This window comes from Brachyistius frenatus, unplaced genomic scaffold (assembly GCF_029030835.1).
Source record: "Brachyistius frenatus isolate BFR_SWC_R1_liver_20210118 unplaced genomic scaffold, ASM2903083v1 Contig_434, whole genome shotgun sequence".
Classification (NCBI taxonomy): Eukaryota; Metazoa; Chordata; class Actinopteri; family Embiotocidae; genus Brachyistius; species Brachyistius frenatus.
In genome coordinates this window covers 1-52,788 of record NW_027211033.1, presented here as the reverse complement: position 1 = coordinate 52,788, position 52,788 = coordinate 1, and the positions used below count along the sequence as shown (strand labels likewise).

The 52,788-nt window shown below is 43.5% G+C and overlaps 1 protein-coding gene across 1 annotated transcript; it reads right to left on the bottom strand.

Moving 5' to 3' along the window:
* Positions 1-2,338: 2,338 nt before the first annotated feature.
* Positions 2,339-29,324, bottom strand: LOC138637127 (paired box protein Pax-7-like). Its single transcript, XM_069725606.1, has 6 exons — positions 29,222-29,324; positions 28,466-28,665; positions 21,818-21,983; positions 21,072-21,271; positions 8,876-9,140; positions 2,339-4,591 (listed from the first exon to the last, which is right to left on the bottom strand). The coding sequence occupies exons 1-6, from the start codon at positions 29,322-29,324 to the stop codon at positions 4,476-4,478; spliced, it is 1,050 nt and encodes a 349-aa protein (XP_069581707.1). The 3' UTR covers positions 2,339-4,475.
* Positions 29,325-52,788: the final 23,464 nt, after the last annotated feature.

Genomic DNA, 52,788 nt, shown 5'->3' with positions numbered 1-52,788 from the left:
ACTTAGTGAAGTGGGAAGGTGCAGCAGGAGCAGCCGGGGGGGAGCGGATCAGAAAAGATGTGATGTCTCACTTTCTGTTGTTGTTGGGGAAAATAAAATCTGGGAGTGAAACATCAGACGGGATGGTGCGAACAACAACAGTTAATATTTCACATTCATTCTTTTCTGTTTAACTTCTGCAGACTGACGTTATTAGCCAATCAGGAGAATCTGTCTGCGGTAAGCTGATTGTCGAGGTCCAATCCCCTTACTGGGGCGATCAGACAGCTGGGGCCCAGGTACATAATGTATCCTGGAATAATTATAGGATTTAGGGAGATGTTCGGCTTTGTAAGTGCTTTCATTGTGACAGAGATGAGTGTTTGACACAGCAGTACTCCCGGCGCACAATACCCGAGGCCTGCAGCGGCGGGGGGGCAACCTCAGCAGACATGTCCTTTAATCACAGCATTCTTCAAGGCACTTTCTCCTCTCGGTCACAGCGATAACATTTAGGTTGACTGAAAATGATCAGCGCTGTCAAACCCTCGTGGCTCCACTGACCCTGCCGCTGAGGTTAATTACGTATTAAATTACATTTTTTCCAAATATTTTTAAATACTTGAATCTTCCTTTCAGTGAAACGAGTCAATACTTGGTTAAATCTTGAATATTTTATTTAAAAAAACAAAAGCATTACATTCTGTATGATGCTCCAGTTGTGTTTCAGCTGGAAAATGGGGAAAGTGGTAAAAAAACATGGACAGAATGGAGACCAGAAACATTTCAAATTTGACATTTATACATGTTGACATTTTTTAAATGGTTTAATAAAGTCTGACTGAGCTACCTGATATCCTCCGTTCCATTTGTGCCTGCTGACAATCTGAGTAGCGATGTTCACCAAACAAGCCCGATTTGACCGTGTTGTCTCGATAACTGGAGATGAAGTGTGAAGCAGGATTTAAGTTTAGCGAGATAACTTCAGGGTTAACTCAGGTTACGAAGGTGGGATCCATCCCTGTACAAACTCCACCCACCGACCAATCAAATCTCTTGAAAAATGTCATCACTGATTGAAGAAGATCCGGCCGAGCTCGGTGTGCTGAAAGTGAGGTGTTGGAGACATGAACGATAGGAGGATATATACATAGCATGTCGTACAAAATATCATAAACGTGTCATACTATAGTGTTGGACGACATATATAGTATGACTTTGAAAAAAATATTTTGGACCAAATACTGTAGGATCACTTTTTTTTAATATATTTTGGAAGACATACTATAGCACGTCATGCTATAGTTAGTTGTCCAAAAGTATCATCATATGTTGTCTAAAATGTCATAAAAATATCTTGCATGTGCGTGTGGTCCAAAATATCCAATGAAATATCATCGTATAATATGTTGTGTTATTTGTGAACAGAACAGACACGCAAACAGGAACAATAAATAAAAAACGTTTTATTGAATATGTGCGTGTGTGTGTGCGCATGTGTGTGTCTGCGTGTGTGTGTGTTTGTGTGCGCGTGTTTGTGTGTGTGTGTGCGTGTGTGTGTGTGTGTGTGTGTGTGTGTGTGTGTGTGTGTGTGTGTGTGTGTGTGTGTGTGTGTTTGTGAGTGCATGTGAGTTTGCTGAGAGGGGACACGTCTGGAGGATGTCTCTGATTCCAGAGGTTGGACCAGCAGGACGTCTGGATCCAGCGAGGGATCATCTCAGGAGAGTCGACTAGTGATCTCTGAGGATCCATGCAGGACTTCAGGTGAGTTTGTCTTGTCAGGAAGACAGGACAGGTGGACAGACAGACAGACAGACAGACAGGTGGACTGAGTCAGGTATCAGCTGATCTGGTATCAGCTGATCAGCTGATGAAGATGAAGTGCAGCAGGGTTGAAATACTGTCAGGAGGTGATTGGTGGAGTGCAGCTGTGCCAGCGGGACAGAGGAGAGGAAGAGGGTGGAGCCTGGAGGAGGGAAGAGGAGAGGCCACACCCACCAGACACAGACCACAACAAAACACAGGACACATGAGAGCAAAGAGGATTGAGGAGATCGAAGGAAACCCACTGGGACGGTCAGAGATCCTAATTCTCCAGAGTTTCTGCACAATGACTTGTTTCTGTTTTTACTTTAACAACTTCAGATTCATTTTCAGATCACTTCAGAGTTTATTGACTTCTCCAAATAAATCCTCTCTTTCCCTGTCAGAAGTACACCGATGGAGATGTGTTTGTTCTCGTTGGGTTCTCGACACGATCACATCTGCTAAAACCATGTGAGGATGAACTTTTAGAACTCAGACTCCTTTTTCCATTTGACGGAGCGGAGTGACGACAGGACGCGGCGGTCTCGTCCGGTTGTAGAGCTTTAATGAACAGACAGTAACAGAGTTACACCACGAGGCCGAGGGGAGTAAATGCAGATACAAACGTCTCGCTAGTCTAATACTCGGTACAGGTAGAATAAATTATACTATGGCGACAGACACATGCCAAACTGAAGCTGAAGAAAACCAGCAGAGGACGGACCAAGAGGAGAAACACAATCTGTACATGAATCCTTAATGTTCCCCTCGGTTTGCTGTCAGTGAAAAAATATATGTACACAAGGTCAAAGGTCAACACAGCCAGCATCCACGGTGGCAATGTGGGTGGAGATCATTATAAAAGTCTGGATGAAACAGTGATGGCTGCCGTGGGGAAACATGGACATCAGCGTCCAGCGGGAATGGAAATGAAGTCTTCAGACGTTTCATGGCTTCGTCTCAGCGGAGGACCGAAGACGTCAGACACAAGACGAGCTGATCGCGACTGATTTGGTCTTTTTGAATCCTCTGAACACGAAGCTCCGAGCAGACGGCCGAGCAGAAAGCTTCTGACGGCACTTCTTCATGGAAGTACGTTGGGCTTCATGTTTGATGCTGACATCACAGAAATCTGTCAGAACTTCATGAAAACACACAAATTAACGTCTATTCAGGAAGTTGTTTGGAAGCTGGTATTTAAATCGTGGTCGAGTAAAAAACACTGAGCATTAAATACCTTTTGAACTTTTTATGGACATTGTTAACTGCAGCTGGACCCAGACCTCCTGCAGAATTTCATAATAAAAGTGGAAGATTATCATCTCTGCTGTTTCAGTTACAAACAGGAAGTGCAGAGTTTCATCGTGTTTTGTACTTTAGAAATGTAAAACGACGATTTGCTGCTGGATACAGACGGATTCTGAAATATGATTAAATGTCCTCACTGGGATTTGACATGTGGATAAAGTGTCTGTTTTAAATGAGGCCTGGTTCTGCCTGCAGTGGAGGGAAATGAAATCTAATATTTAAGGATATATTTTTAAAATCACTTTTGTTGAAACTCAACTGAAAAAAACATTTTAGGATTCAGACTAAACATAGTCACATTTATACTTCCCAAAGGAATCATTGAGCAAAACGTAACTGTGGGAGATAATATATCAATAAATACTCTATAAAGCCATTTCATATCTAAAGGGACGGACAGTTGGATGATTGCTATTTTTATAGATAAATGGAAGAAGTAAACATTAACTTCAAGAATGTAAATTAAGATAAATCAGTGATGATTGTTTCCACGGTTCCTGCAGAACGTTTCACTCCAACAAAGTTCTGAAGGACGGTCTCAGTTCAGTCAGCTGATCAGTCGGGAGGTGGTGCTGTTGATCCGACGGGCTGCAGAACCGAGACATCTCCTCATCAACTCCTCACACACCAACACACCTCCGTTCTTTTTAAGCTGACACTACTTTGTGCTGATCTTCAGTTAAAGTCGACGAGTTTCATACAAAAAGAAATCAAACGTTTTCAGCCCATCCGTCGGGTCGAGCTGGTCCTGGTTCTGGTTCTGGTTCTGGTCCTGGTTCTGGTTCTGGCTCTGGTTCTGGTCCTGGTTCTGGTCCTGGTTCTGGTTCTGGTTTTGACCGGAGGGAGCTGGAGCCCTCGTTGTTTCTGAATCAGTTGAGAGCCTCACCTCCATCTGTGGTCGCAGGAACACCGTGCAGGAGTTTGAGGTAGCATCGTGATCCAGAAGATGAAGAGACGCTTTCATTTCCTTCAGCTGCTCTCAGACTCACAGGAAAGTTTGAAAACCGATGAACTGAGGCTGAAATGTACTTAAATCTTGTCCTTGAACTGAGCTCAGCGTGACGCAGATTTAATGAAGTGGTAATCATGTTTGTTTTGTGGAGGTTTTGTTGAACTGAGGAAGACGAGCTGTTATTGCTTCATGTTGGTGTCGGGTGCTGAGGGACGATCTGCGTTTGTGTTCCAGTTCAACGGGACTCTGATGGACAAACTTTGGTTCTGTTGGTCCCATGAGGAATGTTTAAAGCTGTGTCTTCTCATGCTTCAACTTCACCAGAGCTGGATATCAGCCCACATACAGTCCGTCTGGGACACACCTGTTCTGGAGCAGGAGGTGCGGGTTGTGCTGGTGACCAGGTATGTTGGGTATGTTCAGGTGAGTCCTAGTAGGCCTGGCCGGTCTCCACCTGCAGCAGTCCGAGGACGGCGGAGTGGTCGGTCAGCTTCATCCTGCGCTGACTGGACAGACCCACGTTCTTGGCCAGGTAGTCCACCGCCGCTGCAGAGGACGACAGGAAGCAGGTTAGCGAGGACCAAAGGAAGTCTGGACCCCTTCAGGAAGCTTCTGCAGCTACGCTTCTTCAAATCAAACTATTATACTGAAAATATGACATTTTACAATAATAAAAGTCAGACTGAAGTCCTGAGGTCTGACTGTCAGCAACTCATTCATGTGGAAACACTTTACTGTCAGATCACAAGATTTGATAATGCTCTAATGATGATTTAATAATGATTTAATGTTGATTTAATAATGCTCTAATGATGATTTAATAATGATTTAATGTTGATTTAATAATGCTCTAATGATGATTTAATAATGATTTAATGATAATTTAATAATGATTTAATGATAATTTAATAATGATTTAATGTTGATTTAATAATGCTCTAATGATGATTTAATAATGATTTAATAATGCTCTAATGATGATGATTTAATAATGATAATTTAATAATGATTTAATGTTGATTTAATAATGAATGATGATTTAATAATGATTTAATAATGCTCTAATGATGATGATTTAATAATGATTTAATGATAATTTAATAATGATTTAATGATAATTTAATAATGATTTAATGTTGATTTAATAATGCTCTAATGATAATTTAATAATGATTTAATGATGATTTAATAATGATTTAATTTTGATTTAATAATGCTCTAATGATGATTTAATAATGATTTAATGTTGATTTAATAATGATTTAATGATAATTTAATAATGATTTAATGATGATTTAATAATGATTTAACAATGATTTAATGACGATTTAATGATGATTTAACGATGATTTAATGACGATTTAATGATGATTTAACGATGATTTAACAATGATTTAATGATGATTTAATGATGATTTAACGATGATTTAACAATGATTTAATGATGAGTTTATTTCAGTGGTTCAACATTTTTTACAAATAATTCATAATGATCATGTCTAATAATTCATAATCATTGATGATTTACTTAAGTTAATGCTTGAATTAATGTGAAGGTTGTTCATGCATGACATCATGAATGAAAGACTTTGAACTTATGTTACTTCCTGATTAATCATGAAGTATTAATTCAGGATTTCATACAGGCAGTGTGAGCCAGTAGGAGATGTAACTGCATGTCACAGAAAGAGCACACAGAAAGCTGCATTATGAAATCAATAAAATATTAATTTCTATCTTTTCTTTCTGTTTTTTTTCTCAACAAACACATGAGTTCAACAGATAACTATTTATTTGGAATATCATGCAGCAGCAGAAGAAATCATTTCTGTCTGACCTTAGAATTTAAAAGATTTTCATAAGCTTCCATTTTATTTCCATGTTTTGTTCTTGGACACACACACACACACACACACACACACACACACACACACACACACACACACACACACACACACACACACACACACACACACACACACACACACACACACACACACACACACACACACACACACACACTCTTGTTAGGAGGACATGTAGATATTGAACATCAGCAGACTTCTTTCAATGTGTTCGTATTGTTGCAGAACAATTTGTGGTACAATATCTCCGCTGGCGCAGACTGACACGAGGACACCACGTGTGACAGACAGACAAAAGCAGCCAACAGTTTGTCTCGGCAGACAGAAGACAGACAGGCAGGTAGTCACTATAATAACCGGGCTCTCTGAAAGCTGACATTAATTCTCAGCATCTCTCCTCTCAGAGTCGTGGATGTTGCTCCTCCCTGGTTCAGCTGATAACTCCTCTTTCATACAGAGGAGGGGTGACAGATGTGTGTGTGTGTGTGTGTGTGTGTGTGTGTGTGTGTGTGTGTGTGTGTGTGTGTGTGTGTGTGTGTGTGTGTGTGTGTGTGTGTGTGTGTGCGTGCACTGTGGCTATTGGGTGGAGATAAGTAAAGCATGTCAGTTAAGGAGCTGGTGAGCACAGAAAGGAAGCTGTCACTCCTGAGCAGAGGAAGGAGAGAAAGAAGAGCACCTATGTGTGGGCTGGTCTGTCTGCCAACATGTCAGTCAGCCCGACAGAGAGTGGGGGAGCAGTGTGTGTGTGTGTGTGTGTGTGTGTGTGTGTGTGTGTGTGTGTGTGTGTGTGTGTGTGTGTGTGTGTGTGTGTGTGTTTCACATGGGTTTAGTTAGGCCCTCTAAAGGAAGCTGTTTTTTCCTGTCAACCAGGTTTATACCTTAAATCCCTGTTGAGCAGTCACACTGAGAGTCCTCTGCCTACTATCTGATAACACACACACACACACACACACACACACACACACACACACACACACACACACACACACACACACACACACACACACACACACACACACACACACACACACACACTCTTCAGCTGTTTTGACAGCATGTACTTTAATCTGTCAGGAGTTTCCTGAATTAGAACAAGAGAGGAGTCAAATGTCTGACGTAAACTGTTAAAGATGTCAGCAGGAGGTGGAGGGGGGGTGGAGGTGGAGGTGGAGGGGAGTGGTGGAGGTGAAGGGGGGTGGTGGGCTGCAGCCGAACCACTGAAGTCCCATCAGACAGAGATGTTCCAGGTTTAAGTGAAACATCTGTGATCGGTGATGGAAACGATGGACAACGTTGTGATGAATCTGTTAAAGAGCTGAAGGATGTTTGGATGTTACAGATGTTCAAACCTCATCGTTTACATCCAGAGCCAACAGTCAGGGGAACGAGATCAAAACAGGAGGTAGAAGTGTGATTTATGTCCAAACCTGAACCACATCATAGCTCTGACATGATCACATACTGAGCAAAGAGAAAATTGGAGAAATGTTGGAAGTGAAATTTCTCCTCAAAGTTGAGACCAAAATTTCACTGCATGTTGGGCCGTTCAGCCATCTTGGTGCCGTTCGGCCATCTTGGTGCCGCTGGGTTCATGTTGAGACATGAAAATATCAACTCGGCACAAACACAGAAAAAAGCCTCTTCTGCTGCAACAAACTGCAAACACTTTAACGACGGGCAGCGGACAGCGATGGGAGAGCAGCTGAAGGAAGGTCAAAGGTCACTTTATCACCTCAGAGGTCCACCAGCTCGTCACACTGCTTCCTTTCACTCTAACGCCGGTCGCCCTGCCAGCCGGGTTCAGGAGCAACCAGGAAGGAGGCGGCTCCACCGTCTCAGGGCGTTTTGGACTGGAGGACTCCAAAGAGACCTGCGAGGTCCGTTTGTCTCTGAAGGCCCAGATGAGCTGTTCGATAGAGGCTAACTCACCGTGGAGATGTGAGATAAATGAGGAGCTTCAGTTCCAGCACGGGTCTGTGAGCAGCCAGATGGAGGAGGAAAGTTGCTTAAATCTTCAGCAGCAATCAGACTCAGAACAAACTCAGCTCACACAGCTCAACATCTGATGGTTCAAATCTTCCTCCAGGTTGAAACACGGCGTTAAACAACAAACTCACAACAGGATAAAGTGTCAGCGACCATGTGTGAACCAAATGGATTCTCAGCTCAGACTGACAGGAGCATGTGTAGCTCCTCCCACTGATGAATTCACCATGTGATGATATCTGCAGCCATGTTGGTGTAGAATAACAGAAGGGTTCTTCAAAACTACTGAGTTGGTGCCGAACTATCGATACCAAGTCAAAGCCCGAAAATCTGAAAACATGACAGTACTGTGTTTTCTATTCAACGCTGGAGATCCTGGACGATAACGACAGCAATAACAATAATGTGGAACGGCAGCTTTAAGTGTCGACAAACGTGGAACTGTCACGCCGAGACATCGCCAAGCGTAGCTATCTCACGCGAGCAGATAGTGGATGGCAGAGAGATATATTTGGATCTGTACCCAGAATTCATAGTGAGCAAGTTGAAGTTTTCATATCCTGAAATGTTACTTTGCTGTTTCTAAATTACACACCGTTCCTGAAGGCAACACCAGCTGAAGGAAACTGACGTGGTGATGAAGAAGTGCTGAAAGAAGCTACAGATTCAGACATGAATCCACTGTTACCTCAGACATGAGGTACCAGTGACCTTTAACCTCTGACCACCAACATGTTCATCTCTGACTCCAAGTGAGCATTTGTGCCAAATTGGAATAAACTCCGTGGATGTGCTCATGACAACGGAACAGAAACAACCTGAAAACATCACATGCAGATCTGCAGGAACATGATGAAGTCCTCATGAAAATAACTGCAACTATAACTCAGAAATTACAGTATTATAATAACTTGCCCTAATAACTTAATATCAGTTAATATCCCGTTAAACTCTCCTCCTGCTGGTTAGCTGAACTCACTCTGTCCGTACTGGCTGTACTGGTAGCCGGCAGCAGCCACGGCCGGGTCCATGCTGTAGCTGGTGCTGCTGTATGTGGGAGGGCAGTAGGACTGGGAGGAGGGGAGGCTGTCCACCGTCTTGATGGAGGCCTCGGCCGACCGCTGGCTGCAGCTGGCTGAGATGCTGTTGGACGAGGAGGAGTCCAGCGTGCTGTGGAGGGGGGAGATGGGGAAGTCGTGCTGCTGGGAGGAAACGCCGCTGGGGTTACTGAGGATGCTCATCACCTGCAGACACACAGCACAGGAGGCTTCTTCACATCTAAACACCTGTTCAATCACAATCTAACATGGAGCTCTAAATTGGCTGGTATTATTAATAACAGGATTACATACAGCTCATATCAGTTAGCACACCTTCATAAAACTATTCATCTGTTAAGTCACGACCTTACAGTATTATTGAGACACCCAACAATCTCCCCGTTACTGAAGATATTCATACGTATAATAATGAAACCTTTTGATTTGACTGAAGGAGAACTCGGTATGATTCACTGTGTATCTGTGGAATGAAACTAATGTTGCTCGAAGCGCAGAAAACAAACTAAACCTCACTGATTTTGAATGCACTTTAAAGTTAACTAATAAATAAAAACTACGTTGTAACCAACCATCAACCATCAGTGATGTGATCAACCATCGACCATCAGTGATGTCATCAACCATCAACCATCAGTGATGTCATCATTGGTTTGTGAACGTTATGAATCCTCCAGTTCAGATTCTGTCCGTCACCATCTTTGCTAGTTCAAAGCGGTTTGGAGCAGGAAGTGACCATATTTGGACGAGCTGGGGGAGGAGCCAGCGGTGGATCTGACCGATCTGATTGGAAACCTGACGATACTACGTCCCGCCCACTGATAGCTGTAACCTGACTGCACCACAGGCCTGTCAATCAAACAGACACGCCCCCAAAACCAGGTCTTCTTGAATCTTCTTTTCTAATGAATGAGGGATTATTTTCAGATGGACCTCCAGAAAACTAATAAGAAGGAGTGACTTTAGCTAACAACACCGAGATAACTGATGGACACATTTTATTCACTTTGGATTTGATGAGAGAAGTTGAATGGGAGTCTATGGAGCCGGAGGCTTTTTGGAGCCGACCTCTAGTGGCACTCGCTGGTATTGCAGCTGAAGACACTTCTGGATCAGAACCATTTTACAGACCTGAAGCTACGAACTCTTTTATAAACAGTCTGTTGTTGTGATATAATTATGTTTGAGAGCATCTTCACTTTTACTGCCTGAGAGTCTCACAGCGTGTCTGTATCTCAGCTGATCAGAGCGCCCGTCAGCTGCTGGATATTTAAATGTCTGCAGGGGTGAACGACCACTCAGCACCAGTCAGTCAGACTCGGGCAAAGGTTTCTGTAGATACAGAATGAAAGTGTAGAAACTGTTGGTGAAGACAGATTAAATATGAATAAAGGTCATCGTTTAACTCGAAGGATGGAAGATAGTGAAAAACAACGCACACAGATAGACAGACGGTGGATTAGGTGATAAAGGTCCATTTCAAACAGAGTGGGGTCTTTAACAGATGAAGAGATGAGAGGAGAGCAGAGGTCATGTTGGTTATCTGTGAGCTGCACAGGACCATCTCCTGCCCTCTTCAAACTGCGATCACACCATGATCTCATCTATTCATTTATTCACCATTGAACTGGCTGCTCAGTTCAAAACCGTTCAAAACAGTCAGCCGATAGATTATTTTGTGGACACAGCGATGAACTGTGTTCACAGACGATGGTTTTCACAAGTGTTCCTGAGCCCATGCAGTGATTTCCACTCCAGAATAGTGTGTTTTTAATGCAGTGCTGCCTGAGGGCCCGAAGATCACCACCATCCAATATTGGTTTCCAGCCTTGTCCCTTGTGTTCAGAGATTTCTGGAGGAGGAGGAGGAGAGGAGGAGAGGAGAGGAGGAGAGGAGAGGAGAGGAGAGGAGAGGAGAGGAGAGGAGAGGAGCAGGAGGCCCTCAGCTGGGTCCTGGATGAAGTGCAAGATGAAATACAGACAGGCCGCACTACTAAACATTAAAACTGATATTTTCTAGTGAACATCTAGCATCTGCATTCAAGTTGTAAAAACACTGTTGCTAGGCAACGGCAAAATGGACGGCGTCTAGAAGTCAGAGGCTAACAGTTTATCAAGCTAACACTTTATCAAGCTAACAGAAAATACAGACACAGACAGAAAAAATAATTTAAACATTTTCCTCAGACGGAGAATATTATCTAAGTTATGAAGACAAACTCTACGTGACTAAAACTACAAGATATCAGCTGAACATCCAACCAAACATGGACCTCCATGACCTCTGACCTTTCTGGAAACGTCAGCAGTTCAACCACAAGAGGGCGCCGTTCATACAGACTCTTCTCTGAACACAGTGAACACGACATCATTAGTTTCCCTTTTACAGACGTCACGGCGCTTCATAGATGTTCGTATAGTTTATCATCTGTTTTGTTTTTTGTGTAATTCTCATTGAAATTTGTTAATGAGTTTAGTTTATAAATCTTTTTTTTCAAGAAGTAATAAAACAGAAAAAGTGATACTGCCAGACACAAACTGTTACTGGACGTCCAGAGAGTATTAACAGCAGTTCAACAATCAGCTACTTCTGGGTATTAGATTTGAGATCTTTTTGGTGCAAATGAATCAGTTTGTGATCCACAGAGTCCAACAGGGAGCTCTTTAATGCCGGAGGGGACCGTAGGTGACGCTGTGAACATGATGAAAGCCGAGGATCCTCTGAGGTCATGGTAGAAGTACATGTGAAGACTGATGACATGAAGCAGGAGAAGTGAGTGTGAGGTTGGATGTGCTGCAGCCAGTCGACGCCCACATCTCATCCGAACCGCAGCAACAAGAGCAGCTTAACACTCTTCTACCCACTCAGTCAGGCAGACGGCACCCTGGGCTCTGTTCGCTCCACGAGGGAGGAGGAGAGGAGGAGGAGGAGAGGAGGAGGAGGAGAGGGGAACACTCCGAGTGACAAATAAAGAAAAATATATCCTACAAACATTCCATCAGTGGGTCTGATTTAAATTCCTGCGCGTCTCTGGCAGCTTCCTTCACTGGGTCTCCTCTCTTATTTATTTATTTGCTGTAAAGCTCTTTGCTTTGCTTCGTGCCAAACTGATGCAGGATCTGGTTTTCAGGCGATTTCTAATTACCCCCACCCCCTACCCCTCCTCCCCACCCTGCCTCGACTCCACTCCGCTCCTCATTATGGGAGTGATGTAAATATACGTGTTCATCCTTTTTGATTTGTTGACACCGAGCGTGCCAGCTGACAGTGTGCCCAGTCGAAGGGCTTAGAGCTGAGACTAATATTAGGTATTCCTCCCGCTGACACTCAGGTGCATACTGCGGCGCTATGTGCATGGGGGGCTGCAGGCGGGGGGGGGGGGGGGGGGGGGGGGGGGGGGGGGGGGGGGGGGGGGGGGGGGGGGGGGGGGGGGGGGGGGGGGGGCGCCTGCATTTATTTGTATTTCTTTATTTGTGTGTGTGTGGAGTGGGAGGGGGGAGGGAGGGCTCAATGTGCTCATGTTTACTGAATAAAACTCACATTTCTCCATTCATTTCTTAAAATAATTTATTGTTAAGCATATGTGGTACTGATGCTGGGGTGTGGAGGGTGTGGAGGGGGTGGGGGAGGGTGGGAGAGTGCAGAGGAGGCCCCCCAGCCCCAGCCCCAACCCCAAACCCCCCACCCCACCCCACCCCACCTCCTTATCTTAGGCCGACAGTTGTCAGGAATCCCGAGCAGAGGCCTGAGTTAGCGAGGCAGGCAGGCAGGCCTGGGGATATGGATCAAAGAGACAGAGCTGGAGAACCAAAGCAGCTCTGATCCCCCAACACTGAAACCCTCTCCTCCATCCGCACTCGCCCGCTCCCTCTCTATCTCTCACCCCGACATCAAATAGCGAGCCAGAGAGCTGTGCCGCTCCAAAGCAGGCTAAATCTTCCTCTCACAACAAACGCGAAGGAAATGAGAGCGTGAGCGGAGAAGTGCTCTCGGTACTCGTGTGATGTGATGATGTGTCGGGTCACTGTGGGAAGTTGCATCTGCAGCGGCAGGTCGCTGCATGTCTGACCTGACAGGGACGGATTACAGCTCTGGCATCACTGCAGAAAAAACTCGGCAGGAAAATAGATTTATGGGAATATGTCCAAAAATGTTTTTTGCAGCAGGATGTTTTCCAGAGGTTGTGACCGTGGTGATGCTGCTTCTTCTATTTACACATGCAGAGCCATCACAGCGATGGCTCTTCACTGTCATTTTGTCTTCCTGTCAATAAGGCTTGGAATCGGCGGCCCACTCCATCTCAACATGAAAGTCAACCTCTAATTCGCTCCCATTCAATCTGAGAGGAGGAGGCGATGAAATAGCTTGCGTGAATTACAATCCAAATGCAATATAGCTGTTTGAAATTGAATTATGGGCTGTCAGACGTACAGCATATGGGTTTCCTGCAATTTTGAAGTGGAATCTTAGGAAATTCACCCTACATTGTTATCTCATGTAAATGCCTGAGAACATGATGAAAGGGTCAACGTCAGTGAACCCATAATGGAAAAGCTTCAGCTGGAACTGGAATAGAAAGCAAGCACAATAAACAGAGAAGCAGCCGCGTTCACAGCAGACACATCTCATCACCCATGAAAACCATTTCAGTCACATGAATGTTTCGCGGCTGTTTGATTCAACTGTGATGGGATTTATTCCACCGTCAGCTGATGTGTTTGTGCTCCATCTGAACACAAAACAGGGAGAGGGATATATCAGGGAACGGTGTATAAGGGATATATAAGGGAACGGTGTATAAGGTATATATCAGGGAACGGGGTATAAGGTATATATCAGGGGACGGTGTATAAGGTATATATCAGGGAACGGGGTATAAGGTATATATCAGGGAACGGGGTATAAGGTATATATCAGGGGACGGTGTATAAGGTATATATCAGGGAACGGGGTATAAGGTATATATCAGGGGACGGTGTATAAGGTATATATCAGGGAACGGGGTATACGGTATATATCAGGGGACGGTGTATAAGGTATATATCAGGGGACGGTGTATAAGGTATATATCAGGGAACGGGGTATAAGGTATATATCAGGGAACGGGGTATAAGGTATATATCAGGGGACGGGGTATAAGGTATATATCAGGGGACGGGGTATAAGGTATATATCAGGGGACGGGGTATAAGGTATATATCAGGGAACGGGGTATAAGGTATATATCAGGGAACGGGGTATAAGGTATATATCAGGGAACGGGGTATAAGGTATATATCAGGGGACGGGGTATACGGTATATATCAGGGAACGGGGTATAAGGTATATATCAGGGAACGGGGTATAAGGTATATATCAGGGAACGGGGTATAAGGTATATATCAGGGGACGGTGTATAAGGTATATATCAGGGAACGGGGTATAAGGTATATATCAGGGGACGGTGTATAAGGTATATATCAGGGAACGGGGTATACGGTATATATCAGGGAACGGGGTATAAGGTATATATCAGGGAACGGGGTATAAGGTATATATCAGGGAACGGGGTATAAGGTATATATCAGGGGACGGGGTATAAGGTATATATCAGGGGACGGTGTATAAGGTATATATCAGGGGACGGGGTATAAGGTATATATCAGGGGACGGTGTATAAGGTATATATCAGGGAACGGGGTAAAAGGTATATATCAGGGGACGGGGTATAAGGTATATATCAGGGAACGGTGTATAAGGTATATATCAGGGAACGGGGTATAAGGTATATATCAGGGAACGGGGTATAAGGTATATATCAGGGAACGGGGTGTAAGGTATATATCAGGGAACGGGGTGTAAGGTATATATCAGGGAACGGGGTGTAAGGTATATACAGGATACCTTATATATAAGGACACGAATAATATGTATGTAGAACCCCACACCACCACACACACACACACACACATATATACACACACACATATATACACACACACATATACAGCGGTGTGAAAAAGTGTTTCCCTTCCTGATTTCTTATTTTTTTGCATGTTTGTCACTGAAATGTTTTAGATCATCAAACAAATTTAAATATTAGTCAAAGATAACACAAGTAAACACAAAATGCAGTTTTTAAATGAAGGTTTTTATTATTAAAGGAGAAAAACAATCCAAGCCCACATGGCCCTGTGTGAAAAAGTGTTTGCCCCCTAAACCTAATAACTGGTTGGACCACCCTCAGCAGCAACAACTGCAATCAAGCGTTTGTGATAACTTGCAATGAGTCTTTTCCAGCTGTGGAGGAATGTTGGCCGACTCATCTTTACAGAGTTGTTGTAATTCAGCCACATTGGAGGGTTTTCCAGCACCAACCTCCTTTTTAAGGTCATGCCACAGCATCTCAATAGGATTCAGGTCAGGACTTTGACGAGGCCACTCCAAAGTCTTCATTTTGTTTTTCTTCATCCATTCAGAGGTGGACTTGCTGGTGTGTTTTGGATCATTGTCCCGCTGCAGAACCCAAGTTGGCTTCAGCTTGAGGTCACGAACAGATGGCCGGACGTTCTCCTTCAGGATGTTTTGGTAGACGGTAGAATTCATGGTTCCATTTATCACAGCAAGTCTTCCAGGTCCTGAAGCAGTAAAACAGCCCCAGACCATCACACTACCACCACCATATTTTACTGTTGGTATGAGGTTCTTCTTCTGAAATGCAGTGTTACTTTTACGCCAGATGTAACGGGACACACACCTTCCAAAAAGTTCAACTTTTGTCTCGTCAGTCCACGGAGTATTTTCCCAAAAGTCTCGGGAATCATCAAGATGTTTTCTGGCAAAAACAAGACGAGCCTTAATGTTCTTTTTGCTCAGCGGTGGTTTTGGTCTTGGAACTCTGCCATGCAGCCATTTCTGCCGAGTCTCTTTCTTCTGGTGGAGTCATGAACACTGACCTGAACTGAGGCAAGTGAGGCCTGCAGTTCTTTGGATGTTGTCGTGGGGTCTTTTGTGACCTCTCGGATGAGTCGTCGCTGCTCTCTCGGGGTAATTTTGGTCGGCCGGCCGCTCCTGGGGAGGTTCACCACTGTTCCATGTTTTCTCCATTTGTGGATAATGGTTCTCACTGTGGTTCTCTGGAGTCCCAAAGCTTTAGAAATGACTTTAGAACCTTTTCCAGACTGATAGATCTCAATTACTTTCTTTCTCATTTGTTCCTGAATTTCTTTGGATCTCGGCATGATGTCTATCTTCTGAGGATCTTCTGGTCTACTTCACTTTGTCAGGCAGGTCCTATTGAAGTGATTTCTTGATTGAGAACAGGTGTGTCAGTAATCAGGCCTGGGTGTGGCTCGAGAAATTGAACTCAGGTGTGATGAACCACAGTTAAGTTATGTTTTAACAGGAGGGGCAAACACTTTTTCACACAGGGCCATCTGGGTTTGGATTGTTTTTCTCCCTTAATAATAAAAACCTTCATTTAAAAACTGCATTTTGTGTTTACTTGTGTTATCTTTGACTAATATTTAAATTTGTTTGATGATCTGAAACATTTAAGTGTGATAGACATGCAAAAAAATAAGAAATCAGGAAGGGAAACACTTTTTAATATATATACACTGCACTACACACTATATACACTGCTCCAAAAAATAAAGGGAACACTTAAACAACACCTCCTTGATCTCAATGAATGAAATCTTCCAGTTCAAATCTTGATTCATCACATAGTGGAATGTGTTGAGAACAAAATAACATAAGAATGATCAATGGAAATCAGAATCATTATCCATGGAGGTCTGGATTCAGAATCATACTCCAAATAAAAGTGGAAAAATCAGATCACAGGCTGATCCAACTTCTGTGGAGAGTCCTGAAGACAAGTCCAAATGAGTCTCAGTAGTGTGTGTGTCCTCCACGTGCCTGTATCACTCCCTACAACGCCTGGGCATGCTCCTGATGAGACCACGGATGTTCTCCTGAGGGATCTCCTCCCAGACCCGGATCAAAGCATCGGTCCACTCCCGGACAGTCTGCGGTGGACGTGGCGTCGGCGGACGGAACGAGACGCGATGTCCCGGATGTGCTGGACTGGATTCAGGTCTGGGGAACGGGCGGGCCGGTCCGGAGCATCGATGCCTTCATCGTGCAGGAACCGCTGACACACTCCAGCCACATGAGGCCGAGCATTGTCCTGCATCAGAAGAACCCAGGACCCGCTGCACCAGCAGATGGTCTTCAACGGGTCTGAGGATCTCATCCCGGGACCCAATGGCAGTCAGGGTACTTCTGGCTAGCACACGGAGGGCTGCGCTGCCCTCCGAAGAAACGCCTCCCCAGACCGTCGCTGACCCGCCGCCGAACCGGTCCCGCTGGAGGATGTTGCAGGCAGCAGAACGTTCTCCACGGCGTCTCCAGACTCCGTCACGTCTGTCACATGTGCTCAGTGTGAACCTGCTCTCGTCCGTGAAGACCGCAGGGCGCCGACGGAGAAGCTGCCGATCTCGGTGTTCTCCGGTAAAGTCCGGTCTCCCCGCACGGTGTCGGGCTGTGAGCACAGACCCCACTTGTGGACGTCAGGCCCTCGTACCGCCCTCATGGAGTCTGTTTCTGACAGTTTGAGCAGAAACATGCACATTAGTGGCCTGCTGGAGGTCATTTTGTAGGGCTCTGGCAGCGCTCCTCCTGCTCCTCCTTGCACAAAGGAGCAGATAGCGGTCCCGCTGCCGGGATGTTGTCCTCCTACGGCCCCCTCCACGTCTCCTGGTGGACCGGCCCGTCTCCCGGTATGTCCTCCTGTCTTGATAATTGCCTCATTTCCACCTGTTTGTTCCATTTGTACAACAGCAGGTGAAACTGATCCTCAATCAGTGTTGATCCAAACTGGACAGCTTGATTTCACCGAAGTGGGATTGATTGGAGTTACATTGAGTTGTTTAAGTGGTCCCTTTATTTTTTGCAGCAGTGTATATATATATATGTATATATGTGTGTGTGTTGGGGGAGGGGTTCTACATACATATTATTCGTGTCTGCTAATCCTCACTGCTGTAAACTGCTCTCACAAAGCGGTAGGTGACTGCAGTACAAAGAAAACCTTGCTCCTCAGTATTTATGCAGGTTTCTTTTTGTTGTTCCGAGAACGATTAATAAACACATGTGCTGTACAAACAGCTCTCTTTATCCCCAACTCAGCAGCACAACAAATCTCCTTTGTGTTACCAAATCCTCACGTGTCGTCTGTCGTCAAAGGAAACAGGGAAGGAAGTCAAGCCATCCGGCGTCTTTGAAATAAGTAGAATAAGAGTAATTGCAGACAAATGTGATCTTGAATTTGATTCTGAAACTCTTTGTAAGAAGCATCTAAATCAAATTTTCTGCCTGTTAGGAGGATCTCGCTGCAGTGCCCACCGCTTGTGACAAATTGCATCACAGTTCTTCGGTGATATGAATTGATATTGAGTGTTCTCTTCTGTCACTGAGAACAATCCCTCCTGCACACACAGTCTCATTAGGACGGTTATTGTTGGAGAGGATAACAGAGAATCCTCCTGTTAGTGTGGACACAAAACACACTGACACAGTTGGTCTGTTTGAATGAGCCAACTGTTTTAACATCTGATTTAAAGTGGAGATTCATGGCAGTACTTCACACTAATGAGCTGACATGTTGGTGCTCACAGCAGCTCTATCAGCACAACAGACTGGATATAAAAGAGTTCGTAGCTTCAGGTCTGTAAAATGGTTCTGATCCAGAAGTGTCTTCAGCTGCAATACCAGCGAGTGCCACTAGAGGTCGGCTCCAAAAAGCCTCCGGCTCCATAGACTCCCATTCAACTTCTCTCATCAAATCCAAAGTGAATCAAATGTGTCCATCAGTTATCTCGGTGTTGTTAGCTAAAGTCACTCCTTCTTCTTAGTTTTCTGGAGGTCCATCTGAAAATAATCCCTCATTCATTAGAAAAGAAGATTCAAGAAGACCTGTTTTTGGGGGCGTGTCTGTTTGATTGACAGGCCTGTGGTGCAGTCAGGTTACAGCTATCGGTGGGCGGGACGTAGTATCGTCAGGTTTCCGATCAGATCGGTCAGATCCACCGCTGGCTCCTCCCCCAGCTCGTCCAAATATGGTCACTTCCTGCTCCAAACCGCTCCGACAGAATCTGAAGTGGAGGCTTCTAATAATTCTAATAATAATAATAATGTATATTATTCTGATCATATATGTTCTTACAAATATAGAAACTAAATCTACCATTAGCGGATCAGAACCAGAACAGCTGACAACCTGAAGTCCAGGTTGTTTCAGCCTGGTGTGTTTCTTGTAACCCTGACGACACAGTTTTTTATGGGATGTCTTAACTTCGCACTTCACAGAAACAAGGACACACCGTCACACACTGACATCATCCATCAGTACAGTGACATCACGTCTGACACTAGAACTGATTGACAGGTCATGAGGACAGGCCACATCCTCCTGTTGTCCCTGACTCATCACTGACTGTCAGGACACAATTTAGCATTGTCGCCTCACAGCAAAAAAAAGGTTCAGGGTTCGAATCCGGTCCTGGGCATTTCTGTGCGGAGTTTACATGTTCTCCCTGTGCTTGCGTGGGTTCTCTCCAGGTTCTCCGGCTTCCTCCCATCACCCAAAAAACATGCACCTCAGGTTAGATGGCGCCGCGCTAGTGGCAGCCTGTTGCAGCAGCTCCCCCCGAGATGCTGCTGTAGCGAAAAAATTTCCCCTCGGGGATTAATAAAGTACAAATAAAATAAAAAAATAAACATTATTTGTTCATTTCTATCTGATTTAAAAATCATTCATTTAGTTAACAGTATAGGTTTCTGTTGAAGGTCACTCCTAACATCCTAACGGTAACCACGGTTACCAGATGATATGTTCCTCCTCTTTAGGTGGATGTTTGCTGCCTCTCCAAACCTGATATGTAAATCTAACATGTCCTTAAACCAGTGTACACACTGAACACAGTGATGAAACAGATCAACATATGAAACTCCCAGGAAGCCATCAGACCAGCTGACCAATCAAAACACCAGAGTAACAGAACTACTGGGAGTACAGTCATTTATATCAACCCAGCATGATGGAGCCAATCTGTGTCATCTGTTCTTTACCTCCACTGAGAGTCCAGTATTATGATTGATATCATTAATTTATGAATCAAACATACAAAACAATTAAAAAAAAGTTTGTTTTTATTATTTTTGATTTTATGCTCATGTCAAAAAAAAAAATTGCTATTTATTCTGTCTGACTTGTGAGAACAGGAAGTTCCTGACTTCTTTCTGTGTTGCACTTGAGAGCCTGACAAGAAAAACAGTGAGACGATGCTGCTGCTGGTTTAATGAACATGAGCGTTAACATCAATTTCCGAAGGTGCATCATAAAGGTTTAAGAAAGTTCTGATCCTGTTGTGTGTGAACAGTGCAACAGGATCAGATCTGTGAAATTTAGAAATTCTGTTTATTAAAATATGAATATTTATTGATGATGGTTTCCCAATGGTCATTTCTTGGTATTTTTGTGGATTGGAACAAACATTTGTGAGGACCTATTGTTTCCCTCAATATTGTACAAACTCGTAAATCTTAGATCTTGTAGATCAGGTAATACTAATTTTGTGACCATTTTTAGTCTAATTTCCTTCTACAATAAACATGTTACCATGGTGACTACACACAAGGTTTGCAGCAGCTGTAGCTTCAAAATAAGATGAAATAAGATAGAAATTAAAAATGCTAAAATGTCAAGGTTTAAATGTTTTTAGTATTTTTTCTAAGAAACTTAAATTTGACGAAAAGTAAAACATGTTTGTGAAAAGATTAAAATTAAAACTGAAGTATTATCAGGTGTCATAACTAAATGAAGACATTTATAATATTACATTAAATAAAGCAGCACCTTCAGCACCGTGTAGCTGCTGCATCATGAAAGAAGGAAAAACAAGCTATTTTTGTGTGTTAAATTTATAAATAAATATAAAATATACAAATATATATTTTGTTCACATTCTGTTTATGGATTCTCAGTGAAATATGATTCATAATTGAGGTCACCGTGTATTTCAGTGGCTCCTGCCTGACTGGTGTTTCTGTGTTTCCGTGCCGGTGTCTTACCTGTGGGGAGAGTCCGTTGCTGACGGGGTTGACGTGGTTGCTCGGTGCTGCAGAGCTCATGAAGGAGTCGGAGTAGGTTGAGAAGCCGTGGCGGTTGGAGGCCAGGCCGTAGGCGGAGCCTCCGTCCGGGTTGGACAGACCGGTCTGGTGCATGGTGGACGGAGGTAACGGCTGTGGACGGTGAAGTGTCCCACCGCTGTCTGAGGAGCAACACAACAGAGCACAGCTGAGCAGCTTCCAACACACTGTATTTGTGTCTCGTAGCAACAAATTCAATTAGAGAACAAATTAAAACAATTAGAAATCAATTAAAAGGAAAATAAGACAATTTAAAAACCACTTTGAGACACGCACACATGACAAGAGAGATAAAAGAAATGTAGAAGACAGATTGAGAGCTAAAATGACAATAAGAGTTGTAAAAGAGTGACATAAGAACTACAAACAAGTATAAAAATGAGGACTACTGCATTAAAAAGATCAAAGTTACAGTTAATCATCAGTAGGATGAAACATGAAGATTGCTAACTAAAAGTATGTAAAAGTGGCTAAACAGATGATAAAAGGTAGGAAAGTGTGGAGGGTTTCAAAAGTTCAAGCCAGTTGTTTTTTGTTTTTAGCAGTAAGTTTGGGTTCATTTTGAGCCACTCCAGGAAAACGTGTAACTGTCACGCCTTGACAGGCCAGACGTGTCTGTTTCACGTTTTGCCGTGATACCGGTAGGATAACAGCGTTTGGTCCTCTACCTTGGGACAGAGTGTTGGTTGGGTAGCTGGACTCCGGCAGCTGGTACGTAGGAAGCGTTGGCATCCCAGTGGGAGGAAACCCGCCCGGCAGGAGGTGGTTGAACGCTGCCAGCTGATTGGCTCCCGCTTGTTTTCGCCACCTGGCCCTTCGATTGCTGAACCACACCTGAACAACCAGAAAAAAAAACAAAGCATCAGTTTGTTGATCACTGACCTGGGTGTTACGGTGATTAAATCTGATTTCAATTTAAAATGATTTTTCTCGCCAACACTTAGTAACACAGACAGACGCCAGCTGTTTGAACATGTACCACCATTATCATTCTTGTTTATAATTCAAACGTGAAACAGCCGACTGAATAAAGGCATTTTTATTTTTGCCAGAGTATCGTGTCTTGGACTTACTGTGTCTTCTTTAAGACCTTTTTGTGTTTCCAACCAAACAGCAACTTCATCACACTACTTTGAACTTCAGAGAACTTCAGACTGCAGGTGGTGTCGTTTTATTTGATATGTGATGGACATCACTGCAAGTAATATTTAATGAGGAGGGGAGGAGGGAGGGTTTAAAGGGTTAACTCCTCTGTTCTGTTTCCTTAACTTTAGGTAGAAATCAAAGTAGTTTGATTTAATACATTAAAGCCTTCATCTTTCCCAAACCTCCAGCGAACATGTGAGTTCTGATCAACCAGCTCCATGAACATCACAGTCACTTCATTCATTAAAAAAACAAACATGTCCTCCGAGAATAATCCAGGCAGTGATCCTCCCGTTAATCCAAACAAAACTCTGCTGAATGAATTGTTTCACAAAGTGACTGTTTCCAATAAAACCTGCTAAATCAACAAAACTAACTCATCTAACAGTCATCGGCTCTTCATCATCTCCTCATCATCAAAACAACACCAACAGCAGTTTATGCAGCAGACTGCACTTTGTTTTTACGCATTCAGTATGTTTTGAACATTAATATGATTTAAAAATGAGTCAAAGCTCTTATTTTGTAACTTTAAGCTCCATGATTGTTCTTTAAGTTCAGAACATTTAAAAAGATGATAACTAAAATATTTCCAGATATTTCTGTGATGACTGAATGATGTCAAACACACCTACACACACACACACACACACACACACACACACACACACACACACACACACACACACACACACACCTACACACACTCTCACACACACGCACACACACGCATACACACACACACACACACACACACTCACACACACACACACACACACACACACACACACACACACACACACACACACACACACACACACACACACACACACACACACACACACACACACACACTCACTCACTCACTCACTCACACACACACACACACACACACACACACACACACACACACCTACACACACTCACACACACACACACACAGAGGACACTTAGAGGACATTCAGAGACACTCAGAGGACACTCAGAGGACACTCAGAGACACTCAGAGGACACTCAGAGACCCTCTTTGTCAGTCCTCTGTCCACCATCAGGACACACAGAGACTCCAGTTTAAAACATTTAAATAATGTGAATCAAACAGCAGCCCTCACATGAGTTAATACACACACACACACACACACACACACACACACACACACACACACACACACACACACACACACACACACACACACACACACACACACACACACACACACACACACACACACACACACACACACGGAGCTGCAGCAGGAGTGTGTGTGTCGCCTGCAGCTCTCCACCTTCTCCAGGAATCCTCCTTTTTCATTTGGAGCGAATGAAAACCTTTCAAGTGCAGCGCCGGTTTGGACTTCTATTTCTGTGGAGGACACTTTGATAATTAGAAGAGGAGCCGTCGCCTGCAGCAGGAGATCTGCTGCGAGGAGCAGAACTCAGCACCTCCTCCTCACGACCGCACAACACGCACAGGACGCTTTACTGTATTTAGAGAAACATGCAGCATTCACACCTGCAGATGTTGAATTAAACAGAATATGTATTTTTTATTTTTTAAGAATTCACCAACTTATTGAATTTGATCAAAGTTAAATCATATTCCAGACTCCATCTGAATTTGCATGTTATAATAAAGACCTGGCTGAACTTGATTTATAAAAAAAAGAAAAAGAAAAAAGAATGAAATTGAAAAGTCTGACACATTTGTTGGTCGGCTGCAGGCAGCAGACGTTAACCAGAATCTGAAACATCACAGATCTGACAGCTGCATGTTATCACTGTGAAGCTAAGCTAAAATAAGCTAAGCTCAGCTAAGCTAACCAGCTGCTGTACAGACATGTGACTCCATCAATCTGCATGTCTCACTAAAACTTCTTGGGTGGAGTTTGTTTTTCCCACCGAGAGTCTCTCAATGTACACTTCACATCACAGAGGTCTGAGTCTCAGGAGAACCAGAACCAGAACCTGAGACAGTCAGAGACCAAAACCTGAGACAGTCAGAGACCAGAATCTGAGACAGTCAGAAACCAGAACCTGAGACTGTCAGAGACCAGAATCTGAGACAGTCAGAGACCAGAATCTGAGACTGTCAGAGACCAGAATCTGAAACAGTCAGAGACCAGAACCAGAGACTGTCAGAGACCAGAATCCGAGACAGTCAGAGACCAGAACCTGAGACAGTCAGAGACCAGAATCTGAGACAGTCAGAGACCAGAACCAGAGACAGTCAGAGACCAGAATCTGAAACAGTCAGAGACCAGAATCTGAGACTGTCAGAGACCAGAACCTGAGACAGTCAGAGACCAGAACCTGAGACATTCAGAGACCAGAATCTGAGACAGTCAGAAACCAGAACCAGAGACTGTCAGAGACCAGAATCTGAGACAGTCAGAAACCAGAACCTGAGACAGTCAGAGACCAGAATCTGAGACAGTCAGAGACCAGAACCAGAGACTGTCAGAAACCAGAACCTGAGACAGTCAGAGACCAGAACCTGAACAAACAGGAAGTGATGTCATCAGTTTTAGACTAAAACGCATGAACTAAAGTGAAACAGAGTCTGCAGCATTTCCAAGTCTTTGTTTTCAGAAATGTCAGAGTAGCTTGAAGGCTCAGAAAAACACCACGGTGGATGAAGGGGGAGGAGCTAACTGACCACCTCCACCATCATGTAGTCCAAATACAGCAGGGGGGTCAGTGCCACAGCAGCAGAGTACGATGTAAACTGGGATGATGTCATCTTTTTCTATTCTTCAGCTCCATAGAGGAGTTCATTATCTCATGGCAGTGGAAGGTCTCCACATCCGGTCCAGATGTTCCCGTCGAGGGTTGCCAGGAGTCCAATAGGTCGACAACGGTGCAGGCAGAGTTAATATCACCTGTGATGAGACTCCCTGACCTGATATGACCCGGATTGGACAGGAGATGCTGAGGCAGCAGAAATGAGATTATTTTCCAGTACATTTACTTTTTTTACTCAGTTAAAGTTTAGAACTTTAAAGAACTATAATTTTAGAAAATTACACACCAACACCAACACACTAACACACCAACACACCAACACACTAACACACCAACACACTAACACACCAACACACCAACACACCAACACACCAACACACCAACACACTAACACACCAACACACTAACACACCAACACACTAACACACCAACACACCAACACACCAACACACCAACACACCAACACACCAACACACCACACCAACACACTAACACACTAACACACCAACACACTAACACACCAACACACTAACACAACACACACACTAACACACCAACACACCAACACACCAACACACCAACACACACACACAACACACACACAACACACACAACACACCAACACACTAACACACCAACACAACACACCAACACACCACACCAACACACCAACACACTAACACACCAACACACCAACACACACTAACACACCAACATACCAACACAACAACACACCAACACAACACACAACACACCAACACACCAACACACCAACACACCAACACACTAACACACTAACACACCAACACACTAACACACCAACACACCAACACACCAACACAAACACACTAACACACCAACACACCAACACAACACACCAACACACTAACACACTAACAACACACACCAACACACACAACACACTAACACACCAACACACCAACACACTAACACACCAACACACCAACACACCAACACAACACAAACACACTAACACACACAACACACTAACACACCAACACACCAACACACCAACACACCAACACACCAACACACTAACACACCAACACACTAACACACCAACACACTAACACACCAACACACCAACACACCAAACACAACACACTAACACACCAACACACCAACACACTAACACACCAACACACTAACACACCAACACACCAACACTAACACACCAACACACCAACACACCAACACACCAACACACAACACACCAACACACTAACACACCAACACACCAACACACCAACACACTAACACACAACACAACACACTAACACACCAACACACTAACACACCAACACACCAACACACTAACACACTAACACACCAACACACTAACACACTAACACACCAACACACTAACACACCAACACACCAACACACCAACACACTAACACAACACAACACACCAACACACCAACACACCAACACACCAACACACACCAACACACCAACACACCAACACACCAACACACCAACACAACACACTAACACACCAACACACCAACACACACCAACACACACCAACACACCAACACACCAACACACCAACAACACAACACACCAACACACTAACACACACACAACACACCAACACAACACACCAACACACCAACACACCAACACACCAACACACCAACACACCACACCAACACACCAACACACCAACACAACACAAACACACCAACAATAACACACAACACACTAACACACCAACACACCAACACTAACACACCAACACACCAACACACTAACACACCAACACACCAACACAACACACAACACACCAACACACCAACACACCAACACACCAACACACCAACACACTAACACACCAACACACCAACACACTAACACACCAACACACCAACACACTAACACACCAACACACCAACACACCAACACACCAACACACACTAACACACCAACACACCAACACACTAACACACTAACACACCAACACTAACACACCAACACACCAACACACCAACACACCAACACACACAACACACCAACACACCAACACACCAACACACTAACACACCAACACACTAACACACCAACACACCAACACACCAACACAACACACCAACACACCAACACACCAACACACCAACACACCAACACACCAACACACTAACACAACAACCAACACACTAACACACCAACACACCAACACACCAACACACCAACACACTAACACACCAACACACCAACACACCAACACACCAACACTAACACACCAACACACTAACACACCAACACACCAACACACCAACACACCAACACACACCAACACACTAACACACAACACACAACACACCAACACACCAACACACCAACACACCAACACAACACACTAACAACAACACACAACACACCAACACACCAACACACCAACACACCAACACACTAACACACCAACACTAACACACCAACACACCAACACACTAACACACCAACACACCAACACACTAACACACCAACACACCAACAGAGGTACCGACACTTTTACTGGACCTCAGGAACATGCAGAACCTGTTCAGCAGACAGCTGATCTCACTCTGCATGCTGTGGTAGCTCAGAACAGAGGAGGACCATGAGGAGGACCATGAGGAGGACCATGAGATCATCAAAAGCTCCAGAACTAGGCATGAAGTTCAGATGGTTTTATAAAAAGGAAGTGTTCCTGTTTGATGAGCAGCATCCATCAGAGCCCTTCAGAAGATCTGCTGTCTGAGAAGAGGGTCAGACACAGACCAGGTTCTGGTCTCTGACTGTCTCAGGTTCTGGTCTCTGACTGTCTTAGATTCTGGTTCTGGTTCTCCTGAGACTCAGACCTCTGTGATGTGAAGTGTACATTGAGAGACTCTCGGTGGGAAAAACAAACTCCACCCAAGAAGTTTTAGTGAGACATGCAGCAGGAATGCAGCCCCCCCCCCCCCCCCCCCCCCGACAGCTGCTGTTTGAGCTCCAGTGTTTCTGCATCCCAACTGGATCAGTGAGGATCCGTCAGAGACCAAAGGACGGTTCCTACAGGGAGACGGGAGCAGCTGGACGGCTGCAGAGTTTCCATCTTCAGTTCATATCTGGTGCAACTACATAAATATCTGATGTCATGTGACAGGACGACAGTTATCACAGCAGAAACTGTCCTCCTCTGGTCAGAGACCAACAGGAAGGAGGAGGACATGTTGGTGTGTCAGACCAACATGTGGTTGGATGATTATCACTAAAATGAAAAAGAGGTTTTAATTTTTTAACGTCCCCTTCATCAGGACCTCAGGATCAGTGTGTTTCTGTGTGAGAGCAGGAGAAGACACAGAAACTGATGGTTTGATGGACAGGTGGACACTGAGACCAACAGACAGTTTAATGGACAGACGCTGGAGGTCAGCTGTTACCTGGACCCGGGCCTCGGTGAGCTTGGTCCTCTGGGCCAGCTCCTCCCTGGTGTAGATGTCGGGGTAGTGAGTCCGTTCGAACGCCTTCTCCAGCTCCTCCAGCTGCTCCGCGGTGAACGTGGTCCGGCTGCGGCGCTGCTTCCTCTTCAGAGGCAGGTCCGGCTCCGACTCCACGTCAGACACTTCGTCCATCCGGCTGCCTGGACCAGAACATGGAGGACACGTTAGAAAGGACAGCAGCTTTTATACTGAGAACACGGGTCCAGAGGATGACATGAGAACTTCAACTTCATATTTCAACATTCAGCTCCTCCAACACCATTAAAACCCAATATAACCAACTCTCTCACAGCTGGGCACTTTATTTATAAAGTTATTACACAAATATGTTGTTTATCAGACTGTATATAAAAGTATTCATGGCTTCAGGTCTGTAAAATGGTTCTGATCCAGAAGTGTCTTCAGGTGCAATACCAGCGAGTGCCACTAGAGGTCGGCTCCAAAAAGCCTCCAGCTCCATAGACTCCCATTCAACTTCTCTCATCAAATCCAAAGTACATATGATGAGGTCACTTCCTGTCAGTGTGGTTTGAAACAACACTACTACTAACATGTTGGAGGACTATGAGGGACAGATGTCATCTGGAACACGGAGAACACATGAAGCTTGACACAGCCTTCATCTCTCCCTCTGTGCTGTTTTATAGAAATGACAAAACAATTTTCTCTTGCTCCGTAAGGACAATTCTTTATCACAGCCTGCGTTTCCCAGCATGCCCTGGGGCCTGGTGCTGAGAGCCGGAGTGGAATGAGGGGGGCTAATCTTCCCAGACCACCTTAGTGATGAGTGTGACACCATTCTTCAGCTGCAGGCCTCAGGGTGACACACACACACACACACACACACACACACACACACACACACACACACACACACACACACACACACACACACACACACACACACACACACACACACACACACACACACACACACACACACACACACACACACACACACACACACACACACACACACACACACACACACACACACACACACACACACACACACACACACACACACACACACACACACACACACACACACACACACACACACACACACACACACACACACACACACACACACACACACACTGGCAGGATGAAAATAAACCCTCAATGTTTTCACTGCAGCTGATTTCTCTCAGACAATAAGTCCGAGCTGTTTTTATCTGATGAATGCAGATTTAAATGAGGCTGAGAGTTATAATGAGAGACATGTCAGAGAGGACGTCACAGTCCAGATGAGTTCAACATTAAACAGCACATGAATAAAAAATAGTAGCTTCCAGCTCTGAAAAACGAGGCCTTTATGCTGCAATACCAGCGAGTGCCACTAGAGGTCGGCTCCAAAAAGCCTCCGGCTCCATAGACTCCCATTCAACTTCTCTCATCAAATCCAAAGTGAATAAAATGTGTCCATCAGTTATCTCTGTGTTGTTAGCTAAAGTCACAGTTAACTTTTGTTTCACTGTTTAAATTTTGTTCTTTTTGTATTTGGACTTTTTTCTTGATCATTGTTGCTGTATTTATAAAAAAAACTTTGAAACAAATAAAAATTTATATTTTGAAAACCTATTTCTTTAGATAAACCACATCTCCATGCAAATGGATAAAAGCCTCGCACAGCTCCCTGTTACTAAAACAACATATTCACTTATCATCTGCTAATTCAAAACCAGACATGAACATATCATTTAATTACAGCTATAGAAGCATGTTGCGCTACAATAACCTCATTAATGCGATAATAACAGCTCCATGATGAGGATCATTTACCAAAATATAACAATCTGATGTAAAATACAAAGTTAAATGTGAAAACAAGAAAATACTTCACGAAAAAATTGCAGAAAAACTACTGATTATCACATTACAGTGAAGATCATCAACTACAGACGTGTCCAACCAGCGTCCTCCATGTCTCATGACATCATGTCTCATTAGCAGCATCAGTGTGTTCAGTAGAGTCACATGTCTTTAGAAGATCCGTTACTGAAACCTGGTGGTATGAAACCATCAGAGGGGAGCGCAGCGCTCTGTAACAGGCCTGGTGGTGAGTTCATGACCTCATCGGACCTGAAGGAAACAGCTGCTGGAGAGAAACATCCCTCAGAGACAAGGTTCCATCCCTCCGGGATGAGGTTCCATCCCTCAGGGAGGAGGTTCTATCCCTCAGGGAGGAGGTTCTGTCCCTCAAGGACAAGGTTCCATCCCTCAGGGAGGAGGTTCTGTCCCTCAGGGACAAGGTTCTATCCCTCAGGGATGAGGTTCTGTCCCTCAGGGACAAGGTTCCATCCCTCAGGAGGAGGTTCCGTCCCTCAGGGATGAGCTTCCATCCCTCAGGGAGGAGGTTCCGTCCCTCAGGGACAAGGTTCCATCCCTCCGGGACGAGGTTCCATCCCTCAGGGGCGAGGTTCCATCCATCAGTGACGAGGTTCTCCCTCCAATTATTGATTAGTGTGATAATGTGAGTGTGTTTATTGTGTGTGATAATGTGAGTGTGTTTATTGTGTGTGATAATGTGAGTGTGTTTATTGTGTGTGATAATGTGAGTGTTTATTGTGTGTGATAATGTGAGTGTGTTTATTGTGTGTGATAATGTGTGTTTATTGTGTGTGATAATGTGAGTGTGTTTATTGTGTGTGTGATAATGTGAGTGTGTTTATTGTGTGTGATAATGTGAGTGTGTTTATTGTGTGTGTGATAATGTGAGTGTGTTTATTGTGTGTGATAATGTGTGTGTGTTGTTTGTGATATTGTGTGTGTGTATTGTGTGTGATAATGTGAGTGTGTTTATTGTGTGTGATAATGTGTGTGTTTATTGTGTGTGATAATGTGTGTGTTTACTGTGTGTGATATTGTGTGTGTTTATTGTGTGTAATAATGTGAGTGTGTTTATTGTGAGTGATAATGTGAGTGTTTATTGTGTGTGATATTGTGTGTGTTTATTGTGTGTGATAATGTGAGTGTGTTTATTGTGTGTGATAATGTGAGTGTGTTTATTGTGTGTGTGATAATGTGAGTGTGTTTATTGTGTGTGTGATAATGTGAGTGTGTTTATTGTGTGTGTGATAATGTGAGTGTGTGTGTGATAATGTGAGTGTGTTTATTGTGTGTGTGATAATGTGAGTGTGTTTATTGTGTGTGTGATAATGTGAGTGTGTTTATTGTGTGTGATAATGTGAGTGTGTTTATTGTGTGTGATAATGTGAGTGTGTTTATTGTGTGTGTGATAATGTGAGTGTGTGTGTGTGATAATGTGAGTGTGTTTATTGTGTGTGATAATGTGAGTGTGTTTGTTTGTGTGTGTGATAATGTGTGTGTTTATTGTGTGTGATAATGTGTGTGTGTGTGTGATATTGTGTTTATGTGTGTGTGTGTGTGTGATAATGTGTGTTTATTGTGTGTGTGATAATGTGTGTGTTTATTGTGTGTGTGATATGTGTGTGTGTGTGTGATAATGTGAGTGTGTTTATTGTGTGTGTGATAATGTGTGTGTTTATTGTGTGTGATAATGTGTGTGTGTGTGTGATTGTGTGTGTGATAATGTGAGTGTGTTTATTGTGTGTGTGATAATGTGAGTGTGTTTATTGTGTGTGTGTGTGTGATAATGTGAGTGTGTTTATTGTGTGTGTGATGTGAGTGTGTTTATTGTGTGTGTGATTATGTGTGTGTGTGATAATGTGAGTGTGTGTGTGTGTGTGTGTGATAATGTGAGTGTGTTTGTGTGATTGTGTGTGTGTGTTTATTGTGTGTAATGTGAGTGTGTTTATTGTGTGTGATAATGTGTGTGTGTTATTGTGTGTGTGATAATGTGAGTAATGAGTGTGTTTATTGTGTGTGTGTGTGATAATGTGAGTGTGTTTATTGTGTGTGTGATAATGTGAGTGTGTTTATTGTGTGTGTGATAATGTGAGTGTGTTTATTGTGTGTGTGATGTGTGTGTGTTTATAATGTGTGTGTTTATTGTGTGTGTGTGTGATAATGTGTGTGTTTATTGTGTGTGTGATAATGTGTGTGTGTTTATTGTGTGTGTGTGTGATAATGTGTGTGTTTATTGTGTGTGTGTGTGTGTGATATGTGTGTGTTTATTGTGTGTGTGATAATGTGAGTGTTTATTGTGTGTTTATTGTGTGTGTGATAATGTGATTGTGTTTATTGTGTGTGTGATAATGTGAGTGTGTTTATTGTGTGTGTGATAATGTGAGTGTGTTTATTGTGTGTGTGATAATGTGAGTGTGTTTATTGTGTGTGATAATGTGTGTGTTTATTGTGTGTGTGATAATGTGAGTGTGTTTATTGTGTGTGATAATGTGTGTGTGATGTGTGTTTATGTGTGTGTGTGTGTTTATTGTGTGTGTGATAATGTGTGTGTGTGTGTGATAATGTGTGTGTTGTGTGTGTGATATTGTGTGTGTGTGTGATAATGTGTGTGATAATGTGTGTGTGTTTATTGTGTGTGATAATGTGAGTGTGTTTATTGTGTGTGATAATGTGAGTGTGTTTATTGTGTGTGTGATAATGTGAGTGTGTTTATTGTGTGTGATAATGTGTGTGTGTTTATTGTGTGATAATGTGTGTGTTTATTGTGTGTGTGATAATGTGGGTGTGTTTATTGTGTGTGATAATGTGTGTGTTTATTGTGTGTGTGTTTATTGTGTGTGTGTGTTTATTGTGTGTGTGATAATGTGAGTGTGTTTATTGTGTGTGTGATAATGTGAGTGTGTTTATTGTGTGTGATAATGTGAGTGTGTTTATTGTGTGTGTGATAATGTGAGTGTGTTTATTGTGTGTGTGATAATGTGTGTGTGTGTGTGTGATAATGTGAGTGTGTTTATTGTGTGTGATAATGTGAGTGTGTTTATTGTGTGTGTGATAATGTGAGTGTGTTTATTGTGTGTGATAATGTGTGTGTTTATTGTGTGTGATAATGTGAGTGTGATAATGTGAGTGTGTTTATTGTGTGTGATAATGTGAGTGTGTTTATTGTGTGTGTGCCCTCCCAACAGAGACTTCTCAGAGGATTACATGTGGCCACAGGACATGCTGCTGCATTAATTAAATCAATTCTTCAACATTTAGTCGCTGCAAAGGTGAAACACGAAGTAAAAACAGACGTATATACATTTTCATACACAGGAGCATCCTGCAGAAAAGAAAGCAGCCGTCTGTGTCGTGTTGGCTGCTGGTAGGTTGGTGAAGAATGGAGGTGGGGGAGGAGGGGGGATTGCTGCAAAGCAATTTGGCTGTAAGTCGGCGTGACGACACTCGAGGCCGCTGCAGCGGCTGCAATCGCTCTCCAAACGACACCTGCAGTCCTCGGGGTGCTGCTGCGACACCACCAACTCTGTTTGTTTTCCTCCACATGCTGCTGGATGGTGGTGGTGGTGGTGGTGGTGGTGGAGAGGAGGGAGGGAGGGGGGGCTCAGTGTTTCTGTCCCTGAGTCTGAGTCCACTCTGCATGAATTTAGTCTCTCAGAAAAAAAAAAAAACACGAGGCTCAGAGGTTGTTTTTTGCCTATTTTCTCCTTTTGAATCCCTCCGAGCTGCTGGTGCTTCTCACTGCCTTCAAAATCATCCACACATTCAGAGTCCATCCAGCAAACATACAGCATCTCACCGTTAATAATAAAAGAACAAGTGAATACACTCAGGAAATGATTGGATCTGATTTATTTACGTAAATATCTTCTTTTGTATTTTTACATTCAGGAGTCTGACTTGTTATTTTATGAGTAAAGTATTTTTTGTTGCAGTGAAATATGTCAATACATTTTAAAATGTTCTTTTTTTTTACAAAATTACAGAGATTTCGCTGCATTAAAAACATTCAACAGAAGCTCTTCATAATGGAACGAAGTCTTTTCAAACAACACCTGATTTCTCCACAGTAGTAACTCCTCATTTACATATTTTCGTCCTCTCATCATCAATACAAACCACACACCAGCTGACCGGCAAAATATACAAAACAGGAAGTGGTGTTGTTGTTGTTGTGTTATGAGAATCAGGTTACAAAATGTAGTTCTGCACATGTTACTTTTGTAAGACAAAGCAGGTTGTTATCTTTTTTTATATATATATATATATATATATATATATATTTTTTTTTTTTTTTCAAATCCATTCTAAAAAAAAATAAAAATAAATTAGACTTTAATTATTAACAGAGTACTCCTGATGGAGTTATTAACAGAGTCCTCCTGCTGGAGTTATTAACAGAGTCCTCCTGATGGAGTTATTAACAGAGTCCTCCTGATGGAGTTATTAACAGAGTCCTCCTGCTGGAGTTATTAACAGAGTCCTCCTGATGGAGTTATTAACAGAGTCCTCCTGATGGAGTTATTAACAGAGTCCTCCTGCTGGAGTTATTAACAGAGTCCTCCTGCTGGAGTTATTAACAGAGTCCTCCTGATGGAGTTATTAACAGAGTCCTCCTGCTGGAGTTATTAACAGAGTCCTCCCGATGGAGTTGTTAACAGAGTCCTCCCGATGGAGTTATTAACAGAGTCCTCCCGATGGAGTTATTAACAGAGTCCTCCCGATGGAGTTATTAACAGAGTCCTCCCGATGGAGTTATTAACAGAGTCCTCCCGATGGAGTTATTAACAGAGTCCTCCCGATGGAGTTATTAACAGAGTCCTCCCGATGGAGTTATTAACAGAGTCCTCCCGATGGAGTTATCAACAGAGTCCTCCCGATTGAGTTATCAACAGAGTCCTCCCGATGGAGTTATCAACAGAGTCCTCCCGATGGAGTTATCAACAGAGTCCTCCCGATGGAGTTATCAACAGAGTCTTCCCGATGGAGTTGTCAACAGAGTCCTCCCGATGGAGTTGTCAACAGAGTCCTCCCGATGGAGTTGTCAACAGAGTCCTCCCGATGGAGTTGTCAACAGAGTCCTCCCGATGGAGTTGTCAACAGAGTCCTCCCGATGGAGTTATTAACAGAGTCCTCCCGATGGAGTTATTAACAGAGTCCTCCCGATGGAGTTATTAACAGAGTCCTCCCGATGGAGTTATTAACAGAGTCCTCCCGATGGAGTTATTAACAGAGTCCTCCCGATGGAGTTATTAACAGAGTCCTCCCGATGGAGTTATTAACAGAGTCCTCCCGATGGAGTTATTAACAGAGTCCTCCCGATGGAGTTATTAACAGAGTCCTCCCGATGGAGTTATTAACAAAGTCCTCCCGATGGAGTTATTAACAAAGTCCTCCCGATGGAGTTATCAACACAGTCATCCCGATGGAGTTATCAACACAGTTATCCCGATGGAGTTATCAACACAGTCATCCCGATGGAGTTATCAACACAGTCATCCCGATGGAGTTATCAACACAGTCATCCCGATGGAGTTATTAACAGAGTCCTCCCGATGGAGTTATTAACAAAGTCCTCCCGATGGAGTTATCAACACAGTCATCCCGATGGAGTTATCAACACAGTTATCCCGATGGAGTTATCAACACAGTTATCCCGATGGAGTTATCAACACAGTCATCCCGATGGAGTTATCAACACAGTCATCCTGATGGAGTTATTAACAGAGTCCTCCCGATGGAGTTATTAACAGAGTCCTCCCGATGGAGTTATTAACAAAGTCCTCCTGATGGAGTTATTAACATAGTCATCCTGATGGAGTTATTAGCAGAGTCCTCCTGATGGAGTTATTAACAAAGTCCTCCTGATGGAGTTATTAACAGAGTCCTCCTGATGGAGTTATTAACAGAGTCCTCCTGATGGAGTTATTAACAAAGTCCTCCTGATGGTGTTATTAACAGAGTCCTCCTGATGGAGTTCGGAGTTAGAATTTACGCCTTCAGTGACAGTGACGCGTCTTTGATGGACATCTGTCAGACATGTTTGCGTCCATCAGACAAGTAAGAAAGCAGCAACGCTCTCTTTAACTTTAGAAAACTTTAGGGCAGAACGACATTCAGGAGAAAAAGGAGCTGAAGCGTGATTGAAGTTCACCGACGTCTTTTTTTCTACTTCAGGAAGTTTTAAACTTTTACAGCACAAAATGAGGTGGGGAGGTCGGGGTGGATGGAGGGGTTTACAGAGAGCAGGAAAAGGAAGTGGGATGTGAACTGAGTGGTAAAATAAGTAGTAAAAAGTAACTGTGGCTCTACTCTCATCAACTTTATTTAGTGTTGCCAATACTACTGGAAATACTACAACACTACACTGTATTGCACTACATACAAAAAAAGCATGAGCATGCACAGGTATACCTTCATAATGTAGATAAATATTAACTAAATGACCAGTTAAACTGTGTTTATCTCCACTGAGGCAGAAATCAAACCTCTCTGATTGGACAAGAACCACCAGATGAGCCCTGAACATTCCTTCAATATTCACCATCCAACCGATCTGACCGACTGATGAAGACTCCTCCTCTCTGAGGTCTCTCTAAAGGCCTCTTTCTGCTCAGCTGCCTGAGTCTTCTCAAACAACAGAGGCCCCGGAGCCTCCCGGCTCCTTTGAGAGCCGATAGAAGCAGCACCGCGGGGTGCCGGCGGCCCTGAAAGACCCGATCAGCCCTGTGACACCCTGCAAGACTTCAGCCAACACCGACACACCGACACACTGGAGCTGAGCAGCCGAGCAGAGAGCTGCATATTTAGGACTTAAAGAGGTCAAACGGTGCTGATGCATGACACGTTGAGAGGGGGGGGGGGGTCAGTTTCATACGTTGAAGAACAGAAGTCACCTCCTGAAACAGACACATGATGAAGTGAAACTCTACCAGACTGCTCGTTCATTAAATAAGTATTTAGAGACGCAGTTTACTGAATCAGCTACAGGTTCACTTCACTTCTGCTGAGACGACACATTCCTTTCCACTTCCAGATTTTCCTGCCTGCACCAACAATAAAAGGTCTAAACACTCGACTAATTGAGCCAAAGTTTTAAAAATGATTCAAAGAGACACAAAAGAAAGTGAAATGAAATCTGCCAGTTGGCATCAGGAGTCTCGAACACAACGCCGACGGAGCGGCAGCAGCGAGCAGCGCGGCCGCTGCACACGCTCATTCACACGCTGCAGCATTGTTCACGCCTTTGTTCCCATACAGCTCTGACACAAAAGCATTTAGTGGGAACAAACGCAGCAGCAGGGAGAAGTGAGCAGCACAGAGGAGAGACTGCAACGTCGGCAGTTCGAAAGTGAGAGTAAAAAATCTGCCAGAAGATTTAGAAGAAAAATGAAGTGGAAAATACAAAGTTTAGTTGTTTTTCACTGTGAAAGAAGTGCATCCACACACACACACACACACACACACACACACACACACACACACACACACACACACACACACACACACACACACACACACACACACACACACACACACATACACACACACACACATACACACACACACACACACACACACACACACACACACACACACACACACACACACACACACACACACACACACACACACACACACACACACACACACACACACACACACTCACACACTCACACACACACACACACACACATACAGTCTCACACACACACACACACACACACACACACACACACACACACACACACACACACACACACACACACACACACACACACACACACACACACACACACACACACACACACACACACACACACACATACAGTCTCACACACACACACACACACACACACACACACACACACACACACACACACACACACACACACACACACACACACACACACACACACACACACACACACACACACACACACACACACACAGGCTGCATGCTCCCAGTGAACGCTGCAGAGAACTGGCTCTGAACTCAATCCAGCCCACACAAAGATGCAGCTTTATCGCAGCATTATGTCTTAGCAAACTGCTATTAATGCAAAGTCTTTATCTGCTCTGCTCCGCCAGCACCGGCACGCATGTGTCTTTATTTAGGAGATAAAAAATAGCCATAAACAAAAAATTTGCCGACTGTCAATATAAATAGTGATAAAGATTAGAGCTGGGAGCAAATATAATAACAAGAGGCCGTCTTAAGATATCCTCGACACGGCAAAGCCCTCAGTGGACAGCTGCAGGCTTAGAGAGGAAGTTTAGAGGAGCAGAGAATAATGTGACTCTGAGAGGAAGTAGATTAACAATCAGAGAATGAAGAGATCTTTGCTCACTGACCATCTTCACACATACTGCTTAAAAAGAAATACAGGAGGGGGGGTAGAGGAGGAGATGGAGGGGGGAGGAAGAGGAGGAGGAGATGGAGGGGGAGGAAGAGGAGGAGGAGGAGATGGGGGAGGAAGAGGAGGAGATGGGGGGGAAGAGGAGGAGATGAAGGGGGAAGAGGAGGAGATGGAGGGGGGAGGAGGAGGAGGAGGAGATGGGGGGGAGGAGGAGATGAAGGGGAGGAAGAGGAGGAGGAGGTGGGAGCTCTTCATCGTCTCTGCACACGGACAAACTTTCCTTCACATGATGTCACCTGGTCTTTTCTGTCATATACATGTTAAACATGGTGTCATATGTTCATCAACTTGTTTGAAGATAGTCGCTGCCAGCAGAACGTCTCTAAAACATACATCAGCTCATGAAACACACAAAAGGAGGAAAACATTTGTTTAAGTTTAAGATTACTTAATTATTGATCAGATTAAGATTGTTTTTTTCGTTTGTGGCTCCATAGATTCCCAATATAAAAGAACAGAACACATTTTTATATTAAATACATTTTAGTAAATTAAAATTCATTGGATTTTGTTCCAGTAAAAAACAAAAGAAGAAAATAATGATTCTTTTAGGGACAATTGAAACATCTAATGACTAAATTCCTTCTAATTATTGTGGTATTAGATCCATCTGTGTTGGTAACTTCACTTAATGTGGATTGTTTTCAATAATAAATGTTTTAAAGGATGAATATGGTCTTATGCTACATTTTTTATATTATCAGTGTCCGTCTCTGACTTCCTGTTTGTGTCTCCAGTCAGTCTGTTTCCTACCGAACATAATAACAAACAATCAGTCACTACCTCACCTCAACATCTGCTCATATTCAGAGTTTTAAATGGAAGAGGAGAGATTTCACACGTTGTGACCAAAATACATGAAACCTGAACACAACGTTGACATCATCACACCATCGATAGGAGACGGAACATGGACATCATCACACCATCGATAGGAGACGGAACGTTGACATCATCACACCATCGATAGGAGACGGAACGTTGACATCATCACACCATCGATAGGAGACGGAACATGGACATCATCACACCATCGATAGGAGACGGAACATTGACATCTTCACACCATCGATAGGAGACGGAACGTTGACATCACACCATCGATAGGAGATGGAACGTTGACATTATCACACCATCGAAGGGAGACGGAACGTTGACATCATCACACCATCGAAGGGAGACGGAACGTTGACATCATCACACCATCGATAGGAGACGGAACGTTGACATCATCACACCATCGATAGGAGACGGAACGTTGACATCATCACACCATCGATAGGAGACGGAACGTTGACATCATCACACCATCGATAGGAGACGGAACGTTGACATCATCACACCATCGATAGGAGACGGAACATTGACATCATCACACCATCGATAGGAGACGGAACGTTGACATCACACCATCGATAGGAGACGGAACGTTGACATCACACCATCGAAGGGAGACAGAACGTTGACATCACACCATCGATAGGAGACGGAACGTTGACATCATCACACCATCGATAGGAGACGGAACGTTGACATCATCACACCATCGATAGGAGACGGAACGTTGACATCACACCATCGATGGGAGACGGAACGTTGACATCACACCATCGATAGGAGACGGAACGTTAACATCATCACACCATCGATAGGAGACGGAACGTTGACATCACACCATCGAAAGGAGACGGAACGTTGACATCACACCATCGATAGGAGACGGAACGTTGACATCATCACACCAACGATAGGAGACGGAACGTTGACATCATCACACCATCGAAGGGAGACGGAACGTTGACATCACACCATCGATAGGAGACAGAACGTTGACATCACACCATCAATAGGAGACGGAACGTTGACATCATCACACCATCGATAGGAGACAGAACATGGACATCATCACACCATCGATAGGAGACGGAACATGGACATCATCACACCATCGATAGGAGACGGAACGTTGACATCATCACACCATCGAAGGGAGACGGAACGTTGACATCATCACACCATCGATAGGAGACGGAACATTGACATCATTACACCATCGATAGGAGACAGAACGTTGACATCACACCATCGATAGGAGACGGAACGTGGACATCATCACACCATCGATAGGAGACGGAACGTTGACATCACACCATCGAAGGGAGACGGAACGTTGACATCATCACACCATCGATAGGAGACGGAACGTTGACATCATCACACCATCGATAGGAGACGGAATGTTGACATCACACCATCGAAGGGAGACAGAACGTTGACATCACACCATCGACGGAACGTTGACATCATCACACCATCGATAGGAGACGGAACGTTGACATCATCACACCATCGATAGGAGACGGAACGTTGACATCACACCATCGAAGGGAGACGGAACGTTGACATCACACCATCACACCATCGATAGGAGACGGAACGTTGACATCACACCATCGATAGGAGACGGAACGTTGACATCACACCATCAAAAGGAGACGGAACGTTGACATCATCACACCATCGATAGGAGACAGAACATGGACATCATCACACCGTCGATAGGAGACGGAACATGGACATCATCACACCATCGATAGCAGATGGAACGTTGACATCATCACACCATCGAAGGGAGACGGAACGTTGACATCATTACACCATCGATAGGAGACAGAACGTTGACATCACACCATCGATAGGAGACGGAACGTTGACATCATCACACCACCGATAGGAGACGGAACGTTGACATCATCACACCATCGATAGGAGACGGAACGTTGACATCATCACACCATCGATAGGAGACGGAACGTTGACATCTTCACACCATCGATAGGAGACGGAACGTTGACATCATCACACCATCGATAGAAGACGGAACGTTGACATCATTACACCATCGATAGGAGACGGAACGTTGACATCATCACACCATCGATAGGAGACGGAACGTTGACATCATACCATCGATAGGAGACAGAACGTTGACATCACACCATCGATAGGAGACAGAACGTTAACATCATCACACCATTGAAGGGAGACAGAACATTGACATCACACCATCGATAGGAGACAGAACGTTGACATCATCACACCATCGATAGGAGACGGAACGTTGACATCACACCATCGATAGGAGACAGAACGTTGACATCATCACACCACCGATAGGAGACGGAACGTGGACATTATCACGCCATCGATAGGAGACGGAACATTGACATCATCACACCATCGATAGGAGACGGAACGTTGACATCATCACACCATCGATAGGAGACGGAACGTTGACATCATCACACCATTGAAGGGAGACGGAACGTTGACATCATCACACCATCGATAGGAGACGGAACGTTGACATCATCACACCATCGATAGGAGACGGAACGTTGACATCATCACACCATTGAAGGGAGACGGAACGTTGACATCATCACACCATCGATAGGAGACGGAACGTTGACATCATCACACCATCAATAGGAGACGGAACGTTGACATCATCACACCATTGAAGGGAGACGGAACGTTGACATCATCACACCATCAATAGGAGACGGAACGTTGACATCATCACACCATCGATAGGAGACGGAACGTTGACATCATCACACCATCGATAGGAGACGGAACGTTGACATCATCACACCATCGATAGGAGACGGAACGTTGACATCTTCACACCATCGATAGGAGACGGAACGTTGACATCATCACACCATCGATAGGAGACGGAACGTTGACATCATCACACCATTGAAGGGAGAACGAGAACTTCAGGATATAAAAGCCGTCCTGAGAGATCCATCCTCCAACAGCTCATTCATTCCTCTGCATCACAACACGCAGAGATCCGTTCAAAGGCAATCAGAGTGTTCTGATGACATCCAACAGAACCAACAGAACCGAACTATAACTGTGATGAAGAAATACTAAAATCTGATCTATGTATGTTCAGAAAATCAAAATTTTCCACAATAACCAACAATCTCAGTCAGTTAAATCTCAGCTGAACACAAACATTCAGAATAAATCAAGTACAAGTGTTCATTACTAATAAAGGTCCAGAACCAGAACCTGTTTACAGTCTGAACATGAAGTCTAAAGATGAAAACATTCCAGCTGTCGACTCTGACCTCAGACATGATAATCATCAATCATCAATAATCACACAACATGATGTTCCTAAGGAGGGAACCTGCAGAAATGATGACTGATAATGTTCTTCTCAACAGATGTATTGATCAGAGTGAGCAGCTTTGATTGGTCGAGCTGCAGAAACACTGGAACTGACTTTACTTCCAGTTTGAGTCCCCGGACCGCCCAGATGTTTCCTCTACTATTAACAGCTGGTTGTTTCCTCTCCATCAACAGCTGGATGTTTCCTCTCCATCAACAGCTGGATGTTTCCTCTCCATCAACAGCTGGATGTTTCCTCTCCATCAACAGCTGGATGTTTCCTCTCCATCATCAGCTGGATGTTTCCTCTCCATCATCAGCTGGATGTTTCCTCTCCATCATCAACAGCTGGATGTTTCCTCTCCATCATCAGCTGGATGTTTCCTCTCCATCATCAACAGCTGGATGTTTCCTCTCCATCATCAACAGCTGGATGTTTCCTCTCAATCATCAGCTGGATGTTTCCTCTCCATCAACAACTGGATGTTTCCTCTCCATCATCAGCTGGATGTTTCCTCTCCATCATCAACAGCTGGATGTTTCCTCTCCATCATCAACAGCTGGATGTTTCCTCTCCATCATCAACACCTGGATGTTTCCTCTCCATCATCAACTGGATGTTTCCTCTCCATCATCAGCTGGATGTTTCCTCTTCATCATCATCAGCTGGATGTTTCCTCTTCATCATCAACAGCTGGTTGTTTCCTCTCCATCATCAGCTGGATGTTTCCTCTTCATCATCAACAGCTGGTTGTTTCCTCTCCATCATCAACAGCTGGTTGTTTCCTCTCCATCAACAGCTGGATGTTTCCTCTCCATCAACAGCTGGATGTTTCCTCTCCATCATCAACAGCTGGTTGTTTCTTCTCCATCAACAGCTGGTTGTTTCCTCTCCATCAACAGCTGGATGTTTCCTCTCCATCATCAACAGCTGGTTGTTTCTTCTCCATCAACAGCTGGTTGTTTCCTCTCCATCAACAGCTGGATGTTTCCTCTCCATCATCAACAGCTGGATGTTTCCTCTCCATCAACAGCTGGTTGTTTCCTCTCCATCAACAGCTGGATGTTTCCTCTCCATCAACAGCTGGTTGTTTCCTCTCCATCAACAGCTGGTTGTTTCCTCTCCATCAACAGCTGGATGTTTCCTCTCCATCAACAGCTGGATGTTTCCTCTCCATCATCAACAGCTGGATGTTTCTTCTCCATCAACAGCTGGTTGTTTCCTCTCCATCAACAGCTGGATGTTTCCTCTCCATCAACAGCTGGATGTTTCCTCTCCATCAACAGCTGGATGTTTCCTCTCCATCAACAGCTGGTTGTTTCCTCTCCATCAACAGCTGGTTGTTTCCTCTCCATCATCAACAGCTGGTTGTTTCCTCTCCATCAACAGCTGGTTGTTTCCTCTCCATCAACAGCTGGATGTTTCCTCTCCATCAACAGCTGGATGTTTCCTCTCCATCAACAGCTGGATGTTTCCTCTCCATCATCAACAGCTGGATGTTTCCTCTCCATCAACAGCTGGTTGTTTCCTCTCCATCAATAGCTGGATGTTTCCTCTCCGTCAACAGCTGGTTGTTTCCTCTCCGTCAACAGCTGGATGTTTCCTCTCCGTCAACAGCTGGTTGTTTCCTCTCCATCAACAGCTGGATGTTTCCTCTCCATCATCAGCAGCTGGTTGTTTCCTCTCCATCAACAGCTGGTTGTTTCCTCTCCATCAACAGCTGGATGTTTCCTCTCCATCAACAGCTGGATGTTTCCTCTCCATCAACAGCTGGATGTTTCCTCTCCATCAACAGCTGGATGTTTCCTCTCCATCATCAACAGCTGGATGTTTCCTCTCCATCAACAGCTGGTTGTTTCCTCTCCATCAATAGCTGGATGTTTCCTCTCCATCAACAGCTGGTTGTTTCCTCTCCATCAACAGCTGGATGTTTCCTCTCCATCAACAGCTGGATGTTTCCTCTCCATCAACAGCTGGATGTTTCCTCTCCATCATCAACAGCTGGATGTTTCCTCTCCATCAACAGCTGGATGTTTCCTCTCCATCAACAGCTGGTTGTTTCCTCTCCATCAACAGCTGGATGTTTCCTCTCCATCAACAGCTGGTTGTTTCCTCTCCATCAACAGCTGGATGTTTCCTCTCCATCAACAGCTGGATGTTTCGTCTCCATCATCAACAGCTGGATGTTTCCTCTCCATTAACAGCTGGATGTTTCCTCTCCATCAACAGCTGGATGTTTCCTCTCCATCAACAGCTGGATGTTTCGTCTCCATCATCAACAGCTGGATGTTTCCTCTCCATTAACAGCTGGATGTTTCCTCTCCATCAACAGCTGGTTGTTTCCTCTCCATCAACAGCTGGATGTTTCCTCTCCATCAACAGCTGGTTGTTTCCTCTCCATCAACAGCTGGATGTTTCCTCTCCATCAACAGCTGGATGTTTCCTCTCCATCATCAACAGCTGGATGTTTCCTCTCCATTAACAGCTGGATGTTTCCTCTCCATCAACAGCTGGATGTTTCCTCTCCATCAACAGCTGGATGTTTCCTCTCCATCATCAACAGCTGGATGTTTCCTCTCCATCAACAGCTGGTTGTTTCCTCTCCATCAACAGCTGGTTGTTTCCTCTCCATCAACAGCTGGATGTTTCCTCTCCATCAACAGCTGGTTGTTTCCTCTCCATCAACAGCTGGATGTTTCCTCTCCATCAACAGCTGGATGTTTCCTCTCCATCATCAACAGCTGGATGTTTCCTCTCCATCAACAGCTGGATGTTTCCTCTCCATCAACAGCTGGATGTTTCCTCTCCATCAACAGCTGGATGTTTCCTCTCCATCAACAGCGGTCCCTCCGACAGCAGCCTGACGTTCAGTGAGAGCAGCAGCATTCTTTGTCTCATCCCTGTGAGAGAATCTATTGTGAGGTATTGAAGCCTGCAGGACACAATGGACGATGGACGCCCCTCTACAGGCTGTCAGTTGCCTTTAGCTCAAATCACTTCTCTTTTAATAAACTTGGAGTTCATCGACTCCTACAGTGGAGCTTAAAGCAACAAACCAGCCTCCTCGTCTGTCTCGCAGGGTTTTATTCTCCCATGTTTTCGGAGATATATTATAAATACATATTATATATTATAAATATATATACTATAGAGTATATATATTGTAAATATATATTATAAATATATATATTATAAACATATATACTATAGAGTATATATTGTAAATATATATATTATATATTATAAATATATATAATAAACATATACTACAGAGTATATATTGTAAATATATATATTATATATTATAAATACATATATTATAAATCTATATACTATAGAGTATATATATTGTAAATATATATATTATAAATATATGTATTATAAATATATATATTATATATTTTGTATATATATATATGATGATGCTGTTATATTATTATAATTATTATATATATATATATATATAATATTAAAACACTTCAACACTGAAGCACTGAGAAGGAGCAATGCTCTCATTGATTCCTGCTGAAATCAGACTGAAGATCTCATCACCACCATCACCATCATCACTAGCATCATCATCATCATCATCACCATCATCACCAGCATCATCATCACCATCATCACCACCATCACCATCATCACCATCATCACCATCATCATCATCATCACCATCAACATAATCACCAGCATCATCATCATCACCATCATCATCATCATCACCATTATCATCATCATCTTCATCACAACAACGACTGTCTGATGATCTTTACTGAAATATTCACGAGTCACTGATTCAGATTGAATTCATCGTTTTCGCTGAAAGAAGCTCACAGTTCAAAACTCCAACATGAGTTCAGCTGTTTGAAGAGGAAACGGATCATCTGTCTGATGAGAGTCTGTTTCCGTGACGATGATGCGGTGTGAACAATGCTCTGTTATGACTGTTAAATATGTGGTTTAACTGATTTTAATGCAGCGATGGAGGAGCGTTTATTAATCCACCGTAACCAGCCTTCATGCTTCACTAATCTTTCAGCTCATTTTCCAACCAATTACAGTGGCTGGCTGAGTTGGATGAATGTGAGTTCCTCCCGGATTGATGGAGAACCATGAATAAGACATCTGATCTGGTCGGCACGCACACGCAAATATGAGACCGAATTTTAGAGAAGTATTCAGTCACTCGCTAAAATCATTCCTTTACAAACATCTTTAAATTCACTTATATTATACACAATTTATTTCTGCTGTTTTTTAGCAGAAATTCTCTTTTTGAAATGAAAAGTAAAAAAAGAAGGTGATGAGATTTTAATAAAATATCTATAAATAAAATACAAAATTATTGTAAAATAATTATTAATATCACTGATATTCTGTCTGCTTGTAAATGTAAATAATTTGTTTTAATGTTTAATATTATTTATATGTATTAGCTCCATAGCCAAGACAGAGGACAACACGTCATTTTATTCTGGAATTTATTCTAGATTTTATCCTGGAATTTATTCTGGATTTTATTCGCGATTTTATGCTGGATTTTATTCTGGATTTTATTCGCGATTTTATGGTGGATTTTATTCTGGATTTTATTCTGGAATTTATTCTGGATTATATTTTAGATTTTATTCTGGAATTTACTTTGGATTTTTTTTTAGCTGTTTACAGATGAAATCTACTATTTTCCATGTTTTTGTATTTACTGTCAGTATTTCTATAATCCGGCTTGCTGGTGTTTGTTTACATTTGATCCAAATAAAGAGCAGGTTTTTTTTAATTCTCAGTTTGTTGAAAAGGAAGTGACGACGAGTTAAAGTGAATGAAGCTGAAATCTGCTGCAGCTGTTTACAATCTGATCTCAGAGACGCGTTCTTCTGTTCGTAGTGTAAAAATACATTTAAGTGAACAGCAGATGAAGAAAGAAGCTGAAGAATGTCATTTTATCAAGCAGCAGACCATGATTTTAAAGAATTTAAATTTTGTAAGTGTGTGTGTGCAGCGTTGTGTGTGACTGTTCGTGCATCTCCCTCCTCCAGCAGTTAAATGAATGTTGGATGAAATCTTGGACAGAAGCAGCGAACGAACCAATTAGGAACCAGAGATCCTTTTAACCATTGAAACCTTCCGTTTGTCCCTCAAATTATTTCTGACAATTATTAATTAAAAAAAACAAAATCTGTGAATATAAATAATTAAAAAGAAGGATGGTTTTTACCTGCTGTGTTTTCATCTGATATTTTACTGATTTTAAATAATATTCTATAATAATAATATTCATGTAATATCTGGGTTTGTTATCTATATATTTAACATTCTAATGATTGATATATATTTCTACTGGAGCTGCAGATGGACCTCCCTCCACCTCCCGGTTCAGATCATCTCTGCCGCCGGCTCCGTTAAACACCGGCTGATGTGGACATTGTTTGTTGTTGCCTCATTGTTGCTGCTGTTTGTTGCCGTTTCTCTGTCTCCTATTGTTCTGGGTGTGTCTTTACAAACGGGCTGTTAATGGGCTGCCAGAGGCTTCTGACTGGCCCGCAGTCGGCCGGCCCGCTGCTCTTTGTGCACCGGCCCTCCTTTGTTGGCCTATCAGCTTCCTGTCGGCTCGCCAGACAAGATTCTTGGCATTTAGTCGGTGAAATGAAAGAAGGATTAAAGGACGGCTGCTGAACACTCCATGGAGGAGAAGTGAGCAGCTCAAAGGCCTCTCCCAGTTCAGCAGCTCCCCTTTATACATATTTGTTTTCTCAAACACTCCATTCAGAGTCCCGAGAGCTGCTCGACAGAAAGGAAGTCACAGAGGAGGTCAGTCAAACCACAGCACTGAGGGATGCTGGGAAACACAGGAGGCTGGTCAATTAGCTGTAATTACATTTAATTACAGAAGATGTTTTCATTATGTAAACATTTAAAATTATTCTTCATATTGTCTATAAATAAATAATTATTTCATTCACAATAGTTCACCTTTCACACGTGATAGGTTCAGTCAACCTTTTTTCACGCACTGTTGTTTCATTTTGTTCTTTTGTATTTGTATACACTACATTTTTACGTTTTTATATTTTATACTTTATTTACTACCTCTGTTTGTATTCTGCCATTTTTATTCCTTTTTTACCATGTATCTTTCTAATCCATGCTGCTGTAGCAAAACATTCAATTCTATCTATATATCTGTCTATTAGATGGAATTATTTGCTGGTCGATCAATAAAATTATGTCAGACATAATGTTAATAATACTGACATGTTGTCAAATAGATGATTTTGTCTGGTTCATTAAACAGAATAGCGTAGACAGTGGTTATATCTGGAAAATTATAAAATGATAAAAACATTTTTTTTTTTTTAATGTTTTAACGAACCTACAGATGTTTCTACTGTTGTTAGGATTCAAAATATTGATATTTCGTCAGGTGTTTTTTTGATTTTCTGATGTTCAAATGAGTCTCATTTCTATTTCATGATTTTATTTGTAATGTTGAATTCTTTTGTTATGTTAAGATGCATCTTAATATTGTAAAATATCATGTTACATATATTTTAATCTATATAGCATAGATATAATGCTGAAGAAGACATGTGAATATGATTAATGGATTTTTTTTTTTGTTCAGTTTAGAAAAATACGTGGATTTCACGTGATGTTGAATAAATAAATATTTCATAAAGTGACGATTATGTGATGAATATTAGAAAATGTCACACATCTTTAACCTGACACCTCCTACATTAACTGATGTCTTTAATTATGTTTTTATTAAAGTGTTGATGTTTTCCCGTTCAATTTAGACTAGAATTCATTTTAAAACACAAAAATTGGTGTCTTCTCATCCTGTTTCCCTAATTTCTCTGATTCTCTATGTGTTCGCTGTTCAATGCTCCTTTGAGCTGCAACGCTGACCCAGTTTCCCCACAGGGAGCTAAACCTTCAGCAGCCTCATCCAAATATCAGTGCCTTCACTTTACACTGAAAGAGACACCTTTACACCAACAGAGACACTTTTACACCAACAAAGACACCTTTACACTAACAGAGACACCTTTACACCAACAGAGACACCTTTACACCAACAGAGACACTTTTACACCAACAGAGACACCTTTACACCAGAGACACCTTTACACCAGCAGAGACACTTTTACACCAACAGAGACACCTTTACACCAACAGAGACACTTTTACACCAACAGAGACACCTTTACACCAACAGAGACACCTTTACACCAAAAGAGACACTTTTATACCAACAGAGACACTTTTACACCAACAGAGACACCTTTACACCAACAGAGACACTTTAACACCAACAGAGACACTTTAACACCAACAGAGACACCTTTACACCAGCAGAGACACATTTTGACCAACAGAGACACTTTTAGACCAACAGAGACAGCTTTACACCAGAAAAGACAGCTTTACACCAGAAAAGACACCTTTACACCAGCAGAGAAACTTTTACACCAACGGAGACACCTTTACACCAACAGAGACACTTTTACACCAAAAGAGACACCTTTACACCAACAGAGACGCCTTTACACCAAAAGAGACACCTTTACACCAAAAGAGACACCTTTACACCAACAGAGACACCTTTACACAAACAGAGAAACCTTTACACATGCAGAGACACATTTCGACCAACAGAGACACTTTTAGACCAACAGAGACACCTTTACACCAGAAGAGACACCTTTACACCAGCAGAGAAACTTTTACACCAACGGAGACACCTTTAACCCAGAAGACACACCTTTACACCATCTGAGACAACTTTACACCATCTTAGACCCTGCAGCAAGGTTGGTGCTACCGGGGTCTCTCCTGGACACAGATGACACGCTCAGTCGTACGTTCGGGTATCAATTACACCGGCCCGGCACCGTTCCCTGAACCACTCCTCCCACTCTCTACCCCCTGCAGCTGGGCTAACCAGGCCGGGGAGCCATCCGGCCTAACCTACTCCCCCTCCCCACCAGAGAGTGGGAGAGGAAGTCAGCCACAGTCATCTGCGCCCCCGGCCTATGGACCACCTTGAAGTTAAAAGGCTGTAACACCAGATACCACCGAGTGATCCGAGCATTGGTATCCTTCATGCGGTGGAGCCACTGGAGCGGAGCGTGGTCCGAACAGAGGGTGGATGAGCATCCCAGCAGGTAGTACCGCAGGGAGTCGACCGCCCACCGGATGGCCAGGCACTCCTTCTCCACTGTGCTGTACCTGGCCTCCCTCACCGATAACTTCCGGCTGATGTACACAACAGGGCGGTCCACCCCCCGCACCTGCTGGGACAAAACGGCCCCCAGCCCTCTGTTCGACGCATCAGTCTGCAGAGTAAAGGGGAGAGAGACCAGTTAGGGGTGTGGAGGACCTTCCCCACAGAGAGCCTGTTTTACCTTCTCAACCGCCCGCTGGCACTGCTCCGTCCACTGGACCGGATCTGAGGCACCTTTCCGGGTCAGGTCGGTCAACCAACAGAGTTTTTACACCAACAGAGACACCTTTACACCAACAGAGACACTTTTACACCAACAGAGACACCTTTACACCAGCAGAGACACTTTACACCAACAGAGACACTTTTACACCAACAGACACACTTTTACACCCATAGAGACAATTTTACACCAACAGTGACACCTTTACACCAGGAGACACACTTACACCAACAGAGACACTTTTACACCAACAGAGACACACCAACAGAGACAATACACCAACAGAGACACACCAACAGAGACACTTTACACCAGCAGAGACACATTTACACCAACAGAGACACATTTACACCAACAGAGACACCTTTACAGCAACAGAGAAACTTTTATACCAACAGAGACACCTTTACACCCAGCAGACACCTTTACACCACACTTTTACACCAGAGACACACTTTACAACCAGCAGAGACACTTTTACACCAACAGAGACACCTTTACACCAGCAGAGACACATTTACACCAACAGAGACACCTTTACACCAGCAGAGACACTTTTACACCAACAGAGACACCTTTACACCAGCAGAGACACATTTACACCAACAGAGACACCTTTACACCAACAGAGACACTTTTACACCAACAGAGACACCTTTACACCAGCAGAGACACTTTTACACCAACAGAGACACTTTTAAATCAACAGAGACACCTTTAAAAATGCAGAGACACCTTTACACCAACAGAGACACCGTTACAACAGCAGAGACACTTTTACACCAGAAGACACACCTTTACACCAACAGAGACACTTTTACACCAACAGAGACACCTTTACACCAGCAGAGACACTTTTACACCAACAGAGACACTTTTACACCAGCAGAGACACCTTTACACCAACAGAGACACCTTTACACCAGCAGAGACACCTTTACACCAGCAGAGACACCTTTACACCAGCAGAGACACTTTTACACCAACAGAGACACCTTTACACCAACAGAGACACTTTACACCAACAGAGACACTTTTACACCAACAGAGACACTTTTACACCAGCAGAGACACACACCAGAGAGACACTTTTACACCAACAGAGACACCTTTACACCAGCAGAGACACTTTTACACCAGCAGAGACACCTTTACACCAACAGAGACACTTTTACACCAACAGAGACACTTTTACACCAGCAGAGACACCTTTACACCAACAGAGACACCTTTACACCAACAGAGACACTTTTACACCAACAGAGACACCTTTACACCAACAGAGACACCTTTACACCAGCAGAGACACTTTTACACCAGCAGAGACACTTTTACACCAACAGAGACACCTTTACACCAACAGAGACACTTTTA

Excerpts from the sequence above, each read along its gene's own strand:
- LOC138637127 (XM_069725606.1), bottom strand. The coding sequence starts at position 29,324 with ATGGTGTCACACTCATCACTAAGGTGGTCTGGGAAGATTAGCCCCCCT. Across the intron at positions 21,272-21,817 it reads AACCAACACTCTGTCCCAAG|ACAGCGGTGGGACACTTCAC; the intron begins GTAGAGGACCAA and ends GTTGCTCCTCAG. Across the intron at positions 9,141-21,071 it reads GCAACGGACTCTCCCCACAG|GTGATGAGCATCCTCAGTAA; the intron begins GTAAGACACCGG and ends GTGTGTCTGCAG.